General features: G+C 35.2%; 1 protein-coding gene across 2 annotated transcripts; it reads left to right on the top strand.

The window, feature by feature from the left end:
• The first annotated feature begins 37,190 nt into the window (after nucleotides 1–37,190).
• On the top strand, nucleotides 37,191–45,020 carry LOC140839416 (homogentisate phytyltransferase 1, chloroplastic). 2 transcript variants are annotated; one of them, XM_073206102.1, is made up of 12 exons: nucleotides 37,191–37,470; nucleotides 37,822–38,108; nucleotides 38,209–38,292; nucleotides 38,380–38,454; nucleotides 39,513–39,596; nucleotides 39,789–39,878; nucleotides 42,383–42,484; nucleotides 43,676–43,771; nucleotides 43,852–43,923; nucleotides 44,026–44,121; nucleotides 44,549–44,686; nucleotides 44,723–44,779. In XM_073206102.1, the coding sequence occupies exons 1-12, from the start codon at nucleotides 37,383–37,385 to the stop codon at nucleotides 44,762–44,764; spliced, it is 1,254 nt and encodes a 417-aa protein (XP_073062203.1). In that variant the 5' UTR covers nucleotides 37,191–37,382; the 3' UTR covers nucleotides 44,765–44,779. The 2 variants fall into 2 exon arrangements, with proteins under 2 accessions (XP_073062203.1, XP_073062204.1); XM_073206103.1 differs by lacking the exon at nucleotides 44,723–44,779 and adding an exon at nucleotides 44,813–45,020 and having other exon boundaries at nucleotides 37,194–37,470; nucleotides 44,549–44,653.
• The last annotated feature ends 27,069 nt before the right edge of the window (nucleotides 45,021–72,089 follow it).

The raw sequence follows: 72,089 nt of genomic DNA, 5'->3' as shown, positions 1-72,089 counted from the left end.
ATAATTATTTTGGTTATTATACTCACTAGTCTTGTATTTATCGGAGAATATCCGCCTCACGTTTTTTCTTTATTTCTAAGAATGCTTGTACTTATAATTTATCAGTTACTTTTTATTGCCATATTAATAAATTTAGATCTTAACTAATAAAATGCATTGTTATTTTTCTAGTACCACCATGTCAAATTTGGCAAAACTCGAATTTGTTGCGTTCGACATCACATGAAAAAATTATATTCCATGGACTCTTGATATAGAAATGCATCTTGAGTCATTGGGTCTAAGCGAGACCAATAAAGAAAATGATATCTCTTCATCACAAGAAAAAGCAAAAGCTATAATATTTTTGTGTCGACATCTTGATGAAGGTTTAAAATGTGAATATCTCATCGAAAAAGATCTCATAGCTCTGTGGAAAGGATTAAAAGAAATATTTGAACATATAAGGGAAGTTATACTTCCGACCTCCCGTGATGAATGAAATATATTAATATTCAAAAATTTTAAGGAAGTCAGTGATTAAAATTCGGCGATGTATCGAATAATCCCACAATTAAAATTTTGTCAACATGAGGTTACGGAATCAGATATGCTTGAAAAAACATTTCCTTGTTTCACGCATCAAATATAACTGTACAACAACAATATAGAATGCGTGGATTTGTGAGATATTCTGAACTTATCACATGTCTTCTTGTGACGAAAAAGAACAACGAGCTGCTAATGAGAAATCATCAGTCCCGACCCACTAGATCAACAACATTTCCATAAGTAAATGTTATAAGTAAAAATCAATTTAAACCTGGAAACCAAAATAAAATTCAGAGACAAGGTTTTGGTCGTGGTCGTGAATGTGGACGTGGACGTGGAAGTAGTCGTGGTCGTGGTCGCGACCATGATTTTGAAAACAATCGAGATAGTTATTTAATTGACTTATCTCAAAAGGGCGTCACGAACCACCCACTGAAAAGGCATCACGGGAACATGAGTGTTAATGAAAATAACTCAAAATGATTTGAAAGTTCTTGTTTTAGATGCGGCACTCCAGAACATTGGTCTCGTATTTGTCGAGCCCCCAAGCATCTTTGCAAGCTCTATAAATAATCGATAAAGAGGAAAGAAAAAGAGACCAACTTCACAAAACACAGTGACCGTTTGAGTGATTCAACTCATTTTGATGCCGTAGATTTTCTAAATGATTTCTCTGGAAATGATCAATATGCTGGTGGAATAGAAATGAAAAATACTGATGCTGCAGATTTTCTTAACGATTTCTCTAAAAATGAACAATATATTGATGTAATATAAATGTAAAATAATTTATTTTTCATTACTCATATGATAATATTTTATTGTATAATTATGATATGTGTTATATTTTTTAATAAATTACATATGTATTATTAGCAATTTTTTCATTGCATATATTTTTTGAAGTTCAAATATGGAAAATGCTATGAACAAAGCTAAACAAGAACTAATCCATGGAGGTTTGCAAACTTGCAAACCTCATAGTGGTACAATGCACACTATTTTCCGAGATAAAAGATATTTCTTGGAACTAAATCAACAAAAACAATGGTGAATACAATATCAGGTCCTGTAAACTTGATAAAAGGTTGTGGTAAAGCACATTTTTTGTTACCTAATGGTACAAATTTTTTGATAAATGATACTTGTATTCACCACAATCGAAAAGAAATTTATTGAGTTTTAATGACATATATTCTAGTGGGTATGATACTCAAACAATAAATGAAGGAAATGAGAAATATATGTGTCTTACCACATATAAATCAAGAAAGAAATATGTAGTTGAAAAACTACCAACGCTCCCTACTGGATTGCATTATACATATTTAAGTCTAATTGAATCAAACATGATATTTGATAATTCTTTAATACTGATCAATTGGCATGATCGATTAGATATCCTGGTTCAACAATAATGCGAAGAATTATAGAAAATACACATGGTCATCCGCTGAAAGACCAGAAGATCTTTCGAAATAATAACTTTCAATGCAAAGCATGTTCTTTCGGAAAACTTATTATAAGACCATCACCAACTAAAATCCAAACTGAATTACTCATATTGTTTTGAACGTATTCAGGGTGATATGTGTGGGTCAATTCATCCACCATGTAGACCATTTAGATATTTTATTGTATTGCTCGATGCCTTCAGCAGATGGTCACATGTATTATCAACTTGGAAAGCGGCATTTGCAAGATTACTTGCTCAAATAATAAAATTACGGAATCAATTTCTCGATCATACAATCAAGAAAATTAGACTTGATAATGCTGGTGAATTTGCTTCTCAAACTTTCAATGATTATTGTATGTCAATGGAAATAACTGTTGAGCATCACGTTAATCATGTACATACACAAAATTGATTAGCTGAATCATTGATTAAACGTCTACAACTGATTGCTAGACCAATGATTATGAAAACAAAACTCCATGTTTCTATATATGGGGACATGCAATTTTACATGCTGCTGCATTAATTCGTATCAGACCAAATGCATATCATAAACACTCTTCATTGCAGCTTGCATTTGGTAAAGAATCAGACATTTCTCATTTGAGAATTTTTGGATGTATGGTATATGTGTTTATTCCACCGCTTCAACGAACAAAAATAGGACCTAAAAGAAAGATCGAAATTTATGTTGATTATGATAGACCATCAATAATTCGATATCTTGAACCTCAGACAGACGACATGTTTACAGCACGTTTTGCTGATTTTCGTTTTAATAAAGAAATCTTCCCAATGTTAGGGGAGAAAAAAAAATATCGAAAAAAATTACATAGTATACATCATCATTGTTACATCTGGATCCAAGAACTAAACAATGTGAAAAGAATGTACAACAAATTGTGCACTTTCAAAGAATGACAAATCAAATACCAGATACATTTGCAGACACAAAAGGGGTAACTAAATCATATCTACATGCTGTAAATGCCCCTGCTCGAATTGAAATTTCAAAAAAACAAATTGAATACACTCATGATGTAATTAAATGCTTGAAGCGTGGAAGGTCAATCGGTTCCAAGGATAAAAATCCTCGAAAAAGAAAAAATATTGAGAAACACGATGATAAAAAAATAGAGAATGATATTCCGACAGAAATACATGATGATGAAAATGTCCCTATAGAACCACAAACTGATGATAATCGTGAACTCTCTATCAATTATATTAATACTGGAAAAATATAGAACCGAAAAGATATAAAAGAAATTGATGAGATATTTTCTTACAATGTGACATTTGACATCAGAATGACAATGAAGATCATGAACCAAAATCACTTGGTGAATGGAAAAATCGATATGACTGGACAAAATGAAAAGATACCATCCAGGTTTAATTGGATTTGCTTAATAAACGTCATGTTTTTGGGCCTATAGTCCTTGCACCTGAAGGTGTAAAACCTATTGGATACAAATGTGTTTTTATTCGAAAATAAAATGAGAAATGAAATAGTAAGATATAAAGATCGACTTGTTGCACAAATTTTTTTTCAAAGGCTTGGAATTGATTATGAAGAAACGTATTCTCCTGTTATGGATGCAATTATGTTTCGGTATTTGATTAGTTTGACGGTATCTGAAAATTTAAAATGCGTCTTATGGATGTTGTCAGCTTACTTATACTGATTACTCGATAATAATATATATATGAAAATCCTGAAGGATTTAAGATGTCTGAAGCACAAAGTTCAAAACCTAGAAAATGTTATTCTGTGAAGTTGCAAAGATCATTATATGGGCCGAATGTGGTATAATCGGCTAAGTAAACACTTAATGAAAAAAGGATATGTAAACAATTCAATATGCCCTTGCGTTTTCGTTAAGAAAACTACATCTGGATGCGTAATTATTGCTGTATATATTAATGATTTAAACATCATTTGAACAAATAAGGAAATTCAAGAAGTTGTGAAGTACTTGAATGAAGAATTTGAAATGAAGGACCTTGAAAAACAAAGTATTGTATGGGTTTGCAAATTGAACACATAGAATGTGGAATATTTGTTCACCAGTCAAATTATACAGAAAATGTTCTTAAACGTTTTAATATGGATAAATCAAACTTTTTAAGTACTCCAATGGTTGTTAAATCATTAAACATAGAAAAAGATCAATTCCGTCCATGTGAAGATGATGAAGTTATTCTTGGTCCAGAAGTACCATATCTAAGTGAGATTGGTGCCCTTATGTATACTGCAAATTGCACAAGACCTGTTATATATTTTTCTGTAAATTTATTGGCAAGATTTAGTTCATATCCAACAAAAATACATTGGAACAGAATTAAACATAATTCTGTTATCTACGAGGAACGATAGCCTTGTGACTTTTGTATTCAAAATATACCAATCAAAGCATAATCGGTCGTGTTAACATGAGAGAGAGTTTACGTGAATGTACTCTTTTTTCCTTTACTATGGTTTTATCTCAATGAGTTTTTCCTAGTAAGGTTTTTAACTAGGCAGTATAAAACACGTAATGAAGACAATCATTATATCATGATCATCATCATAAGAGGAAGTGTTGAAAAATAAGAGTTGGAATATTTGAATGTTGAAAATAAGAGTTGTAAATATTGAAAATTAGTGTGTGATGATGTATGTAATAATGTATTAGTTTCAAAGAAATTCTATAAATAGGTCTCTCATGTGTGAAAAAAATCACAATTGAGTAGAGAGAAAATTTTATAAAGTGTTTATTTTAATATATTTTGAGTGTTTGTGATTTTTACTTTTTTACCGTAAATTTTTACTTTTAACAGTAATTTTGTGCGAATGATGTATTATCCCAATTTTTTTGACAAGAAATTCCTTTAATTGATTCAAACGGGATAAAATGAAATTTGAAAAGACGAATACACAATAGTTACCATAAGCTTGTAGTCGTGTTACACGGGCTTAGGTATGGGCAAGAGACATGACAAATGGTATGACTCTACATTCTCGTCTCATTAATCGCTTGATTCGGATTTTAAAATAATTAGAGTAATAACATTTATATTTTCCATATTATGAATTTATTGTCCTTGTTTTGGGTTGTTATTACAAGATGAGCTTCAATATATAATGGAAATAAGAAGTTTGTCTAATTTGGTCATTCCGACTCATAAATGGAAAAGTCATAATATCCATTGTGATTTGTGAAGGAGTCGGTATTTGTTGTTACACTCTCTATCAGGTATAATGTAACGTCCAAAAATCTGGTTACTTAAACCTTATCCGTGAATTATTAAATTGCTAAAATATTTTAATTAAATGATTTTGGATGCATATATGATATATTATTGAGTGACTAAATGATTAATTGTATAATTTTGTTTGTTTTCATAATTTACAGATTTTCAATCGAATATCGGTGGTTGATCGGAGACGAAGGACTATAGATGATTAAAGTGTTAAATACTTAATAGCTAAATTTTTATTTTTAGTTAAGAAAATATTATAAGAATTATTGCATTTTAAGATCAAATTTAAATTAATTAGTGAGAGCGGGGAATTATGTATTTATATGAGATTGCTTGCAAGGGGAAGTTTTCGATTTTTTTTCTCCTTTGTTCTTCTTTTTTCTTCTTTCCAAAAAAGATCACCTGAATCCCTTGCATCCCAAGGTGGGTTTTCGGTGGGTTTTTGTCGAGAAAAAAAGAAAAAATCGTCCTCCATTCGTTACCAACATTCCATCGCTTCAGTATTCGTATTTAGAGCTTTTTAAACTCAAAGACATGTTCTAAACATTTATTTTTACATCATTCAAATCATATTATGCATGCTTATGATATTTTGAATGAAGAAACATGATGATCAAGTTTTATTTACGTTTTGATTAATTTATTTTAAAGTTTCGAAGTTTTTAATGCACAAATTGAGTGGCGTTATGATTCCTATGGACTCGCTGCCATTAAGGGGAAGGGAGATTATGTTTAGAATTCCTAAAATGAGTCCCATGTAGATTAGAAAAGGGCTGGAACGAGAGGAGAAAGTGCCGAGCCTTGGTTAAGGTCTATTGTATGTAAGGGTTCGGTTTTGGCACTTGCGAGGGAAGGCTACGTGTGGGCTGTCCAGCAAGGATCAAGGCCCTGGGTTGGGTCGATTCATGGTCCTAGAGAGTCCTAGTGTTGTTGGAAACAATGGTAGAATGATAGGGAAGCATTGAGGGCTCGGTTGGGGTCTAGGACGCACGTTTTGGGGAAAGAAAAGGAGAAAGACGGCGCATGGTGGGCTATGCACGGGAGCTGGTGCGTGAGCTGTCCAGTATGGTCCTAAGAGAGTGTCTAAGAGGCTGGAGTTGGTCTAGCTAGGGGCTGGTCGATGGTGGCTCGATGTAAATTTAGGGTCGCGACGCAAATCATGGAGAAATTGTGTTGGCTAGGGCCGAGCGAAGAGGCAGGACAACGGTCTTTTGTGGGCTGGACCATGGCTCACGAGGGTGTACTAGGGTCTTGTAAGTCGTGGTTCGAGTTGGGAAAAAATTATTAAGTTTCGAGTCAATACGAGCTATAAACGAAATTACGGTTTAGCAATTAATTTTAATAAATCGAAGGGCTCGATTTTACGTTTAAGAAAATTAGTAGAAGTAAAAAATAAGGTCATATGATGGTTCGGGATAGGCTTGAGTCAAGAAACCTAGGAAAAAGTCAAAAACAAGAAGTTCGGGGTCCAAGGGTTAAATGTATTACGTCCCAGGTAGTCGAATGTCCTGTCAATGTCCCGAGAGGTCATAATACATGTTAAATAATATTTAAAAATGATTGTGGTGAATTTATTATATTTTTACGATAAATGCTACAGTCGGACGCTTTTCTCGAAAATGCTTATTTTACTCGAGTTAATAAATATTATTCTATAAGTGAATAAGTACACGTTTTGCATCCAATGACAAAATCTTATATAAGTTAAATTAGGGCTGGGATCGGGTAGGGACCCGTCCCGTAACCCCCTAACCCGATCCCCGTCCCGATAAGAATTGGGAATAAAAAAAGATTCCCTGATCCCGTACTGGACAAATATCGGGACCCGAATGTTCGGGATCCTGAATGTTCGGGATCGGGTCGGGAAGAGAGACAAAATCCCGATAAATATTTTTTATTTATGTCCTGAAAAGAAAGCTCTCAAATCGTGTTTAGCTTCTGATTCAGGTACTAAATATCAAGAAAACACTTCTTTTTCATTATGATTTTTCTGTTCATCTACATGTTCATGAATTCATAGGGAGCAAGAAAAGTGATCAGGCGAAGAAGAAGAAGAACAGAGTGAAATTCGCGGAAGATGTGAAAGATTCAAGCAAGAAAATCAACGGTTAGTCGTACAGAAATGAACTAGACAAAATTCGGAGAAATTCAAAAGAGTTGCGGTAATGAAATTCAGAAAATTCCTGCAAATCATGTAGCTTTGTACAGTGGGATTCTCAAGGATCGTGTGCACAGAATGCAGTATTCTCACTGAATTTTCATTATTATGACAAAGAGTGAGTCATTCATTATGTTCATTTTTTATTTTCATCATTTCATTTTATTATTATTGTAGTTAGATATGAGAAATAAAATTTGAAGAATGTTTTAAATATTTGCACTTTTTAATATGACCTAGAGTTTGATCCGATTTATATTTATAAAAATATATATTTTAAGTATAAAATTTAATATTTTTTAATCAAATCAAATTAATAAGATTCATTTATGTTTTATTTTTTTGACGGATAAAATCAAATGTAACTTGTCATTGTAAAATATACCTAATATAAATATAAATTACTAAAACGTTTTAGTACTATGATTGTATTTGAAGTAAATTACTAAAATATACCTAAGGAGAACAATATTTTTCATATATCTTAAAAAGCAAATGATGGTGCACAAATATACATTCTATACTATTCTTGATTTTTTTTAAAATTTATTTTTGTTTTCCATTTGTTCTCTAACTACTAATATTACTAACTAATTTAAGAATATATACATATAAGTTAATAAAATCTTAAATATATATAAAATAACCCAAATAAGTATAAATATTATGTATAGATTAAATTTTAAAAAATATATTTTAAAATTAGTATTTTAGTCTCTTTTTCAAATAAAATTAAATATTTAAATTTATTAATATATTCGGGTCGGGTCGGGTCGGGAATCTCCGTCGGGTATAACCTATATTCCCGATCCCTTTCCCGATTCTGAGCGGGTCGAGAAAAATCCCGTCTATTCGGGTTGGGAAAATTTTCGGGAAATTCGGGCCCGAGTCGGACGTCGGGAAGGGTCTGGAATTTTCTGATTTTTGCCAGCCCTAAGTTAAATGACACTCAACTTTCGAATGTGGCCAGCCCCGTTGATTGGAAACTTTAGCCCATCTTACTTTAGATGATGGATTAGGCACGTCAATAAAAAAACAACAATAGTTGATATATATCAAACAAAAATATCAATAACAAGTGGTCAATATCATAATCAGATGTCAAATGTCACCAATTATATAGTAAGATACTATTTTGTGCGAATTATGTATTATCCCAATTTTTTTGAACAAAAATTCCTTTAATTGATTAAAACAGGATAAAATGAAATTTGAGAAGACAAACACAAAATAGTTACAATAAGACTATAGTCGTTTTACACGGGGCTTGGGTCTGGGCAAGGGACGTGACAAATGGTATGACTTTACGTTCTTTTCTTATTCATCGCTTGATTCGGATTTTAAATAATTAGAGTTAATAACATTTATATTATCCATATTATGAATTTATTGTCCTTGTTTTGGGTGATGAGCTTGAATATATAATGGAACCAAGAAGTTGGGACTAATTTGGCCATTCCGACTCATAAATGGAAAAGTCATAACATCCATTGTGAATAGAGATATAAATGAACCAAACCGTTTACGAGCTATTCGAAGATTAGTTCGATAAAAAACTCATTTGAGTTCGTTTGTTAATCATATTAAGCCAAGCTCAAGCTCGATTTCGAGTTCGAAAATTTAATCAAACAAAGCTCAAGCTTAAAAATATTTGGCTCATGAGCTCGCAAACATATAGATTCACAAAAATGTTCGATAATAGGCACGCGAGTTCAAGTTTGACTTGTTTAATTAGGTGGCTTGTAAGCTCAAGCTCAAGCTCGACTCGCTCAGGTGGCTCGTCAGCTCGAACTTGGCTCATTTGTTAGAATACTGTATTATTTTGGGATGTTCAATTATATACTATATATATATAGTTTTGATATCCTGCACATCTACCATGCACACTTATGTGAGCACCGATGATGTGTCACTCACCTATTGGATGTGATGAAATATAAAAAAATTGTGCATCTAATGAGTGAGTGACACCTCATCGGTGCTCACAAAAGTGTGCACGGTAGGTGTGCATGATATAAAACTATATATATATATATATATATATATATATATATATATATATATATATATATATATATATATATATATATATATATATATATATATTATCTCCATGATAGTAACACTACATTGTTTTATACATGTGATCGTTGAATTAACAACTCAATTTTTATTCTGACTTACTTTTTCGCACATGCCTCATTTAGATGCCCTAGAAATATTGACTACAAACCATCAAAATAAAAACAAGCAAGCAAATAAATTTTGTATCATTATAATTTCGAACACATTTGATATTTATAAAATATGTGGTCCATCACCCGATTCAAGAGATTTCATCTTCATCTAAGTAAAAGTTCTTTGTATATTCACACCTCTTATCTCATTCATATCAATCTATGCTCAAATTACGAATATAACGGTGTATCTATTAGTAAATGGATTAATCAATGTATATATATATATATATATATATATATATATATATATATATATATATATATATATATATATATATATATTTATATAAAATCAAACAAACAAACAATGAAGTTGTAGAGCCCAAATTCAGTACACATAAGCCATGTATTTATTTAATTGTTAAATCATTTATTTAAATTTAAAGTGATTTTTAGTGATGCATGATTTATTTAAATGCATTATTTTAAATTATTTATGTTTATGTGATGCACGTTAAAATATTTTCTCGAGTTTCATATTTCAGGCGATTATTCGAGGCGGGATGGAGGAAAGGAGACCGGTGATGATTTTTGGTAATTTTGAAACGTGGTATTTTATTTTAAGTTAAGAATGAGGCATTTTTAAATAATTTGTTAAGTTTTTAGCATTTTAAAACCTAAATTATTTGTTTAGTATTTTATGATCTTTAAACTTTAAAAGTTTTGACACTTGTGCAAGTTATTTTGAATTCAGAGATTTTATTATAATTAGGAGAGAGTTAGTATTTTAAATTAGTTGCTAATTACTAAGTAAACAATTTATTTCCCTAATTTACTACCTAAACACCCATACATACTTTTTCACACACTAAAAATCGGCTAAACACACACACACACACACACACTATCAGAATTCAAATTTTTATAATTTTGAGAGGAGAAAACTAGGGTTCCTAGCAAGAACACCAGCCACCCCTTCCTCTGGTTATTTCCAGCGAGATTTCGTCATTTTTACTACAAGATTTTAGTGCCACAATCGTCCTGGATCAAGCCTCGCTCCGTCACCGCTTCGGTATCACCGTATCGTGAGTTTTAAATCTCAAAAGACACGTATATTCTGTTTTTCCTGCGTCGATCTTGTCATAGTATTAATTTAATGTGTTTTGTGTGAAAACGTGAGTATGTTATGTAGTAGTTTGAGCAGAAAATTTATCAGAAGTGTTTTGAACGAGTTTTTAGATCTCAAAACTCGTTTTTACTGTTCTTTCAAATACTGCTATTTTTTGGTCGCTTTTCTGGAAAACTTTCAGCGCAAAAATCGTAGAACTTTTTGATACCTTCGATTTGATATAAAATTCGAATTATTTGGATAAAAATTGAGTGAGTTATGACCGTTTTCGTGGGACTGCTCAAACTGTGTTTTCTGGAAAATATGTTATTGATGCGTTCTTGAAATTATATGGTTGCAGCCTTCGTTGGGGATCGACGGATGATCACTGCTATGTTTAGGTATGTCGTTTATGATGTTGGGACAGTGATTTACGTTTCGTTTCACGGACCCTGACTCGGAGGGGTGCACGGGGTCCGTGTACTCTCATTTTTGGGAAATATATATTGATTGTTTTGGGGTTGTACGTCATGGTTTAGTACGATGATTAAATAAGGTCGAGTCCCGGGAATTTTAGGAGTCATAGGGAAATGAACGAGCTTGTACGTAAGCATGATTATTACGTCTAAGTTACACCAGTTAAGTATGCGAATCCAGGTTAGTTTGTTGCAACAGTGGCACCAAGCGAGATCTAACGAATCCCTCAACGCCAAGTAAGTATGATGACGTGCAAAGAAAACATTTTAAAGTTTTTGAGGTATGCTAAATGTCTTGTGACCAATTTATGAATGAGTTTGGAAGTCGATGAACATGGCCGAGGACCTCTCCACCCCGTTAAAGCATGAACGAGTTTAGATCAGGATTGAAAAACATTAAATCATGAACGGGGACCAATCCAACCGCTAAAGCATGAACAGAGATCTCATATATGTCGCAGTGGTTCATCCCTGTCAGCCCAGTACTGTGGTTTAGTCTGATCAGACATTTTATGTTATGGGTCACTTGCTTTGAAACATGCCTCTACGCAAAATCATGAAGTTTATGTATGTTCATGTATGTACAAGTATGCAAGCATGTTTAAGAAAAGTTTCACGTTGTGGCACGTCTATGTATGTATGTAAGTTCAAGCTTTTATACGCACCTTCAAGTTCAAGTATATATGTTCTATTTTGAAGTTGCATGTGGTTTTATTATGTATTACTTGCTACTTCCAGTTATACGTGTTGAGTCTTTAGACTCACTAGACTTGATCGATGCAGGTGAGGAATGCATTTGAGGAGACGAGAGGTGGGTACCAAGGAGCTGGCTTGGACTGAGCGGAAGGCTAAACCCGAGGACCCCCAAAGTTTTAAGATTTTATGCAATGTTCAAATACTCTGATTTTTATGTTACTGCATGATGTTTACACAAATGCTTTAGCAAGATTTTAAATTTCGAACGTTTGGTTGCAAATATTTTTGAGAACGAATTGTGGATGATCACAATTTGAAAGTTTATTTTATATTTAAGAAAATTTCTATTTTTCCGCAAATTTCAAGTAGTTCAAAATGCGGTACGTTACACAAGTAATGCTTGTAGATTTACCAAATAGTCACACAGTCAGATAAGTACACATACTACTCTCATGTTATAAACTAATATATCATCCTAAAATATTTGTCCATAGGGTGGTGTACCTTTCCTAGGGTTTTAAAACTAATATTCATTAGTTTTAATGTTAGATAAGATACATATGTAACATTTTCCAATCTAGATGAAATGCTCATAATAAGTTGTATTTTTGTTATCATATTTCTCGTTATTTTCACTTTCTACATGCTTAATTGATACACTTTGGTGTTACTTTTTTGTATGAAGAAATTGTATAGTCTTGGAGCAAATTTGAGCTAAAGAGGTGATTTTTATCACATTTGAAGTTGTCAAGATAAAGTTGTGAAAAAAAATAAAAAACAGAAGAAGTTTTGGAATAAGGCACCACACCTCGTGACTATTTTTATGATGTATGTAAAACTGAAGCAGTCAGAATTTTAAGGAGTGGATCTCGAAATTTGTGAAGATTATATCAAAATTTAGAGTAATAATTATGATATTTGACTTAAAAACAATTCTTAGAGATATAGGTTGTTTTGGGAGAAATATACTAGATAGAGTTTTATTCGATAAAAATTCTACATTCTTTTTTGAGATATTTTCTATATTAGGTTTTTTTTGTTAACGAGCTTTTCTCTTTGGCCCAATTAACCATCTATATGTGACAAAGAAAAAGAGGCAAAAAAATTTGACAAAAAGGAATTTCACTATCCTCTTCCTCTTCATCTTCTCTCTTCAATTTGAAACAAAAAGTGGCGTAGGAATTTTTCATATCCTCTCAACAACTTTAGACCAAGTTTTTAATTCTGATTCAAGGTATATTTCTACTATTTCAATTTTGTCATTATGAGCCTTTTTTAATTTTATTTAATATTTGTGTTTTCTTCAAGTATTTGTTGATTCATATTTAATTCTATGAAAGTTGTATGTTGATTAATCTAACAATTTAATTCGATATATAATTTTTACTGATATCCATGAATTCACTGATCTGTAATTATCATGAACAATTGGTATATGAGTAGCGATAGATTAGGTGTGTTGTGCTATCATAGTATATTTAATTATAAATAAATCAACGAAATTGGATATATCAATTGCGGCTATCTCAGTTGTTAGACTTTAGAATTATCTGTTTTCACAAAACGAAAATATTATTTTTAATTAATATGGAATGCTATTGTGCCCAGTTGATTATTGATAAGTTTTGACTGGATGTTGGGTTTGGTCAATTAGATTAGAAATACACAAGGATTTTAGTGGCTATCCCTATAATTTTAAGGTTAATTGTGCATGAATAAATAATATGTTAAACAATGAACAATGATACAATTGAATAGTGGAACCCCCTTTAACCAGAGTTTGGTAATATTAGATTTTACATTTCATTAGATATTCCTCTTGATTAGTTATGTTGGAACATTTCATGTTCGCAATCTTGATTTTGATGATAACAAAACTTGTTATTTTGTTTCTAATGATTTACCTATATGCGCAGGAAGCTGAAATTGATCAGACTTATAACTGATCAGGCTTCCAACTGATCAGGCAATCAGCCCAAAGGGAATATTCAATTCATATCAGCTTAATTTAGAAACTCATTTCTCTCAGTGTGTGAGAACACATTCCCTATGTATTCATTGTTCAATTCTCACACACAAACACACACCACCACCACTCAAATAAATTCTTGCACAAAGACGTAAATCTTGTGCATGTAGTCTTTGACACACATACGTTAAACATGTTGGAACATTTCATCTTCGCAATTTTTACTTAAGTTTGATGTTAACAAAACTTATTATTTTGTTTATAATAATCTACTTTAGTGCGTAGATAGCTGAAACTTAAATAATCAGTTACGAACCGAAACTGAAGCTATCAAAGACGCCGATTGAAAGCATCAAATGATAAATCAAACTGAACCAGTTCAACTAATATATCATAAATGAGTTGAACTGAATGTTCAGCTGATATGTGGTTCAGCAGGAGAACCTCAGAAGCCTGGCCAGCCGAAGGAGTATTCAACTGATGAAGAGCCTGGCTGACCAGTTCAACTGAACAAGAGTGAAATCAGTTCAACTGACGAGTCAAATGATTTCACCAGCCCAACTGAAGTCAGAACATTAGTTGCAGATCAAGACAAGCAGATATAAGTGGAATCCAGCTGTGCGCAAAGGTACAAAAGCAATTGTCTAGTTAAAGGACAATAATGGACGTTGCATCAGAGTTTATAGCCAAAAGTTCCGGAATGGATTTCGAGGAACAGATTCAAAATGCAACGGATACAATAATTGAGTCTCACTGTACGATCAAACTTCGTACCTATAAATAGAGGGTGAAGATCAGTGAAGATATATACACAACACAAGAGAGAAAAGAAAAAGGCACGTTTCAAAGTCATATCAGCTTAAGAAAGAAGCATTCATCCCAGTCAAGGGAACACTTCAACGTGTTATCAGCTAAGTTTTAGAGGCATATTTCTCTCAGTGTGTGAGAACACTTTCGGGTAGTTTTCAGTCTCATATACAAACCACCACTCAAATACCGTCTTGCACAATGACGTAAAACTTGTGTATGTAGTCTTTCTCACATAGACCTAAAAGAAGTGTTGACTGGAAGGTGCTGCCTTCAGTCTGGTCTAGGAGTTCAGTTAGGCAGTGGGTAAGTCCTAAGCTGGGTGAGTTTGTACAGGCAGTTGTATAAATCAAAATCTTCTTGTGAATCCTACCCGAGGTGGTATAAGGGATGACGTAGGAGCAGTTGAAATCGCCGAACATCCATAAACATATCTTGTGTATTTAACTGTCTAACTATTGTCTTCAAACTGATTTAACCAGTTAGAGAATCCGTTGGTTCAGTTCTCATCATAACTGAACTAATGAATGCAAAAACTAATCTAGTCTTTTGGTTATTCAGTTACATAGGATATAAAAATATATAAGTGTTTCTTAACGAATGATTATTTCGAGTGTTTTCCGCTTGGTTCTACCAAACACGATTTAATTCATCGGTGTATACATTCTTAGAACACGAGCTATTGCAACTCTTGGAGAATATTTTGTTTGAAGCACCTCAAGGTGCTCTGCAAACGTTCATTCAATTGGTATCAGAGCTAGTTGTTCTAAGAAGGACATTTGAAAACTGATATTTTAAAATATGTGTTAAATGTTATTTAAAATGGATTTAAAAATCCTCTTAAATATTTTATACGTTTGTTATGAGGAGAGAGAAGGTTCCTGGCTCAACAACTAACATTGTAGCCACTTCTCTCGATTCATTAACTTTGTTATTTTAAGTAGCTTGTAGGGTTTTGAGTTCAACTGACAGAAATTCAACTAAACTGCTCAACAGACAAGATTTCAGTTGCAAGTCTACCAGTCCAACTGATAAACAAACGAAACCCAACTGCCAGCTGAAACAGATGAGTTAAGTGGAGCTTAATCATCATAAGTGCCGCCGCTTAGTTGCTATATCTGATCAAATATAGATGATCAATGCGGTTCAGCACTAGTTGAGTTCAGTTTGAGTCAGCTCGACCAGTTAGCCAGCATAGATATCAAGTCCAAGGCAAATTAGCTGATTTTTTGGCAAAAGAAACTCAAAATCTTTGCAATAGTCAAAGCATTCAATGCGATCAGTTGTTAGTATATTCAGTTTTATTATGTGTAAACTAACCGATGTTTGATGTTATTTAAAGTCTGCTAGTGGAGTAGCAATTTACCTTACATTTGTTGATATCCGCAAAAGTATAATACACATGATGCTTATTTGATTAAATAAAGATCTTGTTCATCTAGATAGCCTTTACATAACTGTACTGTTATCTTAAGATTTGTTGCTTAAAGTGCTTGACTGATACTAAAACCTCATTAATCACGTAAATGATTATAAGAGGAGTTTTTGATTCAGTTCTTAAGGGGGAGCTATTCTTCAGAACGTATTTTAAAATTTGCTATCCCTCGAACTGAAAAATTGTTTTCAAATTGTTTTATTCAATTGTTGAGGGGGAGCTTTTCTTTCTGCTATTCCTCGAACTGAAAGTTTTTTTAACACTTAATTGTTTAAATTTATTTTAAATCGTTTTAATTGTTCAAGTTTTGTGATCATCAAAAAGGGAGAGATTGTTGGAACATTTCATGTTCGCAATCTTTACTTGATTTTGATGTTAACAAAACTTTTTGTTTTGTTTCTAATAATCTACTTTAGTGCGTAGATAGCTAAAACTGAAATAATCAGTTACGAACCGAAACTGAAGCTATCGAAGACGCCAACTGAAAGCATCAACTGATCAACCAAATTGAACCAGTTCAACTGATGTATCATAAATGAGTTAGACTGAATGTTCAGCTGATAGGTGGTTTAGCAGGAGAACCTCAGAAGCTGGTCAGCCGAAGGAGTGTTCAACTGATGAAGAGCCTAGCCGACCAGTTCAACTGAACAAGAGTGAAATCATTTTAACTGACGAGTCAACTGATTTCACCAGCCCAACTGAAGACCAGTTCAACTGACTCGTTCAGAACATCAGTTAGGAGCAATCAGTTGCAGATCAAGACAACTGATATAAGTGGAATCCAGTTGTGCGCAAAGGTACAAAAGCAATTGTCCAGTCAAAGGACAATAATGGACGTTGCATCAGAGTTTATAGCCAAAAGTTCCGGAATGGTTTTCGAGGAACATATTCAAAATACAACGGATACAATAATTATATCTTACTATAAGATCAAGCTTCGCACCTATAAATAGAGGGTGAAGATCAGTGAAGATATATACACAACAAAAGAGAGAAAAGAAAAGAGCACGCTTCAAAGTCATATCAGCTTAAGAAAGAAGCATTTATCCCAGTCAAGGGAACACTTCAATGTGTTATCAGCTTAGTTTTAGAAGCATATTTTCCCTCAGTGTGTGAGAACACTTTCAGGTAGTTTTCAGAGATCAGTTCTCATACACACACACACCACCACTCAAATACCGTCTTGCACAATGACGTAAAACTTGTGTATGTAGTATTTCTCACATAGACCTAAAAAATGTGTTGACTAGAAGGTGCTGTCCTTCAGTCTGGTCTAGGAGTTTAGTTAGGAAGTGGATAAGTCCTAAGCTGGGTGGGTTTGTACAAGCAGTTGTATAAATCAAAATCTTCTAGTGAATTATACTCGAGGTGGTAGAAGGGGTGACGTAGGAGCATTTGAAGTCTCCGAACATCCATAAACATATCTTGTGTATTTAACTGTTTAACTATTATCTTCAAACTGATATAACCAGTTAGAGCGTCCGTTGGTTCAGTTCTCATCATAACTGAACTAATGAATGCCAAAACTAATCTAGTCTTTTGGTTATACATAGGATATACAAATATATCAGTGTTTCTTAACTAAGAATTATTTCGACTGTTTTCCACTTGGTTCTATACCAAACTCGATCTAATTCTTCGGTATATACATTCTTAGAACACGAGATATTGCAGCTCTTGGAGAATATTTTGTTTGAAGCATCTCAATGTGCTATGCAAACGTTCCTTTAAAACAAGTGTTGGCAGAAAGGTGCTGCCTTCAATCTAGGCTAGGAGTTTAGTCTAGGCAGTAGTGTAAGTCCTAAGCTAAGTGAGTTTGTACATATAGTTGTATAAATCAAAGTTTTCTAGTGGATCCTACCTGAGGTGGTAGAAGGGGTGACATAGGAGCAGTTAAAGTGTCCGAACATCCATAAATATATATTGTGTATTTTACAGTTTAACTATTGTTTTCAAACTGATTTGATCATTTAGAGCATCCGTCAGTTCGGTTTTCATCATAACTGCATTGATATATGAAGGAACTGATCCCATATAATTTTTCAGTTATTCAGTTACATAGGATATAAAATCTATCAGTTTTCTTAACGAAGGATTACTTCAAGTATTTTCCACTTGGTTTAAAACCAAACGTCGATTTAATTCATCGGTGTTAATATTATTAGAACACGAGCTATTGCAGCTCATTGAGAATATATGTTCGAAGCACATCAAGGTGCCAAGCACACGATCCATCAATTTATTTATTCTTGCATGCTAAATTAGTTCTAGTATTTTATTTAGTTTTTATCAAACAAATCCCATTTTTATTGTATTTTCTCGAAAGAAATAAAGCTTCTATTCTCTGTGGATTAGATCCTACTTACCATTACACTCGTTATATTTTGAAGTAGGAATTTAAGTTTGGTGGCTCAACGACACCACATCAAATTTTGGCGCCGTTGCCGGGGAACATCGTAAGGTTAGTTTTTTTCGAGTTTTGTTATTTTTTATGTCTCATTCTTCTCGTACAGGTGACTAATCAAGAGAAAAAAAATTGAGAATTTTTTTTTTGTTAAATACTTCAAGATGTTTCATCGACATGTATTCACAAGTTTTGACCAACAAAACGGAGATTCATTCTATGCAGCATGGGGGAGATTTAATAATTTAGCAACAAAATTCAGGAATCATGAATTTTCTAACTATATTCTTATTCGACTTTTCCGTAAAGGTTTGGATGGAGTTACACGAAGATGTATATTTAATGGGGGCACTGAAAACTGGTAGTCCATTACTTAGTCGAAATGAAGATAGTGTTATATATTTGCTAGATGATATGACCAACGTTGACTATCATCAGTATTGGGATCCTTCGCTGCAAAGTTGGAGTTACCAATACCACCCAGAAATTAGCCACCCTGACTAACTTTTCAAGCATCAAAAAGATGAGGGAGATAATCTTGAATTAATAATAAGCCGATTGAATGATATGGTAAAAATGCGTGCGACATTGAATGAGGCAGCTATTGAGCCTCAGTTTGAAGAAGATTTGGAAGAAATAGCAAACGAAAATGAGCCACTTATAAATTTGATGGATGAAAAAGCTTCTGAGACCATCGACATGATGATCATATACACATCCAAGGGATCCTTGTCTTTCTCTATTGCCGATCTTAATAGATTTTGTTATTCAAGAGCCAACACTGATACTCTCATCTCATGCCTATAATTTAAAGTCGCGTTTTGTTGAGAAGAAAATCTTACATTTTATACATCAAACCAAACTTGAGGGCACTTAGAACCAAGGCCCATCTGTGGTGTCATATGACACATACTGTAAGGGCCAAGATCTTGATTCTGTTAATATGAGATTTTAATTATATAAACATGAGATTATTGGAGTTAAGATAATGTAGAGTATAACCGGGTCATTACGAGATCAAATTGAGCCAAGCATATAAATTGCACAACTTTTGGACAGAGAGTCTGGCGCCTGAGCAGTAGTTTTTGACCGCCCGAGCGCCAGTGTTCATCAAAAATACGTTGCGGGCAGAAGAGTTGGCGCCCGGGCGGTAGTTTTTGACCGCCCGAGCGCCAAGGGTGCAATTTGAAATGTTCGGACAGCGAAGGCCACGCTCGAGCGGTAAATTACCACCGCCCGAGCGTCGACCCAAATTCAAGGAAAATATGCCACGTCGCCGTACATGCAATGGGAGGTATATTAGGTGCATTTCATCAGAATTCAGTAGAAATCAAAAAGAAAAAAGCTCGAGAATTTCCTCCGGAAATCCTTACGCCTTTTGTGAGAAATCCGTCCGTTAGATTTTAAATCCGACTTCGATACTGTGTTCATATCAACGCAGGCTACTACAGGACGTAAGTTTTACTACGTTTTGACATGTTTTGAAATTATGATGTTGTTAGAATTGAATACACGTCATATATGTGGTTCTTGACATGTTAGACAACGTAGAATCGAAGTCAGATTAAGAAACAGACTGAATATGGAATTGTTATGAATTTCAGAATGAAATTGACTAGAATTGATATCAGATTTGAACGGGGGTTGATTGTAAATGATTGGAATTGATACAGACTGATATAGTATTATCAGTATCGCAAGATTGTACTGTTATATTGTCAGAATTTGATAAAACAGAGATGTTGTGATTTGATTAGAATATTGATACAGAATATTGATATTGTCATTGCCAGATTGAACAGTGACAGACTTTGAATCCAGACTTTGATTGTATCAGATGGACATCAAGAAAGGTATAAATAAATGTTGATTTGGGATTGCACAACTCGAGTTAGGTTTGACTTAAGTTTCTCTAAATCACATACTTTATTTTATTGCATTGATATTTGCAGATTATCAGATTGATATGTTAATGTATTGACTTAGAACAGAGTCAGAGTCCGAGTCTAGGGCAGACAGCCTAGCTAGGGCAGAACCGTCGAGTCTTTCTCATAACCGATAAGACTCTAGACTTACGGTGTATCGAAGAGCCTTAGATGTAGATCGACGTCTATCTCAGACACTCGATACAGCATACCAAAGTCTAAATTAGATTGGGATCCCTAGATTTGAGATAAGATAAGATTAGATCACGAGTCATTGATTCATGTAGTCAGACTAGATACATGTTTTGATGTTTGTTTATGCCTTTATATATGTTTTATATGATAGCATTTAATACATTGTTTATACTGGGATATGTATATCTCACCAGAGTTATCCGGCTGTTGTCTTGTTTGTATGTGTGCATGACAACAGGTGGGACAGGTACAGGGTCACAGAGGTGAAGACAGATCGAGATTAGAGTGGTGATACCGGACTTGGATTAGAGCTAGGGTTTGAACACTTGATAGTAGTTGTTGAACCTGAGTATGTATGATTGTATATTTTATTAGAGTGATACTTTTATACTGATATGTATAGGAGTTTGATTCCATTACCTTCCGCATTTAAAAAAAAAAAAAAATTTAGACCCTGTTTACTATAATTGATTTATTAGTCCCAATCATGATTAAAAAGATGATTAGCATCCGGGTCCCCACAACAGGTGGTATCAGAGCGATAGATCCTTTAGATTGAGATAGAAGAGGCTAGTGAGCGGGGTAGATTGAGGTTTTTTTCCTGCTTTTGAATGCTAGCATGTCTTACTGCTTTATTACATGTTACTTGTTTATCTGATTTGATATAGTAATATGTTTTATTGAGATTGGATCAGTACTGAATCTAGATCAGCAGTAAGATGATCAGAGGAGGATTGAAACAGAATTGTTGTATCTGTTACTAATCTATTTGATTATTAGATATGCCTCCTAGACGAGTACCAGAACAGGGAAGTACATCCAATCCTCCAATGGATGTCACACCGACTCCAATGGAAACGTTACTGAAACGATTTCAATCATTTCATCCGCCGACCTTGAAAGGCACAGAGAACGCTGTGGAGTGTGAGAGTTGGCTCGATGATATATAAATGTTGTTCGAATCCTTGGAGTATACAGATGAGAAGAGAGTGAAGTTAATTGGACACCAGTTACACGACGTTGCCAAAGACTGGTGGATTACGAGGAAGAGAGCCATGGAGCATAGAGGTACGATGATTACCTGGAATATATTTAGAACTGAATTTTATCAACGATTCTTTCCAGTGTCGTAACCGAAGGACAAGGGGGCGGAGTTTGCCAACCTCAAGCAGGGACAGATGAATATAGAGGAGTACGTGTCAAAATTCTCCTCCTTGCTGAAATTTGCTCCACATGTGGCTGACAGCGAAGAAGCTACTGCTGACCAGTTCATCAATGGCCTGAACCCCGATATTTTCACATTGGTGAACACAGGGCGACCGGATAATTTTACTGATGCCCTGAACAGAGCCAAGGGAGCAGAAGCCGGTCTGATGAGACAGAAAGGGGCTTCATTTGTGCCTCCAGCACCGAGACCACAGCAACCACCTCCCAAATTTGAGAGTGGCAGCAGTAGTGGAGGAAAGAAAGAATTTTTGAAAGCCAGGGGAAAGCAATTCAAGAAATCTGGCAGTAGTTCTTCCAGCTCCGGTGGTTCCAGACTGAGCCAGAGTTACACTGGAGTTTATTGCAAGACTTGCGGAGGAAGACATGCTACTGAGAAATGCCAGGGAGTGACTGGTAGTTGCAATTTCTGTAAACAGCCGGGACACTTTGCTAAAGTGTGTCCCCAGAGAGGTTCCCAAAGATCGCAGGGGGCCGAGTCATAGGGATCAGCAACACAGACTGAGAGACGATCAGCTGCTGTTCATACATTCCAGCCAGCGCCAGCTCAGTCACAGCAGAGGCCAGGAGGAAGCCAGACAGTTGGTCAGCCTCCTAGACAGCAGGCCAGAGTCTTCGCTTTGACAGAGGAGCAGGCCCAGGACGCACCAGATGACGTTGTGGCAGGTAACTGTTCATTATGTGGTTACCCTGCTTACGTATTAATTGATACCGGTGCTTCACACACATTTATTTCTGAACGACTTGCATTAAGTCATGCATTGCCTGTAGAGTCTTTAGCTACTGTAGTGTCGGTATCTTCGCCTTTGGGGGTAGGTTTGATATCTGTCAACTCTGTTAAGCGTTGTGTACTACAGTATGACGGGCATGAGCTCGAGTTAGATTGCATTGTACTTGGACTGTCTGACTTTGACTGTATTATCGGTATTGATATGCTGACCAAGTACAGAGCGACAGTTGATTGTTTCCACAAGATAGTGAGATTCAGACCCGATATGGCTGAAGAGTGAAAATTTTATGGTAAGGGTTCTAGATCGAGAATTCCTTTAGTATCCGTACTATCTATGACTCGATTGTTACAGAAAGGAGCAGAAGGATTCCTTGTATATTCAGTAGATTTACTGAAGTCGAGTCTAACATTGGCAGATCTGCCAGTGGTACGTGAGTTTGCTGATGTCTTCCCAGATGAGATCCCGGGATTACCTCCAGTTAGAGAGATAGACTTCAGCATTGAACTGATTCCAGGTACAGTACCGATTTCTAGAGCTCCGTACAGAATGGCACCAGTTGAACTGAAAGAATTGAAAGAACATCTTGAAGATTTACTGGCCAAGGGGTACATTAGACCGAGCGTTTCTCCTTGGGGTGCTCCAGTACTGTTTGTAAGAAAGAAAGATGGTTCGATGAGACTCTGCATCGACTATCGGCAACTGAAAAAGGCAACGGTAAAGAATAAATATCATTTGCCTCGTATAGATGATTTATTCGATCAGTTGCAGGGATCTTCAGTATATTCCAAGATCGATTTGAGATCGGGATATCATCACCTGAGGGTCAGAGATTCTGATATCTCAAAAACGACATTCAAAACCAGGTATGGACACTATGAATTTATTGTCATGCCATTTGGTCTGACGAATGCTCCAGCTGTATTCATGGGATTGATGAACCGTATCTTCCAGAAATATCTCGATGATTTTGTGATTATTTTCATCGATGATATTTTGATTTATTCAAAGAATATGAGTGAGCATGCTGAGCATCTAAGAACTGTGTTGCGAATTTTAAGAGCTGAGAAATTATATGCTAAACTGTCGAAATGTGAGTTTTGGCTAAGACAAGTAGTATTTCTGGGTCATATTATATCTGGAGATGGTATATCAGTTGATCCCAGTAAAGTGGAAGCCGTGATTTCTTGGCCAAGACCGACATCAGTGCCTGAAATTCGCAGTTTCATGGGTTTAGCAGGATACTACCGTCGTTTCATTAAAGATTTCTCGAGTATAGCTAAACCAATTACTCAGCTGACTCAGAAGAATGTTCCATTTGTTTGGTCTGAAGAATGTGAGACCAATTTTCTGGAGTTGAAGAAGAGGTTGACTAGTGCCCCGGTGTTGACTATTCCATCCGGTACTGGTAATTTTGTGGTTTATTGCGACGCTTCTCACAGAAGATTGGGATGTGTGCTGATGCAACGAGGGCATGTTATCGCTTATGCCTCAAGACAGCTTAAGCCACATGAGACCCCTTATCCAATTCATGACTTAGAATTGGCAGCCATTGTCTTTGCATTAAAGATATGGCGACATTATCTTTACGGGGAAAAGTTTGAGATATATTCTGATCATAAAAGTTTGAAATATCTGTTTTCACAATCTGAATTGAATATGAGACAACGAAGATGGCTTGATTTGCTTAAAGACTTTGATTGTGAAATCAAATACTATCCGGGAAAGTCTAATGCAGCAGCTGATGCACTGAGTCGAAAGGTATGTTCCTTATCCTTATCGACGATTGGTGTTTCAACTTTGATAGAAGACTGCTGTTTGTCTGGATTAGCATTTGAAACAGATTATAAAACGTTGAGAATTTATACGTTGCAAGTATAACCAGAGCTGATTATGAGAATTAAGGCAGCTCAGCGTAGTGATCAGAATATACAGAAATCAGTATCGATGGTTAGAACAGGACATCGATCAGAGTATCAGGTACGTGATAACGTTTTGTATGTGAATAATCGTCTGGTTGTGCCGAATGTTTCAGATTTGAGACGACAGATATTGTCAGAAGCGCACAACAGTCGATTCAGCATTCATCCTGGTGGCAGAAAGATGTATAACGATTTGAAAAGACAGTTTTGGTGGAAACAAATGAAGACTGATATCGCCGAATTTGTTTCCAAATGTCTGAATTGCCAGCAGGTGAAGGCAGAAAAAAAGAAACCAGGAGGTTTATTACAGAGTTTGTCCATTCCTGAATGGAAATGGGATCACATTTCCATGGATTTTGTGACACAGTTGCCACGTTCCTCCAAAGGTTGTGATGCGATTTGGGTCGTGATTGACAGATTGAACAAATCCGCATGTTTTATACCGTACAAGATGACGTACAGATTTGACCAGATGTCAGAAATCTATGTCAGAGAAGTGGTCAGATTGCATGGAGTGCCGAAGTCGATTGTATCAGATCGTGATCCTCGATTTACTTCACACTTTTGGCAGAGTTTGCAGCAGGCTCTCGGTACGAAATTACATCTGAGTACCACATATCATCCACAGACCGACGGACAGTCAGAGCGGACTATCCAGACATTGGAGGATATGCTGAGAGCAGTAGTGCTAGATTTTGGCACTAATTGGCAGGATGCATTGCTTCTTTGTGAATTTTCGTACAACAACAGCTATCAGACGAGTATTGAAATGGCACCATTTGAAGCGTTGTACGGAAAGAAGTGCAGATCCCCTCTCTATTGGGATGATATCTCTGAAGTTCCTGAAATTGGACCAGATATGATCAGAGATATGACATAAAAAGTGAAACTAATTCGAAAGAAGATGAAGGCAGCACAAGACAGACATGCCAAATATGCCAATGTTCGACGTAGACCGTTGGTATTTGAGGTTGGAGACCGAGTATTTTTGAAGATTTCACCTTTCAGAGGAGTTGTCAAATTTGGCAAGAAAGGGAAACTGTCTCCACGATATATGGGACCTTATGAGATTCTCGAGAAGATAGGAGATCGTGCCTATCGACTCGCTTTACCGCCTTCATTATCTGGGATACATGATGTCTTTCATGTATCGTTATTAAGGAAATACCTTCCTGATGCTTCACATGCTATACAACCAGACGAGGCCGAGCTTGATGAATCTCTGAGCTATGTTGAAAAACCGATTCAGATTATTGATCGCAAAGAAAAACAGCTCAGAACAAAAATGATTCCACTTGTGAAAGTACAATGGACTCGTCATGGTGTAGAAGAAGCAACTTGGGAGACTGAATCAGATATGAGACAAGAATTCCCAGAGTTGTTTCGATGATGTAAATTTCTTATACAGTTTTGTATATATACTCCTTATTGATACGATTGAATGCTTGTGATTTCGAGGACGAAATCGTATCTTAGGGGGGGAGAAATGTAAGGGCCAAGATCTTGATTCTGTTAATATGAGATTTTAATTATATAAACATGAGATTATTGGAGTTAAGATAATGTGAGTATAACCGGGTCATTACGAGATCAAATTGAGCCAAGCATATAAATTGCACAACTTTTGGACAAAGAGTCTGGCGCCCGAGCGGTAGTTTTTGACCGCCCGAGCGCCAGTGTTCATCAAAAATACGTTGCGGGCAGAAGAGTTGGCGCCCGGGCGGTAGTTTTTGACCGCCCGAGCGTCAAGGGTGCAATTTGAAATGTTCGGACAGCGAGGGCCGCGCTCGAGCGGTAAATTACCACCACCCGAGCGCCGACCCAAATACAAGGAAAATATGCCACGTCGCCGTACATGCAATGGGAGGTATATAAGGTGCATTTCATCAGAATTCAGTAGAAATCAAAAAGAAAGAAGCTCGAGAATTTCCTCCGGAAATCCTTACGCCTTTTGTGAGAAATCCGTCCGTTAGATTTTAAATCCGACTTCGATACTGTGTTCATATCAACGCAGGCTACTACAGGACGTAAGTTTTACTACGTTTTGACATGTTTTGAAATTATGATGTTGTTAGAATTGAATACACGTCATATATGTGGTTCTTGACATGTTAGACAACGTAGAATCGAAGTCAGATTAAGAAACAGACTGAATATGGAATTGTTATGAATTTCAGAATGAAATTGACTAGAATTGATATCAGATTTGAACGGGGGTTGATTGTAAATGATTGGAATTGATACAGACTGATATAGTATTATCAGTATCGCAAGATTGTACTGTTATATTGTCAGAATTTGATAAAACAGAGATGTTGTGATTTGATTAGAATATTGATACAGAATATTGATATTGTCATTGCCAGATTGAACAGTGACAGACTTTGAATCCAGACTTTGACTGTATCAGATCGACATCAAGAAAGGTATAAATAAATGTTGATTTGGGATTGCACAACTCGAGTTAGGTTTGACTTGAGTTTCCCTAAATCACATACTTTATTTTATTGCATTGATGTTTGCAGATTATCAGATTGATATGTTAATGTATTGACTTAGAACAGAGTCAGAGTCCGAGTCTAGGGCAGACAGCCTAGCCAGGGCAGAACCGCCGAGTCTTTCTCAGAACCGATAAGACTCTAGACTTACGGTGTATCGAAGAGCCTTAGATGTAGATCGACGTCTATCTCAGACACTCGATACAGCATACCAAAGTCTAAATTAGATTGGGATCCCTAGATTTGAGATAAGATAAGATTAGATCACGAGTCATTGATTCATGTAGTCAGACTAGATACATGTTTTGATGTTTGTTTATGCCTTTATATATGTTTTATATGATAGCATTTAATACATTGTTTATACTGGGATATGTATATCTCACCGGAGTTATCCGGCTGTTGTCTTGTTTGTATGTGTGCATGACAACAGGTGGGACAGGTACAGGGTCACAGAGGTGAAGACAGATCGAGATTAGAGTGGTGATACCGGACTTGGATTAGAGCTAGGGTTTGAACACTTGATAGTAGTTGTTGAACCTGAGTATGTATGATTGTATATTTTATCAGAGTGATACTTTTATACTGATATGTATAGGAGTTTGATTCCATTACCTTCCGCATTTAAAAAAAAAAAATTTAGACCCTGTTTCTATAATTGATTTATTAGTCCCAATCATGATTAAAAAGATGATTAGCGTCTGGGTCCCCACACATACTTTGGGCGTCAGCCGCTCTTTAATAAGTACTTCTGAAGGTCAAGCTGACAACTAAAAATCAAGCGCTTTTGGGAGGCAACCAAATTTTTTTGTTGTTTTCTTTTATTTCAATTGTGTTTTATTTTAAAACATTTCTTTTTGGGATTAAATATAATTTTTGCCATGCTCTATGCTTAAGATAATTTCGATTAGGACGTGGGCACGTCTTGAAAGAAAACATATTCTGAAATTCAACAAGGCCCACGCAACAACCGGCAACCACCAGCAGGCGCAGCACCACAAACCCACAATGATACTATCTGCACATCACCGTCCACCACCCTCACATTGTGCCGTCACCACTACAGCACTAGAGGACATTTTTTTCTACGATGCTCAACATTTTCAGAGGAGTTACCGAGTTTCCTCGCAATTTTATTGTTTCAGTTGAACATTTTATTTTAGAGTCATTTTGGACTATGTCAGATATTGGTGTGAGAGAGGTATATAGCTTGAAAATTAAGGTTGAGTCATTGAAGATATGTATATAGTCATTTTATTTTAGAGTCGTTGAAGATACGTATATAGTCATTTTCTTTTACGTGCTAAGGTTGAGGCTAGTAGATGAGAAAAGAGGGAGAGACTGAAAATTAAAAGTTTACCTACTTAGGCTGAGCCTAGTAGAGGAAACGAGGTGAGGAAATTGAAAATTAAATTTTACATACTAAGGTTAAGCCTAATAGAGGAGAAAATGTGTGAGGATTGATAAATAAAGTTTACCTACTTAGGCTAAGCCTAGTAGAGGAGACGAGATGAGGAGATTAAAAATTAAATTTTACCTATTAAAGTTAAGCCTAGTAAAGGAGAAGAGGTAGGGAGACTGAAAAATAAAATTTTACCTATTTGGGGTGAGCCTAGTAGAGGAGACGAGGTGATGCGATTGAAAATTAAATTTTATCTACTTGGGCTGAGTCTACTAGAGGAAACAAGGTGGGGAAATTGAAAATTAAATTTTCCTACTTAGGCTGAGCAGTAGAGAAGATGAGATGGTGGAGATTGGAAATTAAATTTTATCTACTTAAACTGAGCCAGTAGAGGAAAAGGGGGTGGAGAGACTGAAAATTAAATTTTACCTACTTAGGCTGAGCCTAGTAGAGGAAAAGAGGTGGGGGGACTGAAAAATAAATCTTGCCTTCTAAGGCTACGTCTAGTAGAGGAGAAGTGGTGCTTGAAACAAAATTAGATTCTACCTACTAAAGTTGAGTATGGCGGAAGAGAAGACATGAGGAGAGGAAAAGAGCATTGGCAAGCTCATCAACTAAGAGCTCACACTGTTGATGAGCTTTGGAAAGCTTGTACCCCAGTGGTTCCAAAACGTCGAAGATAAACTCAAAAGAGACAATATATTCAAACACAAGATACTCGACATATCATAAGAGTGTTCAATAAGAGTGGGTCTCATATATATCAAAAGTGCGCAAAAAGAAGTAACCTGTTGTTAGACTTAATTTAATTGTAGTGATGAGATTCAAAACCAGTAGGTCGCGATAGCTATAATCAGAAGACAATATAAAAGCAGAAGCTCTCGTATCTCATTAACAAAAGCAGTACTCTTCGAGTACTTAAACAACTTAGAAAACCAGAAGCATAAAATAGCTTTAAAAGCAGAACTTAGCTTAAGCAGAAGTAACTTAACGTCTTTTGTTTGAATCGTTAAAGTCTTAAATGTCACCGTTACTTTACCTAGTACTAGTATTAATTGCACCATTAATGTTGTACATAGACATTTAACGCTCCTTACTAGTTTTGGTATGTAACAAGACTGATTACTGTGAAGCTTTCTGCAAGACCCATTTTAAGAATTAAAGCTAATCTTACTCAGGAGTCACATGCTGAAAATAAGGGAACAGTCGATCAAGCTAGGGAGAAGCATTTTGATCTCGGTAGGAATCTTGTTGCGTCTTCTTATTTCCTAGTGGTTGGAGCGTGCATGGGGTCAATGGCTTGGTTTTTTTAGGTGCCTGAGTGTCTGATCGAGGTCCTTAGTAGGATGGTTCATGGCTGGGGAATCGATTTAGCTTGGGGCGTGAGTTGTTAGGAGACAAATGCACATGAGGTGGGGTAATGGGATAAGACCGAGAGTTCCTGTCAGGTTCTGGAAAATTTCAGCCGTGGATTTAAAACCTAAGGTCAGTGTTTTGGGACCTATTAAGTGTTTTTAAGATATAGTAAAAGTGGAGGAAATTTTGGGTAAGTTTTGAGTCGATTCGGGTTAAAACCAAGACCCCGGTCCAAGTTTTAAAATGAATCATTTAAGTTCTGATTTTGGCTTGGTTTTACGTCTAGAAATACTTTTAAAAATGTTTTGGGACATTTTAAGGAGTTTGGTAAGATTCGGGTCAATTTTAGATGTTCGGTGTTAAAACGATAATTTTCGGGTTTCCAAGGGCAAAATGGTCATTTTGCACCTGGGTAAGAATTTAGTCATGGCAGCGCCCTGAGCACAAATATATGATAATTTAAATGTTTATGCATCATTTTTACGATTTTACGCAATTATGATAAATACGTTGTATGCTTGGTTTGAAGGAAAAGTTACGCAAATGCATGTTTTTATTAAGTGATGAAAATGATGATATTTTTGAAAGATGTGATTTGGTTGTGACTGAAGATGTATATGTATACGATGACATGATATATGATGAGATGAGGCCCGGGCTCAGTGGGCGGGTAATGCTGTTGCTGATGTCCCCCGCCGCCGGGTACCATGGTTTTTATAGATGGATCCATCGATAGAGCTGATACGAAAGTCACAACTAATGAACTAAATTCAAGTAAAAGAAAATGTTTAAGTTTATGATGACACGATGAGCTGTTTTGACACGTATATGATGATATAAGATGACATGATTTGACACGACATGATTTTATACGACACGTTTATGTTCATGCTTTTAAGTTCATGAAAGTTATGTTGAATATGATATTTTTCACTGCTGTGTGCCTGTATATGTACTCGTTATTTCTGGTACAGGTGTGTTGAGTCTTTAGACTCACTAGGCGTGCGTGATGCAGGTGAGCTTCATGATGAGGAGATTGGAGGTACCGAACTCTGAGTAGGCAGACCTGGTGCAGTGACACGACCCGAGGACCACATGTTTTCCGCATTATAGTTTATGAGATTGAGAGGAAATGAATATTTTCATACGTTGATGATTTTAAGATTTTTATTAGTTTATGTTTTCGTATGATTATGGATGAGTTTGGTTATTTTAAACTGCATTATCTTTATTTTCAAATACTTAAGATCATTTTTAAATGTTATTTCGAAAATGCGAGCTTTTATTTAAAAAAATATGTTTCCACACTTTTTAAAACGAGTAGACGTTTCAAGAGGTCAGGAGGGAGACTCGCTAAGAGGTCCTTAAGGCTGATGAAGTCAGTGGAGGCGCCTGTCGGAGGGTATTCATGAGCCTTGAAGAGGTTGACAACACCCTCGAAGGCCACCTCCAAGTAATGAAATGCTTTTGAACAACAGATCTCATTGAATTCTTCGGACTTTAGAAATTCTTCTTTGAATGAAGATGCTTCTTTCACAAGTTGAGCCTTGGTGTCTTTGAGATCCTTGCGGGCTTGTGCTACTTCAGCTTGGGAAACCTTTAGCTCTTTCCTAAACTTTTGGAGCTCTGTTGTGTGGTTTTTATCAGTCGCTGAAGCTCCTCCTATTTTTTCTTCAGAATCTCATCATATCGAGCCTGAGACTCCAAAAGCTCTTTAGCATGTGTTATCTTTGCCTCGTCAATCGTCGCCTGAAGCTGGTCGCGAAGAGCCCTATCCTCGTGCGATTCGTGGTAGGCGTTCGTCTTGAAGACATCGGGACACTCAACCAACTCTTCTAGATACACGAAGCCCCTGAACAAAGGAGACAATAATGAGAAGATGAGAGGAAAATTAATCATATATTGAACATCATGTTAAAATTTAAAGGGAGAAACATACCTCGGTGAGACTACTGCATGTCCGGCGGGCAAGATCAGACCATCCCAATCAATTCAAGAACGCCGCATCTGCACGAGAAGCGAGCTGAAATAACAACTTCTGGTCTATGTGGTTAGGACCTCGTCCAACAATAACCGATTCCAGAGTATACAAGGGTTGTATCCCTGGCCCAGAAGGATGTTCATCGTCTGATCCGGACACCTCTTGAGAAGAGGCCGATGTGATCTAGATCTCAGAAAGTTTCCGTTTACCTTTCTGTTGGACTGATGGGCTTGGACTGGTGGGAGCTTTCTTCTTGCCAGAGTGAGGGGAGGACTTGGACTGAAAAGACAGGGAAGAATTAGATTTTCCTTGGAGATTCGTAGAGGAAACTCACCTCTGGGTTGAGGAGGATGAGCCTGCCTTTCTCTTCGCGGCGGTAAGAGAGCCCGCAGGTTTCTTTACAGCAGTGGAGCGATTTCCCTTCGTGTTTGTCATGACAGCTTGACTAACTTGCTTCTTGGGTGCCGATGATGAACCACCAACCTTCTATTTTTTTTCAAGCTCATGGAGAAATATAGCATTCATGAGTCTAGTACCTGTGAATAGAAAAAATTAACCATATGAGAATGTTATCAAAGAGCAGAATAAGTAAAAATAAAACAAGATAGTGTAAGAAGAAGAGAATATCTACCAGCCTCCCCTTTCAGTTTAATTGTTGCAGGACTTGACTCAACATAGCACAAGAGATCTTCAGATAAAAGTTTGTGAATACTAAAACATCGGTCCTGTAGTACATTCACTATGCACATGTATGCTTTATTCTTCTTGAAAATCTTGGGAAGGGTGGGATTGGTGAAAGTGGGATATCACTCCATGGTAAAAGTCCACTCTTTGGGAGGTTGGATAAAGAAGAAGTACTTTTTCCAATCTTTTACGTGACTAAGAGTCCCATCAAAAAGTTTGCGGTTGGATCAAGAGGTTACATAGAAAGGCCTTTCCTTCGATTGGCCAAGACCAAAAAATAGGAGAAAGTGACACAATCTAGAGGAAGGCCTAGAGCCCGAAGTAATACCAAGAAGCTATATATTGAACGAAAGACCTGGTAATAACTGCTCAGATCTTGGAGGAACTCAGATAGAGGAAAGAGGAGACCTGAATCTAACTGATCTTGGAAGAAAGTATAGCAAACTTTGAGAGCTAGATAAGGTCGGTCTTCAGAGGTCGGGGTGATGATTTTGTGGGAAGAGACAATGTGCCATGAATCCCTAAGGTTTGACTTATTAGTAGGAGAGAGGCCATACCACATCATATCAGCATCGATTATGTTCATTTGTTGATTCACATGACGGATTTCCTTATCAGGACGACTATAGCTTACAATCTCCTCCTCTTGGGAGTCGAGGGAAAGTTTGGATCTTCAAAAGAAGTCATAGTCTCATCATCACTAGACCTCTCGGAAGCACTCGAAGTTTTGAATTCAGAATCAGAGGAAGACATGGATTTTAAGGGTAAGTAAACAAGTAGGGGATGAAAAATTACGCGGAAGAGGGGTAGGAAAATAGTTGAGGTAAAAGAGTAGGGGAACGAGCGGATGAACCGTTGAAGTCAGGCAGAAGGTTGTCCTGGGAAGAAATCAACTCGTACCTACAGCCAGTCAGGACAAGATGGGCGAGTGGAGGCGAGGCACGCAGAGTGCGAGGGGCTGAATACGAAAAGTAAGGATAGGGTGAGCTAAGGGGAGGATGGGCGAGGCTAGAGCGAGCTACGAGGGAGGAGCTGCGAGCGAGGGCGAGCGGCTACGAGAGGGAGGCAAGGGCTAGCGAGCGGAGAGCGGCAATGGCGAGGGGCTGCGAGAGGCGAGGCATGCGAGAGAGAGGCGAGGGCTGGCCAGGCGAGGCTTGAAGAGGAGGCGTGGGCGACGTGCTGATTGGAGGGAGGCGAGGCGGGGCTGGCGTAGATGCGGATGTGGGCGAGGCTAGAACAAGACAAGGGGCAAAGTTCGGGGTGTGGGGCATGGGAGAGAGCGAGCTTGCTAAGGGGAGAAGCGGAAGAGGAGAGCTAGTGAATGAAGGGAGGAGGAAATATTGTGTGGGGGAGAGGATAATGAAGTGAGGAGAGAACATCTATTTATAGGGGCACGAAGAAAATCTGACTGTTCGAAAAAGGAAGGGCGATTGATGGAGGGTACATCTACGGATGTGGGAAGTACAATTAATCGAATTTCGAACCTGCGATCCAATTCGACTTAGGAGGAGGAGACTAGTGATACCTCTTGAATAGGCCCATCAAAATCAGTCCTAAACAAGACTTTGGACCCCCGACCCATTCCTAACCAAAGTGAGTAGCTTATGATGAATCTCATGTACTCTCCTACAAATATTAGGTTTGAGAACCTAATTTATTCATTCATTATATTGATTATCAACAATATATTTAGTTGTTCTATCATTTTCAGTACCTGACTTTAGCGTTGGAGAGGCTACGTCGGGACACCCTTTCGGCTCTCTTCTAACGGTCTCCTTTTTGTTTCAGACCCAGAACAAGTTCGAGGTCTGAATTCTGGCTCATCTACCAGAATAGAACCCTATATATATATTTCTAGTGAGTATCGGTAGATTAAAAAAAAGATATGTATTTATGATTAGTGACTACAGAAATATAAAATTAGAACTTAAACCATCCAGATTATCTGGTATCATATCAAAATTAATACAAAAAGTATCACTAATTTCTTTATGACAATTCCCTTATATCAGAAAGTTTTGATTCTCGAACCCACTCTTCGTTTGGGGTTCTATTTTACTGGTTATAAATCATGATCAAACGTTTTCCTTCCAAACATACATAAATTTCACAATAAATCATCTTTCGTATGGATAGTTAAAGTTTGACAAGATTCTTACAGGACTTCTTGAAGAACTGAAAAGAAATATTGAAAAATATATCTTCAACTTAAAAAAAAAAAAAAAAAAAAAAAAAAAAAACAGAATGAGAGTACATATACCCATTTGACAATTTCATGAAATTTCGAGTGTTTATGGCAATAAATATGACTTGAAATTTTATTTTATTCTCGCCTTGTGATTTATAGAGATGTCAATGAGACGAGTATGTGGTGGGTTAGGCTAAACCCAAGACCCTCCCCATGAAAATTTTTTGACCCATTACCCGTCCCACCCCGGTTAAATATTCTTCAGACCCACCCCACATCGAATACGAAATGGGGCCGGGTAGACCTGTGAGACCCGTGAAACCCGAATTTTTTTAAAATAAAAAAATAATCTTTCTTCTCACATGACTGAATTATGAAACAGGCAAGCCTCTAAATACAATATTGTGGAAAATTAATTCATGTCTTCGACCACACTTAATAATAACAAATAAAGTATTTTCACAACATAAAGAATTATATAAAAAAAAAAGAGTTACTATCTCTCCAAAAAATTCTTGACATCCCCAAAAAAGTCATAACATTATTTAAAAAGATCAATATAAAATCAGTGGGTAGACAATATTTAAGTCTACTAAGATGAGAATCAACTATTCTTCCACTATTGCTAAAAGCAGATTCAAATGCAACAGTTGACATAAGAATAACTAAGATCGTTATAGTTGAAGTGAGCTACTAAGAAAATGAAAATTAATAAAACTAAAACCTTAGAATATTTATATGCACATATATATGGGGCGGGTATTATTGGACCTATGACCCGCCCCATATCCGGACACCCGAGACCCACCCCTATGACCCATTTAGTATGCCCAAACCCATCTCATACACACGGGTCCATTGCGGGCCTGGGTATAACCCGGACTCATTGACATCCTTAGTGATTTAGTTCGATCCAACATCCGATAATTGATAAAAATAAATTGATTAAATTCTTATTATTCAATAAGTAAGATCGACGACTACATATTACCACTACACAAAGATTGTAACATCATTTTACGAGAAGTATTTGAATCTATTTGTTTTAAGGATAACATCTGATTTTCTAAATAAGCTTGGGTTAATAATTTTGACGGATATCAATAACTATTCACATGAATTCCATGCTAATTTCTCATGTCTCGATCAATCTTCCAGGGTGTGTGTATGAATAAAAAGTTAATTTTACTAGGGTAAAATGATCATTTGGAGCTGGAGATGGTTTACTATGAAAAAGATGTGTTAGTCTGAGAGTGTCAATTCGGGTGGGTCGGGTTGAGCAATAGTATTATTAAATTGCTCAACCCAAACCCGAGCCAATCCGAACCTGAACCCGAATCAACCCATATAACCCGATTTTGATTTTTTTTTTAATTTTTAAAAGAAAATTAAATAAATTCAAAAATAATAATATTTTAATTTGACCACATAATAACAAAATATCCATCATATATATGATTTAAATTTGAAGTCTAATTGTAGTAAAATAAAGTATATTTACTAAAGGCAAAAACTTGTGTGAGACGGTCTCACGAGTCGTAATTGTGAGACGGATCTCTTATTTGAGTCACCCATGAAAAAGTATTACTTTTTATGCTAAGAGTATTACTTTTTATTGTGAATATGGGTAGGGTTGAGCCGTCTCACGGATTATGACCCGTGAGACGGTCTCACATGAGACTCACTCTTTACTAAATCAAATAAATAATTATTTAAAAAATAAAAAAAATTCAAAATAAATATTATATTATGAAAATTTATGATATAAAATATACAATAAATATTTTTTCTGTAATACAATATATATAAATGTAGGCAATATTTATTAATTATATTTTTTAAAAAAAATTAAAAATTTCAGGGTTGACCCGAACTCAACCCAACCCCGATCGTGTTTTTCGGGCCAGCTATCGGATCCAATCCGATCTGACCCGAATCCGAAAACCTCAAACCTGAACCTGATTTTTTTCGGATTGAACTGTGTCGAGTTGATGAGGCTTGTCTGATTTTGAAACCTCTATGTCAGTCTACATTTTTGACCTCTTTGTCTCGTGTTGTCAACGATAGGGTTTCTTTGGTTACAATTTGGACATATTAGTTCTTCATTTTCCCACTTTTGACAACTTGAAAATTGAATTTTTTTTATGTACTATACATAAATATGGATTTTGAAAATTAATATGAAACACATAGACTGTGAGTGTAACATTTGATATCATAACCAAATCGATCTCACATTTTTATATTTATGATAAGAGTCAATTCGATCAATACCTATCATGAAAAGTAATACTTTTTGCATAAAAATCAATTCTTTTTCCATGAGACGGTCTCAAAATTTTTTTTATGTTTTTTTTCAAGAGAGAGAAGTAAAAAAAAAAAAAACTATGTATTTTTTTTACATTTCGTTTGAAACAAATTAATGCAAAAATTAGAAAACAACATATTTATTATTTTTGAAAAATTGAGAAGCCAATTTACCTTAAATCTAATATAAATGAGCCTTTGATAATTTTAAATGATTTTCACAAGTTTTTGCCAAATATTTACACGACAAAGACGATGAAAACTATAAGAAATTTTATTCCGTTTTTGTATCAGATCATATTACCGAGAACTTCGTACGTGGAAAAGTCTGTCCAAACAGTCCCTTACGATACGTTCGTATGATTGGACCTTGCAAATTGTTGGACATGCAAGAACCTCATTCACCCCTCTTCTAGAAATTGATACAAGTTCGTCCTCCAAACCAAATTAATTGAACTTTTTCTTGGTGCTGAAATTCAAGTGAGAAGAGATTCAGACGAAAAATGGAGCCTTTGCTTGTTGGGTCTTTCCAGAAAGCCTCATCTCCACTTCCAATCCCATATTTAGCCGAGTTAACTTCACTCCACTGTTGTAAGTGCTCAGATGCTATTCTCCCTGGTTTTGCTAAAGCTTTTTTGTGGGCGGCGGGTTCAAGTTCGAAGATTCTGATTTTTTTTGTCTGTGATTCTTGATTTTGTAATATCTTTGACATTTTTCTCATGATTCGAGTTTGATTTGATGTATTGGGGTGAATAACAGACGTGCGTGGGAATTCACAATTTGCATAATTGCAGATGCGTTGTACTTTCTGAGTTCAGTGCAATTTAATGGGTTTCTTTCTCATGTTACCTACGTTCGTATATATGCTTGGTTCGTTGTTTCGTTTTGAAATGTTACTTCATAATCTTTTCTTTTTTAATGTTTGGTATTTGAAATTAATAGCTTCAAATGTTGCGACGCATTCTTTCAAACGCAAAGCTTTCAGAAATGTGGGGAAATCATATACCATGCCCTTGAGATTACAGCTACAAGGGCGAGCTTTGATTGATGAAAGATGTTTCGGTGGAAGAATTGTGAAGTTAAACTCGAGCCGGAATCTGGATTCTAGAGTTAAATCAGCTTCTGAACAGTCTTTTGAGTCCGAACCTTCGAAGAACCCTTGGAATTCACCACAACATGCCTTAGATGCTTTCTACAGATTTTCGCGGCCTCACACAGTCATAGGAACAGTTCGGTTCAATCCTCTTATTTTTATGAGATGAGCCCGTGATCTATACCTGTGAGGTTTGTTAAATACAAGGAAAACTTACAGTGCCTTTTGATATGCAGGCATTGAGCATAATCTCAGTTTCTCTCCTTGCAGTTGAAAAGCTTTCAGATTTTTCTCCGTTATTTTTTAGTGGGGTGCTTGAGGTGTGCCCAGTTTTCATCAGCTATGATTATGATCTTTCGAATCTGATTGATTCTGCATACACTGATGCATTTCCTGTATCGTTCCAGGCCATTGTTGCTGCGCTGTTAATGAATATATATATTGTTGGCTTAAACCAAATATCAGACATAGACATAGACAAGGTTAGTTTCAGAAAGAAATACCTATCCATCCATATGCAATCATTTAGAAGTTAAGACAAGAAAACTCTTTTTTCCTCATGGGCTAATCCAGGATTTCTTGGGTATCGTAAATTGAACAAAAAGCTGAGATTATATGAAGGACCAAAAAATTTCACAAATTTATTTATGTATTCATGCAAGTCATTAAAATGACTTCAGATCTTCAGACTGTGTAAACTTGAATTGCTTCAGTTAGGAGCATCAAATGTATGCATGACTTCGATTTTGAGGATAAAATGACAGGCTTCTAATTGTTATTTCTGTTTATGTTCTTTGTTGCCAACGGTGTGCTAGGCTGATTAGTACCAGAAGAGAGAGATGGGGTCACAATAGTTGTCCATTCCTTGATAAGTCTATGCTCACAATGGCACCTATCAGTATTGTCATATGCATCTTAGTCTAGCTTATAATGTGAATGTGGGCAACATTATTCACATGGACCATATCATAGCCTTTCCCAAGGAGTTCTTTTTTTTTTTTTTGCCCATGAGAATGCAATGTTAAGCTATATACCCAAAAGGATAGTCCAAACCTGAAATACCAGTTTTGAGGCAGAAAAGCCTCCTAAACATATTGATCACTTCATAATATCTCATGGAACCGACGTGGATTATAACATGTTGAGTATAAGTATAATGGTTGTTATCTGGTCACATAACCAACTTTCAAACACTTAGGAGGAGCATTATCTCTTTGAAGAAGATTGGAGAGACAGCTACTTGCATGTTCAATGCTCAAGTTTTGAGAATATTTGCATATTTTTTTCCTTAAATAATAAATACACGAAGTATGGATAGCATTAGAATTCCAGATGGTCATCAGTTTCGATCTGAATCTGTTTCTATCAGCAGGGAGATATCTTTTTGTTTTACTATCAAGAGTATCTATTTTGATTTCTGTAATTGTTAAGTTTAATACTCGATTTTTTATGTCATAGTTCTTTACTCTCTTCTATCTGTTCAAAACACTAATGCAACCTGGATGCAACTCTGACAAAGTATCATTATTATTATTATCAGGTAAATAAACCTTATCTTCCATTGGCATCTGGGGAGTATTCAGTGATAACTGGTGCGATGATTGTATCATCTTTTGCCATCTTGGTGGGTAAAAAGATATTTCAGACTTCAATTGTTTAATAATAGTTTTGAATTTCCATGTCTTGTCAGATAATGAAGAACAATTAAGTGTACCACCTTTATAATCCTTTTTATATTATTACATAGATATCTGAAATTTATAGGTCATCCTTTATAAATTTATTCTGCAGTAAGCTATTGTTTAACCATTTGCAGAGTTTTTGGCTTGGGTGGATGATCCATTCAAGGCCACTACTATGGGCACTTTCTGTCAGCTTTGTACTGGGAACTGCATATTCCATAAACGTGAGCTGATTCTTTGATGCACTTTTGTTTCTTTTATAGTTGGATGGTGAATAATTATCTCAAATATGAGCTTGAAAACAACACTTAATCATCGGGCTGCCTTTAAAAATTCAAAGATCTGCTATGTGTAAGGAGCTTTTATTGTCTTGAATTCTCATAATGTTGGATTATTCACTGATTTTGTGAGCCTCGGACTTCTCAATACTTTGAAAATTTCTACATGCCTTACTTAGTAATTAATATATGGCTGCTCAGTATGGACCAGAGTTGGGTTTTTCTGGATTTAGTATCACAAAATTTGTTGGATCTCGGTTTTCTCATGCCCAAACGCAGCGGAAGTTTTAAAAATATCTTGATTTTCAAGATATATTTTAGCACTCGTATGATTTTAATAATTAAACATACATAGGATGTTTAACCCTAAGCCTAATACACATATATATAAGTTTAGGGCCCATTAATTAAATTAAATATTTAATGGGCTTAATCAATTAATTATTCTAGTCCAACTAGTTTAATTAATTAATTAATATCTTAAAGTCCAATCAAGAACCTTAATAATATGTATATTGGTCTTGTACTCTACAAGCCCATTATACATATACTCATCACATTTAATTAAAATCCTTTACCAATTCAACATTTGAATTTAATATTTAAATTATAAATTCAACTCCTTGAATTTATCACCTCCAAATTTTAATACTCATAAGTTCAACTCCTTAAATTTATTTCTCGATGTTTTCTATAAATTCAACTCCTTGAATTTATTAACTCAATATTTTATATAAATTCAACTCCTTGAATTTATTATGTCAACGGGGACAAAATAATCCAGTACTTGTGTGACCCTCAACGGTTCAGGGATACAACTAACTGTGGGTTCACAACTCTTTGTGATTCAGGACATAATCCTTTATTCGAGCTTATCTTAATCTGCCCCATTCTATGTATCAACAATTGATCATGAGAATATCTGAAATCATATTTCTGATTAAACCAATCGAATCATGGTAAGAACGTCTAGTAGCATCGCCCCATGATTCTCTAGGTATCACTGATAGTGCTTGCAAGAACCAGTCGGTTATGATTAACGTGCAGTATGGTCCCTTCATCTCATATATCTCAATCGAATCTGCAACCATTGGTTCATCGAGGGTTGCATAAGTATTCGATAACTGTGTGACACATATTTGAGAATAAATAGTGGCATCACATATACAATTGGAGAACTCCTTCTCTAACGTACATCTTATACTCTGGCCAGAGATTCCATGCACTATTATTTCATCAGATCACACAGGATATCCACACCTGGAGGTGAGCGGTGAATTCCCGACTACAATGCACTGGCTCCTACATGCGTCGCAACTTTACCCAATCTTGCCATCTGATGACCTTCCTGGAGTCGATAAACGAGTCAAAGCACATCCCTAGCATATAGAGCCTCAGTGTTGTCCTGGGTCGTAAGGATTAATGGTGTACAATCATAACCACAGACTTATCCTTTCGATGAATAATACCCACTTGGGAAGTCCGAGAGAGGGCTGTTCGGTATAATCATCATATGACTACCCATCTGCATGTTTGGACATCTCTATGCCCTTACCAAGAAACGCGGTACACCACATCACAGATGCTAGTCTCGAGCTTAAGCGACCTTTATCCACGTTTCAGGCGGCTGAATCGACTAGGAACAAATTTAGATCATACAGTGTTTACAAATGAGTTTCAACATCGAATTACGATTCATTTGTATTAAAGTATAATCAAGGTCTTTATCTATGTTGTTCACATGGGTATACAGATAAAAAAATAACAAACCATGAAATAATGAATTATATTAAAATAAAGTTTGTTTATTATAACTGAGTCAATAAATTCCCTAGCCAACACTTGGCTTACAGGGCATCTACTCTAACGAAATTTCGGGCCTTATAATGATGGACTGTAAATTGGACTATGGCACCGTGGGTCCAACTCTGTGTTGCAGTGGCATGCCTGAGGCTAATTTTTTGTATTTATCTAAGTATATTTAGATGTATATCTATCAAATTGTGGCTTCATGTACCATACATTTCTATATCACCGAGTGTAAGGGGGAATGGATGTGATGGAGATTGTTATAGTGATTTCAGCACAACGAGGTGTAGTCTTAGAATACGTTATAAATATCGATTTTCTGTAATTATACGGAACTTTTAAGAACTGCAATGGTTTTCTCTTTGAGTCATCGGTTTTTCCCTTCTTCGATTTTAGAAGAGTTTTCCATGTAAAATAGTGTGTTTTTTGTTTATTCTTTTGCTTTCAATTTTTCCTTTATTGTTCCTAGTAGGATTTTATAATAACTCTGGAAGGAAGAGAACGAGAACTATTGACTGCGTAGTCCTCTGGTTTATTGATGTGATGGAATAAATTCATGCTGAATGCTTTATCTTATAAAAATAAACTTGTTTTTGTTGTGCTACCTTTATGTGATATCATATATGTTTGTGCTGTTTCAGCTACCACTTTTGAGATGGAAGAGATTTGCTGTTGTTGCAGCATTATGCATCTTGGCCGTGCGTGCAGTCATTGTTCAAATAGCATTTTATTTGCATATCCAGGTGTTTATCACTGTTCTTTTAATTGCGTGATATTTATTGGGAAACCACAAAAGTAATGGTCCCTTATTTTTGTATTTATATTTATTGTTGGGATCTGACTAGAACTTAGAGGATGTGAATAAACTCTTTCGAAACGTCCACTTCAATTAAGTCCACTTCAAACGTTTGTAATAGTCCACTTCAATTAAGACTTATCACTTTCTAATTGAAGCTCTTAGTACGCACTTTACAACTATGGATATTTAATAACATTCGGTTCCTCAGACAACAAATATAAAACTTTAACGGTTAGACTTGACGGTTTGAGTTGTATACATCAACACAAATTGATCTTTGGATGATATGATGTATTCTAATAAGCGAGTGATCGAGTGAGCAGATTATGATCGAAAGATTAGTGTGCTCGAAGATCTTAAAATATGCAGGCTTGAGATAAATTTGCAGATAGATTCTGTTATATTCTTTTCTTCAAAGTTCTGCATATTTATAGTTAAAAAGCTCCAACTGTCGGATTTACTTTTCAACAATCATCAGTACTATCATTCGGCATAATGGACACGTCGCTTTCATATGCCGTACGTATCATTAAAGTCGTACGTATCATTAAATGCTCATTTAATGTTCCTTGTGCTTTTACGACTTTGAGCTCTTGTTTTTCATAAAGCTGACACAATATGTCCGAAATAACTAACTTTCTGTCGTTCGGGAGTTGGTATGATACATGAAATCATTCTCTATGGGGTGGACGTTTGAACGGCTTGACTTTAATGTCCTATAAGAAATAACACTTTTCTGACCAGTGATAATACGGTTGGATCTTCATTACTTGTGTAGTGGAATCAAATGTAAAGTTTTTCATAATACTGCAGTAAGTCTTAAATATTTGCTATCTCATTGATACTGATTGATATTGCTGCCCATTTATACAAAATTAGTTGATCCTTTTATAACATAAACTATGTGCTTAGATGAAGTAATGATCTGCCTAGTGTTGATGTCCAATACCTTTTCCATACGAGGTAAATCTAGAATTAAAAATTGAGTTGATTGCTGTAAAATTTAGATCTGAACAGGAGAGGAAATATGATGTGACTTTCTGGTTTCTCTTAGTGCAGTTCTTATGCATTTTTCTAGTGATGCTCTATGTTGCAAGTTTATAAACTTGATGTTTACGTTATTTGCCATTTGCAGATGTTTGTTTTTGGTAGACCAGCTGTCTTTGCAAAGCCTGTAATATTTGCAACTGCTTTCATGAGCTTCTTCTCAGTGGTCATAGCATTATTCAAGGTAAGTGATCTTTATTATGTATACGCTCCGAAAACTGTTGGAGACCAGTATTTTTTTACTTTGGAACTTGTTATTTATAGGACATACCTGATATTGTGGGGGACAAGATTTATGGAATCCAGTCTTTTACTGTTCGATTGGGCCAAGAAAAGGTTACGATCAACTAATATGCCATTCCATTCTGAAATGACATTCTCAATGTCGTTTCTTATTGGTATATGGTAATGTTTGATTTTCTAATGCAATTATAACAGGTTTTTTGGGTTTGTATATTTCTTCTTGAAATGGCATATGCTGTTGCTTTGTTGGTGGGAGCAACATCCTCTTGCACTTGGAGCAAGTGGACGACGGTAATCTTATCTTTCACATCTACTTTCTTGCTTCTTAATCTGACACGTAGGATGGGGCGACCGCACAAATCGTGATTATACGTCACAAACACCATCAACATGTGTTAGCAGTAGACGAAATATAAGAAGCTCGAAATAATCATAAGAAGACCGTTCTAAGTCTACAACCCTTCTCAAATAGAAAAAGGGGAAAACTATGGCTACATAGAAATTGCCTTGATCAAGTATAAAATTTATGTTACGAGATTCAATGTTTTGTGTCACCAAGAAACTTTAATGTCCCAACTTTTACATTGAGGAGATTGTGATATTGCCGATCATGAAGATCGATAACCAGGATATCTTAAATTTATCTTGGTCAAGTATAATCCGTTCGATGGTCACCAATATGTTCAACATCTTTCTTCTCTTTGCACTTGTATTTCAGGTAATTGGTCATACCATATTGGGTTTATTGCTATGGAACCGTGCAAAATCAACTGATTTGACGAACAAGGTTGCGATCACATCTTTTTACATGTTCATATGGAAGGTAATCAATCAATCCACTTCGTCAAGAAAGCGTGTTGAGCTTCTTGAATTCATTGATATATTTTTCCAGATAACTTCATGGTTCCCTCGGTTAACTGTGGAGTCGTGTTAAGGCTCAATGAAAAAAAAAATCTCTGATGTCTCCCTTTAATTTATGCAGCTCTTCTATGCTGAGTACCTGCTCATTCCTCTTGTGAGGTGAACTATAAAGAGCTCATGGAACGTCCCCTCGGCTGTATTGTTGGGTTATTAATTTCATGCTCATTCAGTGGCTTCTTGATCTGTTTTCTTTGCCTATATTTCTCCTAGAGAGTAGAGTTTTGGTTCTTGATATTTCAATTATTAATGCATGTCTAGATTCTTTTTCATGGGCCAATCATAATTTCAATTGCCTTCATATCACCTTTTCTACGCTCGTTTCTGGATTGATTAATTCTCGTAACTTGTTCGGTTCTGGTGAAAGTTGAAGCCTGGTGGTAGTTAACAGGCAAAGAACATTAGCCTGAAAATATAAAACTCCGGTGACCGACTATCCACAGTATGATTTGTCTGACTATTGAAAAATATAACATCCATTTCGAAATAACATTATTTGATTAAAGAAAGAGTAAAGTACACGAATTATTGATAAATTAGTATAATTAATTATTGTAAATAATTTAATTGGTACATAAATTATTTATAAATTGGTAAATTTTAATTTAACCTAAATTGGTTTTAATTCTAATTATCATTAATAAATTCAAGTAGGAAAAAATATAAAAAATTCAAGTAGGAATATATTTTAATTTTTAAGTCTATTTAATTTATTTTATCGATTTATTTTAAAAAAAGTATATTTCTTTTAAAATTGTATTGTGATAAATAATCAACTCAAATATATAATTAACTTATTTAATAAAAATAAATTAATAAATATCTTTTATCAAAGCTTGGAGAATTTTTTCAAGGATGGCATAAAAAAAAATCACTATTTTAGTTTTTCAAAATCTAGTATTGATTCGCCTGAATTCGAGAATGTTTCTAATATGAAGTTACAGATTCTAAAAAGACGAATATTTTGGAAAAATCCGATGGTGTATTACTGTTGAAGCATCGATACGACAACACAAATTTTTTTACTCATTTCTGATTTATGTAGCTTTAATGGTCGAAAGTTTTCACATTTGATTTATACATTTTTGGCAAAATAACTTTTTAACATGATAAATTATATACATATATATATATATACGTATGTATATATATATATATCAAATATTTATAATATATAATAAGTGATTTTAATTTCTATTTATATATATATATACTATATATATATATTTCAAATATTTATAATATATAATAAGTGATTTTAATTTCTGTTTATATTATATATTATAATTATATATTATTAAAAATATAATTCACTAAACAAATTATATAGGCATTAAATATATTTTAATATATTTATTATGTTAAACATACATGATCGAGAGTAATACTGAGATGAATGACCTAAGAAATTCTCTTGTCAAACTGCTGATGTTACGACGCTTGATCTGGTTGGCTAGGTGAATCGTAAAAGATTGATACATTCTTTATTTAGGGCAAGACTAATGGCAAGAAAAAGATAAAAGGGATATCTAAGATATATGAGACAACATCAGCAGATAGACACACACTTTTCTATATTCATTGGTCTAACAATCCGATCATTAGTACCCAAGTAGGTGCACTTTGTGCTGTCACTAGGGGTGGGCGCAGGTCGAGTTTCGGGTTCGGGTATCCGAAATTTCAGGTACCCGACAAGTCGGGTAGTAAATTTTACTACCCGACACCAACCCGATAATTTCGGGTACCCGAAATGATCGGGTATTTTCGGGCACCCGAAAAAAAAAGTTATTTTTTTTTAAAAAAATTTTTGGAAAAAAAAAATATATTTTTTGAAAAAATATATATATATATTCACATTTAACAAAAAATCACGTCATTATATCATTTTATGATTAATCATTTGTCATTATATACTAGCCACAAAAAATACATGTATTTTTTAAATGAATAAACATATATACCCAATATTTTTTTTAAAAAATTTTCGGGTACCCGATACCCGATCGGGTATCGGTGAAATACCCGAATCCGAACCCGAAAATTATTTTCGGGTATCGGGTACCCGACAAACCCGATTTTTTTAAAAAATAAAACCCGATCGGGTCGGATCGGGTACCCGATACCTGAAACTAAACGCCCACCCCTAGCTGTCAAGAGTATAAAAAAAAAATTATATTTAATTTAAAGTACAAGTTTAAAAGTCACAAAATTACCATAAATGTCTAAATCAAAGGCGAAAACTTTTAGCCATTAAAGTTACGTAAATCGAGAATTAGGGAGCTTTTTCATACATTGTTGTATATTCTTTGGTCGCCATGCACCATCTGTTTCTTTTTTTTGCCCAGAAGATTTGTCTTTTCATGATCTATAACTTTCTGATATGTGTCGTTTTTTACGTATTTGATTGCATTAGTTTGCGTTTGCATTGTGTGTGCATTTCATTTACATTTTGCTCATTTTAGCAATATCATGTGCATATGATTGTGGCTCACTCGTATTTGATGAATGTGCAAGCGAAATGGCCCGAAAATTGAATTAAGACGAAAAGTATCAAAGAACGAAGAAAAAGAGGAGAACTTGAGGCAGACCAGTTGGCACTCAAGCGGTAGAATCCTACCGTTTTGGCGGGAAGGATGATTTCTCCAACCTGGAGACAGAATAGTTGGCGCTCGGACAGTATAATTCTACCGTTCGAGAGGGGATTATGATACTTGAAGGAAGTGAGACAAAGTGGTCGGCGCTGGGGCAGTAGAATCTACTGCTCGAGCGGTATTCATATTTGGAAAATTGTATTCGCGTGATTTCTTTCCATCCGGACGATGTTTACCAATGTTGGCGGAGGAAAGGAGAATATGAGCATGATTAGGGTAAGGAAAAGAGGATTTTTCAACAGCCATCGAAGCTTGGAGGGGTGGATTTGCTTGTAGTTTAAGAATTTCAAGATTTACGAGCACCGTTCTTCTCGTTTTTGTCAAGTCTAGTATTTCAAGTTTGAAACTTCTAGTTTAAACATTGTCTTGCATATTTTATCATGAATTCTAGGAGCTAACTTTTCATATTGTTGGGATTTAAGAGGATCATACTCCAAAACCGTGTTTTAGTTACTTCAACTCTCGACTTTAGATTTTATTCTTGATTGTGCTATTGTTTATTATTATTATTTTTTTTTGCATTATTAAAGTGTAGCTAACTTTAATAATATTTCATATTGCGAGTGAGTTTGAGAGAACAGCTTGTGCTAGGAACGAGTAGCATAGTCCGTAGATTCACAATTTGCATAGAGATATGAAATTGGATACACGTTGATAGTCATAGTTCAATATGTCGAAATCTAGGAGATTTCATAGAGCGATAGCCAATTCACCTTTGATAATAATTAAAGAGATTTAATTAATTTACTGTGTTAGATTAGTTTGGTATAGCTCGAGAGGGCGTGCTCAATTGTTTAGGAAATCGCGTCAAAAGTGTGGATCATTGTCGAATTTAACTAATTAGATATACGAGGGTAGGTGAACTAAGATTCCCAATAAATTCATTTTTCATTGAATCCTTAATTAATCATCTAAGTCTGTTCATTTCATCATCTAATCCTTGAATCATTTAGTTAATTGTTTATTTGATCATTCTAGTAGTAAGGAATTAATCAATCATGTTGCTAAAGGTTTAATAGTTAGAATTAAAAATTGTGTAATACAATCTTTAGAGGAACGATACTCGTACTTATGTACAATATATTATTACTTGACATTGTGTATTTGCGATTATTTCGAGTTTGAATTTTATTGAATTTTTACCAAGGGTTTCACAGTGTAAGTTTTTTGCTCGATCACTTTCATGTTGAAAATTTTCCCGAATTCCAATGGATCAATACCCGATCTTGAAAAACTAAATTGATTTTTTTTTTCTGTAGTCGTCCGAAAACAATACTTCTATGCTATGATGACAAGATTTTTATTTAATATATTTTATTGATACGATAAAAACATTAGTTGTATATTTGCTTTGTAATTATTTATTATAATATAATTTTTAAATAAATATATATTTTAAAAATAATCAATAAAATAAATTAAATATTCTTGAAAATAAAAGTGCTTCTGATTGAATTTATTACTAGTAATTGGAGTTAAAAGTAACTTAAGTTAAGGATAAAATTAATTTTTTGCTTGATGGTATATAATTTTTCAATTTATAAATAATTCATGTATCAATTAATCCATTTAACAAATTTTATGCACTGATTTTTCAATTTAACAATAGTTCATGCACCAAAATTAATTTTACTCGAGCTAGGTTAATTTAAGGTATATATAGGCTTGAGCTCGATCCGAGCTTTTATCACGAGGTTCGAGTTCGGCTCGTTTTGAAATTACTAAACTCGTGAATCGCTTGATCTCAGTTCGTTAATAGTTCGTTTATCATGTTTAACGAGTTTGGATCGAGCCTGCCAATGCTCGGCTCATTAGGCTAGTTTGTTTTCGAGCTCGTCAAGCATACAATTGAACCCGAGTTTGAGCTCGTTAAAGATAGAATCAAGCTCGATCATTTAATATAATTAATTTTTTCCTTTTGTTTGTGGTGTTTTAATTATTTTATTGTATAATTTTAATTTTACTTATCAAAATAATCATTCATAGTATGCGATTCTAATTCTTTTTGTATATTTTAAATGAATTGTTATTTCATTTACAAAATGATCATAGCAGTTAAATTTTAATACATTAACAAATTTCATTTAACTAAAAGTTTGAAATATCATTCATCATATATAATATTATCATACAATTTGTTTCTTATCTTCATTCTATTCTTATTCATTCCAATAATCACATAATAAATTTCAGCTTGTTAAACAAGTGTGAATCATAATGATAGGTTCTAATTATAATAAGTTCGATATCATTAACTTAAAATATTTATTAATATCGAATAACGTATAAATTTATTATATAAAATATTTAATTAACTGTCATAGTAATTCAAGAATTTAGATTTTAGTTTTTTTTTATCAATATAATTTTATTATACTTTATTCTAAAATATCTTAGTTGTAGCAAATTTAGCAATTGCACGTAAATTACTGTAAATGTTTAATAAATCATACTAACATTTGGTTTTACAATTTACTTGATCAATGATAAGCCTAGTTTTATTACTCTATATAAAAAATTATATTTTTATTCTATAAATTATCTTGATTATATATAATCATTGAATTAATTTTTCTAGATATGTGAATGTGACAATGACATTATAAGATTTGAATCATATTTTACGTTGGGTTGTGTAAACACTAGCAATCTTGATTTTAAAGATGAAAAAAGTTGCTATTGTGTTAATATATTTGATTAAGTGTGTAGTTGATAGATGTCAGGTTCCAACATTTGAGAAACTAGTCAAGTTAAAATCTGGTAAGCTGAAATAATATTATGTTATGTCTCTCAAATCACAAGTTATCAAAATGACCAAGGAGCAAAACTGTTGGAAAGAAAAAACAATTCTATACAAGTCATATTTTGGGCTGGAAATACTAGTTTGGAGGTTAGCTATGCTAATTAGACGCTAAAAGATCGATATGGATGACACGAATACAAATTTCCGATAGACATGAACAATTCTGGCATTTTTGTCATATTTCTTAGCTCGATTATTGAAATGAAATGGATAAGTATTTGTTATGAAGCTAACACAGTGATCTACAAACCATCTTTCAAATTAGAAGTCTGAATCGGAGCTTAAAAACTGACAAACCGAGATGAAATTGCTGGTTCTGCACTGAATGAAGAACAAGTTCCGGATTGTATGGAGTTTGTTATTTCGATCATATCTATCTCATACGTCTCTTATCTCTTGATTATAACTACTGATTCGTCGTTTTTTTGGGAAATGTGATGAATATAAAAGTTGTGTTTGTAGTCTTAACAGAATAGACGTTAAACATTATGTATATTGTGACGTTACTACATACAATCGAGAGTGTGTTAGGATTTTTGATTAAGAAAGAGATAAGTCATAAGTCGAAGTGGGTTTGTATAAGGAGTTGTACCAATCAAAGTATTCTAATTGATAGATATGAATTAATTGTGGCGATGAAAATAAAAACCAGCAGCATTCCTTAAGAAAACAGTAGACGATAAGAAAATCAGAAGCGACTACTCTAGTAAAACAAAAGCAGTAGAAAGGATAGAAAAACAGAATCAGAAGAAGATGTTACCTAACAGGACTATCTTAAATGTTACCGTTATGTTTACCAAGTACTAGTATTAATTGCAGCATTAAATACTGTACGGAGTCATTTAATTCACTTTACCGATTTTAGTATAAATCAGGACTGATTGTTTTATAGCTTTTCTGCAGGAACCTTTTTAGGTAATAAAGCTGATTCAATCAGAAGTCTGAAGACATCTTCTGATCATAGACGTTGAACTCAGTCACTTATATATACGTGGAACAAACCCATATAGAAGATACGACAGTGCGCAAAATATCTTTTAAGGATTAACGCTATTTCACTCAACGAGACAACCTCGAAATTCCTTGATAACTTTGAGTTCAGCACAAAGAAAAGTAGCACACGCTTCACAGCAAATATCTGATATTTTGAAGATCATCTTGTGCTACTGTTTCTTACACTCTTCACAATCATTTACAACACTTATACTTTATCAGAAGAGTTTGTAATCTGAAAAGAGTCTTTTCAGAACCTTGTGTATCACGTCTTCACTGTGTTGAGTAACTAAGAGTTTCAGTAGGCAAAAGTGTAAGTCCTTCTGAAGTGGGTGTGTACAACAGTTGTACTGTAATATCCAAAGTCTTTTAGTGATACCTTCTGGAAACAGGAGAAGGGGAAACGTAGAAGATTTCATCTTCGAACTTCCATAAACAACCACTGTCTACTGCTATTACTGTCTTTCACTTACTTCATCAGATTGTTTCTGCACTTATATTTGTAATAAGGTGAAAGTATACGCAACAAGATAAACTACTATCTCTAACAGGATTTTAGTACCTCCTTAAGAAGAAAAAAGAGTAGAGTTTATTCACCCCCCTCTAAACTCAACTTCGATCCACAACAATTGGTATCATAGCAGGTTATTCTTGTTCGTGAAAAACTACAACAGATGGCACAATTTAGCAAGATTCCTATGTTCTCTAAGGAAGACTTTGATGATTGGAAGATTAGAATGCAAGCTCATCTTGCAGCACAAGATGATGACATGTGGTATGTCATCACAGATGGTCCATTAAAGATATTAAAGCCTAACACAGCTGTTGCTGTCACTGAGGGTACACCATAGATGGTCGAAAAATCAAGAAGTGAATGGACCAGCGAAGATAAGAAGAAGGCCAACCTTGATAATGTTGCAGAGGATATATTATATAAAACTCTCGACAAGAACACCTTCAGCAAGATTAAAATGTGTTCTACTGCAAAAGATATTTGGGAAAAGCTCATCCAGATATGTGAAGGAAATGAGCAAACTAAAGAAAACAAATTGTCTGTAGCAATGCAGAAGTTTGAGAATCTAAAAATGAGAGCTGGTGAAACTATTAATGAGTTCGATGAAAGATTTAGTAGCTTGATAAAGGAGTTAACAGCTCTGGGTAAAGAGCATAGCAACAGAGAAATAGCCCTCAAGGTGATGAGAGCCTTACCCAGAGAATGAGATGTAAAAACAATGTCTATGAGAGTGTCCAAAGATCTAAACAAGTTGGAACTGCACGACTTGTTTGCAGATCTAAAAGCTTACGAGTTCGAATTGGAGGTAAGAAGTGGAGAAGAGCCTTCAAGTCTACCTACCAAGACTCTTGCTGCTACTACTACTGCTACTGCCTCTTCTACTGCTGCTAAAGTTGCTCCTCAAGCATTACCTACTGTCATCACTGATAGCACATTGGAGAAGACTGCTGAACAGATTAGCAGTGATGATATGTCCTTGTTTGTAAAGAAATTCTCAAGGTTCATGAAAAAGAACCATCGAGCTTATCAGGGTCCCAATCGCAATTTCAAGAAAGATTCACCATCTGGTGATATGGGATGCTTTAACAGTGTAAAAATCGGTCACTTCATTGCTGATTGTCCTAAACCAAAGAAGGATGACCAGAATAAAAAGGATCATAAGAGGAATGACAAAAAGTCCATAAGAGACCGAAAAGCAATGATTGCTGAAGAAAGCAAATCCAAATAGGCGGACTCCAGCTCTGAGTCATCTGATTCAGAAAGTCATTCTAGTGACAGTGATGCAGAAGAAGTCAAATGTCTCATGGCAGATACTGATTCAACCTCGACATCTGGAGAGGTATTTGATTTTGATTCTAATGAATTCACACGAACTGATCTGATTAATGCATTACATGAGATGGTTAATGAGTACTCAGGACTTTCTAAATCATTCGAGGAAGTGAAGACTGAAAATCAAAACCTAAAGGATCAAATTAGCAAGTTTGATTGCCTACAAGAAAGTAGTTGTACCGATCTGAAGGTTGAGATTAATAGGTTGAAAACTGAGAATGATAGGATAAACATAGATTACCAGAAACTAAAATCTGAAAGTCAGAAGTTATCTGTTCTAGTAAATGCTTGGAATAAGTCCTCAATTTCATTGGAAAAGATGCAGGAATTGCAGAAGCAATCTGGAGACAAAAGTGGTATTGGATTCAGCAATAGTGAAAGCATCTCTGAAACTAGTACTAAGCCAGGACTGGACACGAACAAAGAGAAGTATATTCGCTTTGTAAGATCCAGCTTGGTATATGAACCAGAAGTATCTACTGTTCAAATTGAAATTAATGTAGATCAGATGAACAAAAGAAAGCATTATGGTCTTGGTTATGTTGAACCCAAGGGAAGAGTCCACCAGAGCTCTGGATCCAGTAAGGGATTTAACTCAGGAGGACAAATCTCTATGAAGGTTAAAAACTACCAACACTATAATTCTAGACCTGTTCAAAAGAGATACAGACTAGACAACAAAAACAGAAGAGAAAAACAACATTTTAATATGCATACTGTTAGAAGTAACAGACCTTCTGTTGCACGCACATCTTTGGATATCCGAAGTACAAGGTCACAAAAAATTGTACAAATTTGGGTCCCCAAAGGACTGATAAGGCTTGGACCCAAATAGATTTGGGTACCAGATACTAAAATTTATGTTTGCAGGAACAGGAGAAGAAAAAAGAAATCAGTAACTCTACATGGTATCTGGACAGTGGATGTTCCAGACACATGACTGGACAGAAAAACCTAATTTCCGAGATAATGAGTTGCACTGGACCAAAGATAACCTTTGGAGACTCAAAAAGTAAAACCGTGGGTAAGAGTAAGATTATCCATGGCAATATAACCATTAATGATGTGCTACTAGTTGAGAACCTTTGTTACAATCTGATTAGCATTAGTCAACTATGTGATAATGGTTATTTTGTAGCTTTCCAGAAGCACTCGTATATAGTTAAAGATTCTGCTGAATCTACTGTATTAACTGGAAAGAGATAAGGCAACACCTACAGAGTCTCTTGGAACTCAAATCATGTCAATACTCCTACATGCTTAGTTGCCTCTCTTAGTAATAAACACTGGCTCTGGCACAAGAAATTGAATCATCTGAATTTCAAGTCAATCAATCATCTCAAAAAGCAGAATATAGTTGATAGCTTACCTGACATTAATTTTGTTAAGAATCATGTTTGTTCTGCCTGTCAGCTTGGGAAACAGATAAGATCTAGTTTCAAGTACAAAGATAGCAAATCAACTTCAAGATGTTTGGAATTGCTGCATATGGACTTATTTGGTCCAATCCCTATCATGAGCCTAGGGGGAATGAAATATACTCTTGTTGTTATTGATGATTTTTCTAGATTCACTTGGGTAATATTTCTCACAGGAAAAGATCAAACCAGTAGCCTCCTGATCAAGCTTCTGAAAAAGATTCAAAATGAAAAATTTTCTTCTATCATTAAAATCAGAAGTGATCGGGGTACTGAGTTCACTAACAAAAATCTTGAGTTATATTTTGATGAACATGGGATTCATCATGAATATTCAGCTGCCAGAACACCTCAACAAAACGGAGTAGCTGAGAGGAGAAACAGAACTCTAAAAGAAGCAGCTAGAACAATGCTAGCAGATGCAGACATTTCTCAGCGCTTCTGGGCAGAAGCAATTAACACTGCTTGTTACACGCAAAACAGAACAATGGTCAACAAAAGGCACAATCAAACTCCTTATGAAATATGGAAAGGGAATAAGCCCAACGTATCTTATTTTCATGTGTTTGGTTGCAAATGTTTTGTACTAAATAATGGCAAAAATCACTTAACTGCATTTGACTCAAAATCAGATGCTGGACTATTCCTTGGTTACTCCGCCATAAGCAAAGCTTTTAGAATCTTCAACAATAGAACTCTTAATGTTGAAGAGTCGATTCATGTTGTCTTCGATGAAGACAAGAGTGCTCTTGAAATATCTAACACGTAAGATTTAAGTAACAGGTTAGACAGGATCCATTTGGAACTGGATAGTGAAGATGATGTAGAATCAAACATCAAGGATGTTCAAAATCCAAAACGAGACATTCCGATAATGGAACCAGAAGTACAGTCATTAGATCTACCTGTACCAGCAGAAGACACTCAAGAACCTAATACTGGCTCCGTTGAGAACAATCCTAACATATCAAATCAGGAAGATATCTTTTTAAATCCTTTTATTTGGAGAAAATCTCATCCTCCGTCGTTGGTTATTAGAAATCCAGCAGCGCCTCTGAGAACCAGAAGGCAAATGATTAATGAATACATGCATGCTGCTTTTATTTCTCAGGACGAACCAAAGAAAATTGAAGAAGCCCTTCTGGATCTTAGTTGGATTGAAGCTATGCAAGAAGAGCTGAATCAATTCAAACGAAACGAAGTTTGGTTTCTAGTACCTAGACCATCTCACCAAGCTGTCATAGGAACTCGGTGGGTATTCAGAAACAAACTAAATGAAGAAGGCAAAGTGATCAGAAATAAAGCAAGACTGGTAGTTCATGGTTTTAGACAAGAAGAAGGAATAGACTATGATGAGTCCTACGCACCAGTAGAAAGGCTCGAAGCTATCAAAATATTTTTGGCTTTTGATGCGTTTAACAACTTCAAAGTTTATCAAATGGATGTGAAGAGTGCCTTTCTAAATGGTCTATTACAAGAAGAGGTCTACGTCGAACAACCTCCAGGTTTTATCGATCATTTCTCACCTCACCATGTATTAAAATTACACAAAGCATTATATGGTCTAAAACAGGCACCTAGAGCGTGGTATGACACTTTATCACAATTTCTTATTGATCATGACTTTACAATTAGGACAGTAGACAAAACTCTGTTTGCTTTAGTCAAGAATAAACATATACTTTTAGTACAGATCTATGTTGATGATATTATTTTCGGGTCAACCAACCCCAAATTATGTGCAAAGTTTGGAAAGTTGATGCAGGATCAATTCGAAATGAGCATGATAGGAAAATTAACATTCTTCTTAGGATTACAGATCAAACAACTTGATACTGTAATTTTTATAAATCAAGCCAAGTACACCAAGGAGCTTCTGAAAAAGTTTGGTATGGAAGCATGCTATGCTGCTTCTACTCCAATGAGCTCATCTATTAAACTTGATAAAGATGAAAGTGGAATTCCAGTAGAGGTAACTCGGTATCGTGGTCTTATTGGTTCATTGTTATATCTAACTGTCAGTAGAACAGATATCATGTTTGCTGTTTGTATTAGTGCGAGATTTCAATCTAACCCCAAACAATCTCATTATATTACTGCTAAACGTATTTTGAAGTACTTAAAAGGAACTCAAAATGTCGGTTTATGGTATCTCTATGATTCATCGTTAAATCTTATTGGATATTCAGATGCTGATTATGCAGGTTGCAAACTAGACAGAAAAAGCACAAGTGGTTTCTGTCAATTTCTTGATGATAGGTTGATATCCTGGTTTAGTAAAAAGCAGACTTCCATAGCCACATCTACTGCAGAAGCAGAATATCTGGCTGCTGGAAGGTGCTGTTCTCAACTATGGATACAGCAACAATTAAAATACTATGAAATTCAAACCTCCGACTCACCTATTTTCTGTGACAATACCAGTGCCATTGCAATCACACAAAATCCAGTACTTCATTCCAGAACGAAGCACATAGACATCAGACATCATTTCATCAGAGATCATGTGCAGAAGAAGAACATTCGTCTGAAATATGTTTCTATTGATAAAAAAACAGCAGATATCTTTACAAAACCTCTGCCTGAAAATAAGTTTTCTTATTTTCGAAACTCACTTGGATTGATAGACTTAAATTAATTATCTGTTATCTTGGGTTTTTTTTAAAAATATAATATTTTTAAAAGTTATTTATTAAAATATAGCAGATTTAAAAGTTTTACAAAAATATAGTAATCCGGAGGTTGGATTTCCGGATTCAGAATCCGCAGCAGTCTGACACGGATTCTCCATCGGCGACGGTTTAACCAAAACCGTCGCTAATAGCGACGGTATTCCAACAACCGTCGCAATTTGCGACGGTTTTAACAACAACCGTCGCTAAGGCAAGGATTTTCTTCCTACTCACATTCTCATCCACCGAGTATTTGACGAATTCATCCCATCCTTCAGCTCAACTTTTCTGTTTCGACACTCTTCTTGAGCAGTATTTTTTCTTCGGTCCGTGTCTTTTTTTTTTATATATAACAATTCAGTGATTCTCTTTCCCTTATAAAGTGCGTCGATCGTGTGCTTAACGGAATTCTTAATTTGATTTGATAGTTTTCTGTCGCATATCAATTTATCTCATCCTTCAGCTCAAAATATATTTAAATTTCTCAAAAAATAAAATAACGATATTTCACATATAAATTTAATTCCATAACAATAATATATTAAATTTAAAATCTGCTATATTTTACTTGTATGAAATAACCTGTCAAAGTTAAGCTTTATTACAAAAACAAAAATTATAAAACAATATTAATTTAATAATAATAAAATTGATGAATCAAAGAATTTTATTCAATCACAATCACAAAGTTATAATTTATTTCACATAATAATATATTACAAAGACATTGGTCGTACACATATTTAATCAAAATTACAAAATTAATATTATATTAATATAAAAAATAAAAAATAAAATAAAATTATAATAATAGTATAATGTAACTGAAAAATTTATAATTCCAGTAATACAACATAAATAATATAATTAAAATATAACAAATTATTAAAATTACTTTTTCAAATGTGATATTATGAAATTTGTAATTATATCAGCTACCGGAGTTTAACATCTGCAATAAATTACAAACATTATCAGAAATAATATACAAAAAACAATTAAATGTAGAAAGAAAAAACAGAAATTCGAATTAGTCTTGGTGCAATTCTCCGAAATTCTGATACTCAACACAATTCTCAAAAATCAAATTCTGAATTACTGAGAGTCGGCGCAATTCCCTCAAATTCTGATATGCGACAGAAAACTATCAAATCAAATTAAGAATTTCGTTAAGCACACGATCGACGCAATTTATAAGGGAAAGAGAATCACTGAATTTTTATAAAAAAAAAAGACACGGACCGAAAAAAAAAACTGCTCAAGAAGAGTGTCGAAACTGAAAAGTTGAGCTGAAGGATGAGATGAATTCGTCAAATACTCGGTGCAATTTATAGGCAGGAGGAGTAGGAAGAAAATCCTTGCTTTAGCGACGGTTGTTGTTAAAACCGTCGCAAATGGCGACGGTTTTTGAAATACCGTCGCTATTAGCGACGGTTTTGGTTAAACCGTCGCCGACGGAGAATCCGTGTCAGTCTGCTGCGGATTCTGAATCCGGAAATCCAACCTTCGGATTACTATATTTTTGTAAAACTTTTAAATCTGCTATATTTTAATAAATAACTTTTAAAAATATTATATTTTTAAAAAAAAACCCTGTTATCTTCATTAATGTGTTGTGACTTCTTCTGTTTCTTCAGAATTGTTTTGCAGAAAATAAAAGATAAGCGAGAGAGACAATCAGTAAACATAACATGATATTTTTATTAATAATATAGGCGGGGGCGTACAACTTTCACTTCATTTTTTATGTACTCTCTCCAGAATGCCAACCAAGTGGTCAGCTCTCCGGTGGAGGTATGCAAGAATTCCTCTGAAAAGCATTCTTTTTCAGAGTCCTCTGATCCTTTAAGAGCATGAGGAGGTAGACCCCATCATCAGAGAAGACGCCTTCACTGTCAGCACTATGGAGACGTCGATAATGCTTCTCCATTATGAGGACTGAAGCTCCTGGATCTTGGTCCAGGTAGCCAGTGTCTTCTCGAACACCTTGTCCTCAATTGCTTTCTTTCTTGCTGCTACCACCTCTTTCATGAACTCATCAGCCCGATCGGGACTATTTTCTCTTGCCATTTTGTTTAAAGGTGAATGTATGACTAACATCTATGCCGGTATTTATAGATGATAAATCAGGTACCAGAGATCGAGGTAATCATAACATTCAGCGGGAAATACGAAGCGTTCTGAATCAAGTCATCGACGGTTCACTTACCAAGATGTGACATTTAATAATTACATTAATTTAGGGGGAACTTTATTATGATTATACTTGATTTTGTATCAGAAGCAGAAGGAGACTTGTCTTTTCATTAAAATGAGGCACTCTGTTTAAAACTTACAGTAGAAGCTGTCAAATTCTCTTCTGATTCTTTCATATATGTATGTCAATTTATCTTTTATAAATTATGCCTTATTCAGCTAATATGGAGTTATTTGCAGAAGAAAACGATTTAAGATAAATACTGGTATTCCATTGCACATTTACTCAAAGATAGGTTACAACATACAATTCCACATCTATGGAGTACTTCCACTCAATCGGATGCATCTGATAATGAAGAAGTTGACGAGTCTCAAGTCGGCCGAAGCACTTACTGATTCACCAGACTAAGTCTTTATTACTCTCTTTTTATTCAATGAAAGTAGTAGATGAACAAATATGTCAAGATTTCCTCACATTAAGTTTATCTACTCCATTCATTGTTATCAGCAGCTTGAAGTACTTTTTTTGTTGCAAAGTACTTCAGCAGGAACTTATCTAAGGACTGATTAGGAATTCTAAACTGAGGATTTTCTTTCTAATCCTTATATCTTGGATAAGGATGGTTTTCTTCGAAAATTATCCAACAAGCTTGAATCTTGTCAGCACTAATGTATTCGAAAAAGATGTCTTCAAACATCTGTATACGAGTGACTAAAAGTTGCTTTTGGAATTCCTCTGCAGATTTTGATTCCGGAGAAGGCTCCGATAGATCACTTGCACCTATCATTTATACTGATTTGAGAAAAGAAAAGTTTGAATTACTTAGTTTGTAAATTTGCAGGCATTTATATAGAAGTATCAGGAAGCTGAAGAGCCGGCAATTTTGGTTACACGAATACCAAGATTCATCCATCTTGTCCTCAGATTTCATATATCTACATTTATTAGTTACATTTATCGAGGGGGAACAGTATCTTAGTCAGACTAAGATTTTTGTATCTTTATCAGAAAACAGATAGAATATTTGTCTTTTCGATAAAACAACGAGTCTGCTGGTTTTATCAAAGTGCTCAAATATTTCAGTACTTTGAAACTTCCAGCAGACGTTATCATAAAACGACAAATCTTCTTCTGATTACTCTCAATAACCATCTGGACAGCCCGCCTCTTTCAAATTTTAAAATCATTCGAGTCTCTGACAAACTCTGCATGTCTTTTCAAATACTCAACCGTAAACATACTGACACGTGTCCTTATGTTTACTTGACGGCTGTACATTTATTTTAAAATATCACTTTCTCACTTTTCACTATTACCGTCTCAAAACTTTTGATTACTCAGCTACTGCTTTCTCTTAAACATCTTCTTTCTACTGCAAAATCTATCTGACTCTTTCCTACTTACAGAAATGACCGAAGCATATACTCTTAATGCCTATCAAGTCAACTTTGCTTCAGTTCTTAATATCAAAGATGAGAACCTTGTTAAAATGTTTCAAACCCTTGAAAAATCAGGACTTCGACAATTCTTGGAATCACCCGCTGTTATATACAAAACTGCCCTTCTGGACTTCTATGCTAAGGCAACTGTTCATGAAGGAAAGATCATTCATTCTCAAGGAGACGCATCCATCTCCATTGATGCCACACTGTTGGGAGCAAATTTCCTCCTCCCACTTTCAGGTATCTCTGAACTCTCTGATATCTCTAAGATAGAAATGTCTACTGCTCTCAGCACTTTCTCAGCTTTTGGAGAAGAACTATCTTCCTCTTGCCACAAAAAGTTCCTCAAGATGGAATATCAAATTCTTGCTGATATTGTGGCGAAAGCGCTGTTAGTCAAAGCTGGAACGTTCGATAAACTAACAAAGGAGAAAGTCCAAGTGATGGCTGCCATCACTTCAGGAACTAAAGTGGATTGGAGTCGTTTTCTATTCCGAATTATGAAAGAAATGGTTACAAAGAAAAGCTCTGGATTTGCTGTTCAGATCAACACAATGTTAAAGGATGCTGGTTTCGCTCTTACAAGTGAACATAATGCTGCTTCTGTAACAATGATTGATGCTTAAAATGTACTCGCTTTAAGGCCCAAACCAACTGTGGCTGAATTTGTTGATTTGAAAAAGGAGATTGGAGAAACTCTTTCTGAGGTTCAAAGACCTCAAAGAAAGATTAAAAGGAATAGAGTGATTATCTCTACTGATTCTGACAAAACAGTATCCGAAGAGTCTGCTGCTCATATTCAACCATCCTTACCACCAACTCCCATCAAAAAGAAAGCTCGTACTGTTCTTAAAATCAAGAAGACAACAGGAATTTCTCAAATTGAGAATGTACCAATCAGACAAGTGTTTACAAAAGTTGTTTCCTCTGCACGACCCACTGCTCCTACTTCACTACCAGCTACTGCATCTGTTCCAGCAACATCTACTGCTTCTATTTTCAGACCGGTGTCTGGAATTGTAATTCGAGAACCAACTACGGGGTCTTCTGCCTTTCGACCCATTTTGCCTATCTCATCAACCGATAAAGGAAAAGGAAAGCTGAATGAAGAACCACAAATTCCTGGACCCAAGACATTTGTGACCACCGGTGTTGATCTTCACTTGGCAGAAATAGAAAGCTCTGCCAATGATGACATGAATTTCTTTGACGAATGGCACAAGGTCCGAGTTTTTCATTCCTTTCCATACTTCCAGAAGAAAAGGTCTCATGGGAAAATGATGAAAACTGAGAAGAAGGTTTTTCAGCTTGCCAAAACTGAAAATGTAATCGAGGCAATGCGTAGAAGAAACTACATCCTCGAACAGCTGAAATGTCAGAAGTTAGAATCTGTTCTGAAAACTCTTGAGTCAAATTTTGATCCTACTATTCCTACAGCTGTTCAGGATCAGAACGTCATTCATATTCTAACTGACAGATTGAAACAGATGAGTGAGCAACTTCTTGCTCAAGAACAGGCTTTTGCAGAGCCAATTGCATATCATGTTGGCTTTGTTCCAGACACTCCATAGATTCAGACAGTTGAGGAACGGACTACAGCTTCACCAAAAGCTCATGCTCTCAGTAATCCTGCATCACCAAAAAGGCCTCTTCAGTCATCATCTCTCCTGTCTGTGCGTGAACTGGCTTCAGTGGAAGAAGTCAATGAATCAATTGTTCCCACGTCCTCTACTGCTAAGGAAACTGATCCAGCTACTTTGTTAGTCCCTTCATCTTCTCCAACGGCAGACCAACCCATGGCAGAATCAGATGCTATATCATTTTTGCCAAATATAGAGAACTTTTCTGCTGCACATCAAGCAGAAATGAAATTTCTTTTGAATCAGCAATCTGAACCCATGACTGCAGACCAATCAGTTATACCTGCTGAAATTGTTCCATCAGAAGAGAACTTGGTTTCTGCATTTGTTGCTCCTGATGAAGAGACTTTTCCTACGAACACTGCTGCCGAACCAACTGTCACTGTTACTCCAGATGAAAGCTCTGCTAAACCTGGCCCTTCTACTGATTTGGTGGATACCATTTCCCATCCCAATAATCAAGTCTCTACTGCGTTGATTGTCACTAATCCTGTACAAACTCACACGGATATTCGCCTTGCTGAAATTATGCAACGCTTGCTTGAGCGAACTCCATCACCAGAATCAGAACCATTCAATTTAGAGTTTCAGATTGACTCTCTACAAAGGGAACTCAATAATCTTTCTAATTTAGTCAAGCGGATGTCTCGTGAAAGTGTAGCAGAATTCAGTGGTGCTGAGTTCTTCCGAGAACGAATGTCCAAAGAAATACATAAAACGGCGGAATCTATGGATAGAATGTATGCTGAAACCATTGTTTTCAGACAAGCTATATCCAGAAATCATGGTAAAATCATTCTTGCTCAATCTGACATGCTTAATCGACTCACTGAGCATGATGACCTCATTCGCTCATTTTCCACCTCCGTGGAATTAATGGATGCCAAGATTGACTCTCAAACTCAATCTCTCACGACCCTTAATGATCGAATCTTTACTCAAGCTCCATATCTGGAAATGTTGACCAATGGCATTCAAAACTTGTCTGGAAGAATGGATGATTTTATGGTCCGTATTATTGCCGCTGATGCCAAAAAGGGGGAAGAACAGCAAAGAGGAGAAAGAGATCCGACTGAAGCAGAACAAAGGAGATCAGAAGACCAGGCGGAACCTTCAGATAGAAGATCTCAGGATCCTCTAAATGAAGAAGTCATATACAGGGACATTGGAACTAATGATTGACAATTTATTTTGTTAATTTCACTGATATTATCTTTTTGCTAACTTTTATCTGTTTTTTTAACGCTTTCCTACTGTTTAGGTTTTGGATTCACCACAAAAGGGGAAATTGATAGGTATGAATTAATTGTGGCGAAATAAAAACCAGCAGCATTCCTTAAGAAAACAGTAGACGATAAGAAAATCAGAAGCTACTGCTCTAGTAAAACAAAAGCAGTAGAAAGGATAGAAAAATAGAATCAGAAGAATATGTTACCTAACGAGACTATCTTAGATGTTACCGTTAAGTTTACCAAGTACTAGTATTAATTGCAGCATTAAATACTGTACAGAGTCATTTAATTCACTTTACCGACTGATTGTTTTATAGCTTTTCTGCAGGAACCTTTTTAGGTAATAAAGCTGATTCAATCAGAAGTCTGAAGACATCTTCTGATCATAGACGTTGAACTCAGTCACTTATATATACGTGGAACAAACCCATATAGAAGATACGACAGTGCGCAAAATATCTTTTAAGGGTTAACGCTATTTCACTCAACGAGACAACCTCGAAATTCCTTGATAATTTTGAGTTCAACACTAAGAAAAGTAGCACACGCTTCATAGCAAATATCTGATCTTTTGAAGATCATCTTGTGCTACTGTTTCTTACACTCTTCACAATCATTTACAACACTTATACTTTATCAGAAGAGTTTATAATCTGAAAAGAGTCTTTTCAGAAATTTGTGTATCACGTCTTCACTGTGTTGAGTAACTAAAAGTTTCAATAGGCAAAAGTGTAAGTCCTTTTAAAGTAGGTGTGTACAAGAGTTGTACTGTAATATCCAAAGTCTTTTAGTGATACCTTCTGGAAACAGGAGAAGGGGAGACGGAGAAGATTTCATCTTCGAACTTCCATAAACAACCACTGTCTACTGTTATTACTGTCTTTCACTTACTTCATCAGATTGTTTCCGTACTTATATTTGTAATCTGGTGAAAGTATACGCAACAAGATAAACTACTATCTCTAACAGGATTTTAGTACCTCCTTAAGAAGAAAAAGGAGTAGAGTTTATTCACCCCCCTCTAAACTCAACTTCGATCCACAACACTAATGATACATTCCTCAATGGAAGAAGGGATCATATATGAGTTGTTAATCTCTGAATATTTATAAAAAAAAAATTGCATCTTTATTTCACAATATTTTATTATTATTGTTTTTTTTAGATTTATTGTCGAAGCTGCTCTTTTAAATGTCAAAATATTGTATACAAATTGTTTGATAAAATACTTCAACAAAACCATTTTTATATATTCAACTTTATAATTTTCAAATCATTTAAAAAAAATTTAATAAGTTTTTAGAGGGTTATGTTTAATTTTTTCTCTTGGTTTAGAATCAAATTAAATATAATTTTTTGATACTTGATTAATTTTTGGACATTTCAAGAATGAGCTATTGTATCTCAAGTTTTGAAAAATAATTAAAATAGTTCATTCACTCCCTCTAAATTCTTTTCCGTTCTCAACATTTTATTTATTTATTATGCTAGTTTTTAAAACAATGTTTCGGCATAATATATATGTAAAGAATTGTTGTACAGGAAATAAATATAAAACATTATAATGTGTGTATCAGAAGTTAGTGTTGTGTCAGGTGTTGTCAACACTGTACACAACACGGCAGCGGAAGTTAATTATTAACACACAAATATAATTTTAATAAATTAACACCAGATTTAAATTATGCACAAGTACGAATACTTGTGCGATGCCTCATGGCAAAAAATTCACTAGAAAAATTATGTAAATCGTTTACACCAAAACAATACTAGTGAGAAAACAAAACCAAATTCCTTGACACTCCAAGGATTAAAAATGCATCAAAACAAACCACATAAAAACTAGATGCATTAAATAAAAAAGTGTGTTGCTTAAAATCAAACGAAACCACTCTTCGATCAACACTCTGCGTCAGTGTTGTTCTTGAGTGTTGGCAACACCAATCGGCAACACTGTATATGCGAATCAATCACACAAAATCTTCAACACGAAAATCTTCAATATCTGAACTTTGTGTGTGTTCAGAGAAATCCAGCAGCTCTCCTACGCTGTAATGTGATCAACCGATCGCACGAAAACTTCTCACAAGGAAAGGCTCGGCTCTCGTATTTTTCTTCTAAGCAATAACTCTTGTGCCGACCTTTATGCGCACTCTAAAAACTCCAACACCTCCTCTCCACAACAAAGTGATCACACGATCACACAAAAAACTGTAGAACAAATAAATGTTGGACTCTTCTGATTTTTCTATGTGAAAAGCACACTGTCCAACACACTGAAAAGCCTCTCTCACCAAAAGCCTTTTTTCTCTCTCTATAAAAGCACGCTCAGCAGCCGTCCACCACACTTGTATATATATATGCTTCCACACAATTCTTGACCTAATTATCATCCCACAAAAGAGTCCTAAAAAATATGGAAACAAGAATGATTACGCTGTCTCAGAAAGTTACCGTTGGAGTAAAAACAGATTTGGAAAGATGCCGGAGTTGCGGCTCATCAAAATGTTACCGTTGGAGGGGTGTGCATAAATATTTAGGGATAAATAAGGAACAACATTACGGCGTACTATTTTCCCTCATATTCTAAAATCTCTCCTACCCTAACTATTTGGTTTTTTTTTTCGCGCAAAAGTATCTGTGATCTTCGTAAATTTCTGTCTTCTTCGAACTTCCCTACTTTGTTGTTCTCTCTTTCGCAGATGGCTAGCTTTGATCCTCAAGACATTAGGAGTGAAATGGTTGCAAGCATGGGCGTCAAATCACCTGACACAACACCCAAAGCCGCAACCAATGTTGTGGGCATGGAAATTGTGGGTGTACCAGAGGAACCAATCCCGCTGGAAATGATCGCTCCTGGTGAACCTGGGAACGAAATCAATGTCGAGGATCCCCCCAAATTTTGAGGCCGTGAATAGAGCCTTTCCCCCTGCACCTATGCGCCGAAGGTCGAAAAGACAAGCAGGGATCGATCCTGACTTTGTCCCTACCAAGAAACCAAAGCATCCACCGTCCCATTCATTCTGGACCCTGATTTCTCATCTGGAGACGACTCCAATGATGATGACTTTGAGTTGGTGGCTCGCTCCAAACCACCTGTTGCTGCTAAGGAATCTGGTTCTACTTCCGGTAGTCAAAAACCAAACCCCATCACGGACTCTCATGAAGCTGCAGAAAAACAATCTCCTGGTGAACCTGAAGATGATGAACAATCTTTGACAGAGTTTCTTGCTCAGCTCAAATAAGATAAGGCCGCCCGAAAACAAATGTCTAAGGAGGATGAACCCGACTCGGAAATGATGAAGGCATTCGAGCAAAACCGACCTGGTGCCTCTGATGACTCCTCCTCATCGTCTGTATCTGACTTCGAATCTGAAGAACAAGGTGATGACACATCTGAGGACATTGACTCTGAATCTAGCGAGTCTTTTGAAGATGATGCTACTGATGCTGCTGCCGGTGTTGAAGTGGATGTTGACAACATCGAGCTCAACATTGACTCTACTGACTATGATGAAGTAAGTCCTCTTCCCCCAAATTTTATTCTGAGGATGCCCTGGCACTATGGCCGCTGTTTGTTCAGAGAGAGTTGGTTGAGGAGAAAAATATTGATCTCACTGCCTATGGGAAATACAACCTGGTTGAATTTCTCAAAAATAGACAGTTGCTATCCACAGTCACCACTGTTATGCCCTACTGTCGCCGTGTGGTGTTAGAATTCTAGTGCAATATTCTGCACAGTGTTGGACATGAGGAATCGGTGAAGTATGGGCGAGTGTTTGTTCGGGATCATATCTACAAGTTCTCCCCGTCGGTGATCAATGAATTCTATAACACTCCGGATCTTGAGGAAGCTGACGAGGATCTTGACATACATTCTGTCACCTCTGTGCTCACTGGATTTGTGATCCAAGTATTCCCCGACTATCCAAAGAAGCTGAGCGCTGCTAATCTCACTTCCTTCTACTCTGTCCTCCATAAGACCTCCATCTGGAATTGGACCCCGTCAACAAATTCTACCACTGTGACCAGATCTCAAGCCCTGGTTTTGTTTAATATTGGCATTGGAAGGGCCTTTAATTTTGAGAGGTTGGTGTTCAGGACAGCATTACAATATGCTGAAGGGGACTTCAAGAAGACAAAGCTACCATACCCCTCACTGATCTATGGGATTTTGGAGTCTCAAGGGTTCATTAGGGACATTGATGAAGATCTCTGCCCTGTTAGAGACTCCCTGAAGATTTCTCCTGTGTATTTTAAAGGCAACAGACAGATTGATCTGCCTTGGGTGACTTCCAGTGTTGCTCCAGATGTTGGCAACACTGCTGATGCAACATTGGAATCTCTGCCTGACTTGACTAGCATGCCCCCTGCACCTCCTCCTGGTTATGTTACAATATCTCTCTCCTACATTCGCGAGCAGATTGCCTATGGTCGGCAACAGATTGCTAATGCCAAAGCGACCATTGATCATTACGAACATCAAGTGGCAGATTATGAGCTTCTACTTGCTGCTAGTATCCATTCTGGACAAAAAGGGGGAGATGATACAGCTGGCACCAGTGGAGCCATAATGACTGATGATGATGATGATGGCAATAACAATGGAGAATGAGAAGTTTAAGAAAGTTTGAGTTTGAGTTTTGTGGCTGTAGTTTTGTTTTATGGCTGTAGCTATTAATAAGTATTTGCATTTTCTCTGATGTTAACTTTCCCTAATTAATGAACTGTTTTTCGATGTTGTGATTCGAGTGCTGTAACATCTAACATACAACACTGATGTTTGATTTCAGGAAAGGTTTACCGGTCGAATTCAGGGGGAGTCAACTAAAGTTGGCTGAGTCATTGATCGACTAATTTAGGGGGAGTTGAGCTGTATAACTATGTTGGGGTGTTTTGTCCAGAAAGGCAAAAAGGGGGAGATTGAAAGGAATAAAATTCCTTGATATAATTTCCTTATTAATATCTCTAATGTTTTGCCTTTCTAGACTTGAGAATAATCTCTAATTTATGATGCGATCTCGTGTAGATTTGGGAGCGATAATATCTTTGATATATGGAATCTTATATCTTTAAGATATGAGATCTTTGTTTTTAAAGGAGTTTTTTTCTAATAAAACTCTGTGGATGCTTTAATAGGTGATGTGAGAAAAAAGAGGAGTGGGCGACATACGAAGGAGTTTGAAGAGCTTTTCGAGACTGTAGCCATCTCGTGATTGATAACGTGTTGCTGTGAAGTACTGGCAACATCCGAAGACAACACCTAATCACGGTGTTGATTAGTGTGTTGAGTGTTGAAGATTTTTGTCACTTCTCGGTTGATGCATCCGATATAGTTTTGTTATACGGTTTGTTAGAGGTGTAAGATGCAATTTGTTACTCGCCTTTATAAGGGAGTTGTTTGATTCTTTCACTAGTATTGGTTTTTGTAAACTTACAAGTTTTTCTAGTGAATTATTTTGCCCTGAGGCACCGCACAAGTATTGATACTTGTGCATAATTTATATCTCGTCTCTCTTATTATTATCGTTATTCCAGCTACGTATAGGTGTGTTAAAATTATAACTTCCGCTGCATGTTGTCGTGGGTGTTACAATACCTACGCACAACACCTATATTCTGAAACACACAACACTCACTCTCAACTCACACATACACTGTGGAAACAGAACTTTCAATATACAAGTTGATTCAAATTTGCAATCGGCTTGGTAGTGCAAGTTCATATTATTTTAATGCGTTCAGTCCTCTTAAATGAATTAGTAGGTATGTTTTGTTGAGTTTTATTTATTTATTATGCTAGTTTTTTAAATAATATTTTAGTTTAATAATTTGTAAATTTATTCAACGTGCGCGCATGGCTCATTGGTGTATTTCTGCTATGTTATTATTTTTATTCAGTTTTAAAGAGCAATTTAGTGAAATACTATGCAAACTAAATTAAAAAATGTAATTGTAGTTAAGTGGTGTAAATTCATCTTTATTTCAAAAAAGTCTTGTGTTCAAAAAATCAAATCCTTTCATATGTATTGATATTAATATTTTTATTTGTCAACTCAACAAACGAGTCGAGCTCGAGCTCACGAGCCACTTAGACGAGCATATTCATGAATATGTAGACGAGCCAAGCTCGAAGCAGATAAACGAGCCGAACTCGATCTTGATCTCGCGAGCCATATAAAGGAACTTGTTCACGAACAATAAACTAGCCGAAATCAAGAAGATCAACGAGTGATCTTAAACAAGCTTTTTATCAAGCCGAATTCTGAATATTCGCAAACGATTTAGTTCGTTTATATCTTAATCGATAACAGATATAGGCATACAAACATTATGGCAACCAACTCCTCTTAATTATATATCATCGAAAAATTTATAGGTATGCATAAAAATTGATGTTAAATTCAGTCATCATCGTTGAGGTCGTTGGCTTATAATTCATTATGATATTAAAGTCTCAAAAAATAAAACATAAGAAATTCAATGGCCATCATCATGAAAGTGGGACAATTTGAAGGAAGATAATCTTAAAAGCATTTATTAATTATTTGAAACAAATTTTGATTTAATTTATTGGCAATAATTCATCCAATGTCTTATTTCTCGTCACCACAAGTCACACTCGGCACGTAATTGAAGTCTTTATCATTAGTGGACAAAGTTCTTCTTTAATAGAGTTGAAGATTAGAAAATAATAACTGAAAAAAGGAAAAAAAATAACTTGTGGGTCGAGAGAGGGACTCAGTTTTTGACAATTAGCCTTTCTTTAAAAATTGTGAAATAAAAATCTATGTGAACAAAAAAAAAATATTACAATGGAGAGGACATACATTTTTCCCCCAAAAAATGTTAGGAACATACGTTTATCATTTTATCAAAGTTTATAGCTGATGATAACAGTACAACTTTAGTATTTTAAATTATATAATAATTCAAGTGCGTTGTTTTGATCATTCCCCTAACAGAGACAATTATTGCACATCAACAATATCTCTCCTAATAATTACACATTTGTACTCCATAAAAATCAAACACGTGATATTGACTTTGATACCAATTGTAGTATCAAATGTTTTAATATACCGGTTTAATATCAAGATAACTATATTAATGTATACAAATAGTGAGTTATTTTCAGTTGGTACCATTCAATATACAGTTGTGAATTGATATAAAATTTTAAAATGGTTCATTTTGGAAAATGATGGATATCTTTATTTATTTAATTTTTTTTAGCAACAACAGTTTTTATCATTTTCACTATAAAGCGTCCCAGTTGGCTCGTAGGAATTTTAGATCAATACTAATCGAGAATATTACAAAATCTTTTACTTTTTCAAATCGTGTTTTTTAAATTAAAAAAATGAAACATTCTATACAAAATAATAATAATCCCAATATGTGTGTGTATATATATATATATATATATATATATATATACAAGAGGGAAGAGTTAAAAATAGAATCACATTTTGGAAAATGAATTAGACCCTACACAAGATTTGACTTGTGTAGGGACAAATTTGAAGCAAACTATTTTTAAATATAACTTTTCTTATTCTTAAATTAATTAAATTTTAGATTATGGTCTCAAGTTTATGTGTATATATACTTGAAAAAAAATGTACCTATTTAATGAATGAATGTGATCATTATCAATATCTAAATATATTTTTTCTCTTCGGTGTGACATCTTGAAAAAGATTTTGATCTTTTTGTGTGGAGTAATGTGTAAAAATAAAGAATAATTCTATGTATTCTTTCCATCAATATGAATTTCAATAGTTAAAGATATATAAATATATTCTATCCTTTAATTTAAAAAACATTTATATATCGTTGTGGTTATCAAATTTATATATGGTGGTAATAACGCAACTCAAATATTTTTAAACTGTACATAACCAAATATCACGCTTTAATTGCTCTATGAACGAGATTTTTTTTCTCTTTTAACATCCGACCAATCAAAACACTCAAAATAGTCTCTTTTAATAAGAAGATGTGATTAGAATTTAAATATTGTCTTCCATATAATTGGAGTAGTTTCCAAAATAATTTTATTTTTATTGATTTTTTTTTTTCAAATTTCAAATCAAATTATTTTCCTATTGAAGACCTATTTAACTTAATGCCATAACAATTAACAAGGATCTTTTCCAAGGATTAAAGTAAATGAAAATTCTCTTCTTTTTGTCTTGTGTTTCGGATGTATGTTTTGTCCTGTTTCTGTTTGTGGATATTTTCGTTAAAAAAAACATGTAATATTTTTAAACACAAGCAAATGAGCAATTAACCTTATCCAAATAAAAAAAAAACCTAAATGAAGTACAGACAACTAAATCTCATATTCTCAACAAACGGAGTAAAACACAGACAAGATGCATATCACAATCATTGTTTAACTATTTAAATTTAACCAATAGATTTTTTTAATTAAGTTA

The sequence above is a fragment of the Primulina eburnea genome, chromosome 8 (assembly GCF_022965805.1).
Source record: "Primulina eburnea isolate SZY01 chromosome 8, ASM2296580v1, whole genome shotgun sequence".
Classification (NCBI taxonomy): Eukaryota; Viridiplantae; Streptophyta; class Magnoliopsida; order Lamiales; family Gesneriaceae; genus Primulina; species Primulina eburnea.
The sequence above is the reverse complement of the archived record's forward strand: the minus strand, read 5'-3'. Positions and strand labels throughout refer to the sequence as shown.

What these genes read in the sequence shown, in the direction of transcription:
- LOC140839416 (XM_073206102.1), top strand. Translation starts at nt 37,383, where the DNA reads ATGGAGCCTTTGCTTGTTGGGTCTTTCCAGAAAGCCTCATCTCCACTT. An exon ending in TATCATCTTTTGCCATCTTG is followed by an intron (nt 39,597 to 39,788) that starts GTGGGTAAAAAG and finishes AACCATTTGCAG; the next exon opens with AGTTTTTGGCTTGGGTGGAT. An exon ending in GAACTGCATATTCCATAAAC is followed by an intron (nt 39,879 to 42,382) that starts GTGAGCTGATTC and finishes GTGCTGTTTCAG; the next exon opens with CTACCACTTTTGAGATGGAA.